The sequence below is a fragment of the Lathyrus oleraceus genome, chromosome 7 (assembly GCF_024323335.1).
Source record: "Lathyrus oleraceus cultivar Zhongwan6 chromosome 7, CAAS_Psat_ZW6_1.0, whole genome shotgun sequence".
NCBI lineage: Eukaryota > Viridiplantae > Streptophyta > Magnoliopsida > Fabales > Fabaceae > Lathyrus > Lathyrus oleraceus.
The window spans coordinates 313,188,550-313,260,638 of NC_066585.1; the positions used below are offsets into that span (position 1 = coordinate 313,188,550).

Here is a 72,089-nt window from a genome sequence, read left to right on the forward strand (position 1 = left end):
AGAAATTATTTTGAGATTTTTTGGATGAAAGGTGAATTTTCTATGAATTTTAAAATAAAATACAATTTAAAATGAAAAAATAAAAAAAAATAAAAAAAAAATACGGAGTATTGGATCTTGCCTCATTAACTAATGTAGCATATCCAATAATCCACGGACTAAGGCGCATGGTGGAAATTAGCCAAAATAAAACATGGGACTAATTCAAAATGGACCAATCAGAACATTTCAAATTGACAACACGTATGGCCAAACTCGGATGACCTGGAATAAGTCCAGTGACCTTCCTCGATGATCCCTCACCGGAGTTTCATCGTTTGGTAAATTCAGAACATGAGACTACCACTAATGTGATTGCCTCCTCATCACGAATTCAACCTCATGCTCAAAATTCATTTATCTAAACTGAGCATGGAGAATTTAAGAGAAGTTTCATAAGCAAGCATGCCACGAAAAATAAAATTAAATGATGAAATCGATCAATCAACCCTAGATAAGTTAGGGGAAATCATCAGAAAGTGAATGACTATATTGTGGTAACTTGTTTGAGTTCAAATGATGCTCAAAACTACCTTGTCCAAATGATGGTCAGAAGTTGATGAAGCTCGATCTGGTCAGGTTACTTCAGAAGGTTTCAAAGCTTGGGAATTGTTGCAAAAGCTTCAGAGAAGACCGAAAGTACTAATGGAATCAAGAAATTGGATTGAAATAAGCTAAAATTCAAAACACGATAGTTCAATTTTCTAGAAAAAAATTAGAGCGAAGTAGGGGTTTCTTGGCTCTCAAAAGCTTCAAAATGAATGCAATATGTTGCTCTATTTATAGGGAATGTGTTGGGATTCAAATATGTCTGAAATGATGCTCAATTTGTGCAAGACGAATTTCTCATGATGTGTGAAAAGTGTGACTTGCAAATCCTTCAACACTCAGCCGAGTGATGCGTTTTAAGAGTCAATTAACTTCTAGAGACTTGACTAAACATGTTTATGTTCAAAACGTGTGGTAATTTTGCTTGAAATTGAGGATTAGTGAAGTTCAAATTTGGATCATAGTGATTTCATCAGTTCCAAGTCACCATGTTCAGCTAAATGTGGCATCTTGGTCATGAGGATTTTTGATCCCATTCTTCTTGCAATTTGTTGACATCATATCAAAGATCACAATGTACCAAGAAAGGTTGCATTTGGAGGCTTGGGCACAAAGTTTTGACATGTTGAAGTTGGCACAAAAATCTGGTAATGTAACTTAGAAAATTCTAAGCCTCAAAAGGCTGAAAATGACTTATAATGGCTCAAAGAATTCGATGGCCTTACAAGCATTATTTAACTTTGATCCTTGAAGCAACCTTGTAGGGGGCATAAATGTTGAAACAGCCTCAAATGTTGAAACAGCCTCAAAATGTTGAAAATTGAAGAAGTTATTATCCTTTAAAGTTGGGAAAAAATAACTTGAAAATAGGTCAAATTTCACTAAGTCTCCAAATGACCTATAATGTCTTCAAAATTTTCATGGTCCTTCAAGCATAATTAGCTCTTGTTATATAAATATAAGTTTTATATGATATTGAGAATATTCATATGCAAAAAGAAGAATTCAAAAATGTTGAGAGTTGAAGGATTTGTGATCCTTTGAACTTTGACTTCAAATGTTGACTTTTTGGTCAAACCTCTTGGAATAAACTTTGTGTACTTGGAGTTTTCTTGCATTTTAAGGTACATGGATGATCATATTAACTCAAAATAAGGTTTCCTTGATTTTTTTTTATTATATTTCTCAAAGTTTGAGGTAACTTATTGAAGAAGGTGTAAGACCCTAATTTTGACCCTAAGATCCCTCATGGCATCATATCATTTGCTCAATACAATGCCTCAAGGATCATAGCATGTGTGGCTCCTTAACCCTAGGGGTGGGACTTGTGTGAGTGGTTTGAGACCACCAAGCATGTTTGTATTGTATATTATTGCTTTTCTTATTTTGATTACTAACCAAAAGCACAAAAATATGTCACTAACTCTTTTTGTTTTGAAGCTCAAGTGATCATGTGCTCCCATGCTCCTAGGAGGCTCCTAAGTTCAATGAAGTGGCTAGATGAAGATGAAAAAAAGTATGACAGTGGTACACAAAGTTCTTAATCATCATATAGGTCTCCCAAGTATCTCAATTTTCCAAATTGATTAAGATAACCCAAGGGGCTTGAGGATTGTTTCCCAAGGAAGCCCTAGTTCAACTGTGCATTGACTATGCCTTGCTCATGAAGCAACCTCAACCTATGATCAAATTTAATCAAGTTAAGTTCTTTCATTCATTCTTTTATGCATATATGAGCCTATGTGAGGCCCCTCAATCATTCATTCATCAAGATTTGAAGTTTGGCCTTGAGAAGTTGACCAGTCAAGTCATTTGACTAAACTAAGGATCACTGAGACACAACTTGTGATGTGTTTGTCAAATAAAGATGACCCCAAGATACAAAACTGTTCTTAAGAACCATATGAACAACTTTCATGTTCATCAAAAATCCATTTGAAACTTGGAAGGTCATCATTCATTTCAAAACATTATAGCTCATTTTGACTAAAACCCTAATTTTGGGTCAACTTCCCAAGGACCTAACTTCCTTAATTTTTGTGATTTTGAGGTGAGACAAAATTAATTGGAAATTTTAAGATGTCTACGTAAAATGTTATGTTGGACAAAATTTCATAATCCTAAAAGAAACATATGTGATAATACAAAACATTATAGGTCACTTTGGACCTAAGTCATTGAATTTGAAAAATTCCCAACTTAAAGTGCCCATAACGTTCTCATTAAAAATCCAAATGATTCCAAATATAACTCTATATTGATCAAATTGAAAAGATCTACAACGTTTATGTTGGAGGTTTTTCCATTTGAGGCTTGCATCGTTGAAACAGAAGGGCTTGAAGATGCTTACTTTTGGTGAAATTTTTCAAAGGAGAACCTAGACATGTTTTGTACCTTAACCTTCACAGCCAGTTTTCATAAATTTCCAATTGCCAAATGAATTTTTTCCCAACATGAATTTTGTTCCTTATTTCAAGGACTTTCCAACCATTACTCACATTAATTTTTTGGAATTTCCATGACTGAGTTTCAATGAGCTTTATGTTTATGTTCATTTTTGCATTTCACTTTGTAACATGGTGTGCAAGCTTGTGCAGTCCCTTGTGCACGTCCAATTCACTTCCATTTGATCTCAGCATGGATTTTCATTCATTCTCGGGCCTTACATGCGCCTGTACAGGCCCATGCAAGGAGGATTCAAACTTCATGCACACGAGGGAAGCATTGCCTTGCATCACATTTCAGCTATAAATAAGAGTGCATTCTCATTCAAATGGCAACCGAAGTGGAGATCTGAATTGCTGCTGAATTGAAAACCAAACCCTCACTAAAGGAATTTTCAGTTTTCATTCTCTTTTTCAAGATTGAATTTCAACATCATTAGTTGATCTTCAAAGCTCAATTCCTTAACCTAGCATCACCATCACACTTCCAGATCAAAAGTAGAACAAGAGCTTGGACAATTCGCACTGTTTGAAGCTCCATTTCAGAGGTAGAACCTCAAACTTTTTTGATTCATATCTTATAATGTAATATTCTTTTGGTTTATGTTGTTTTCTGAAGTCCTCATGCTTGAGGCAGGCCAGTGGTGGTCTTAATTTTGCAAATCGTGCCATTTCAGTTCATGCACCATGATCTTCAAGCTCATGTTTCTCTCTAAATAGGAACTGTAAAGAGGATCCATGGTTACAGGGGTGACGTACATCACCTCAGCTTCATTTTGATATCCTCAGTTTTCATTTTCATTTAACTTTAATTTCCTGCGCGTGGTGGCCGTATCTGGTTAGATCGCCGAAGAAGATGGTGGTTTCTACCACCATCCCCACGTGGGAGCTTCAGAGTCCTTGGATCATGATGAAACGTTTTAATCTTGGCTATTGCATGTATTGACTTATTTTAAATCATTGTGTTGCGTGTTTGACCAAGGCACACCATGTGACCGCGCCTCTGAGCCCTTGACGCATTGCCACGTCAATTAATAAAACCATCTGAGGGAGCTGCTCTTTTCTATTTTCTTTATTTTGTTTTAATTTTAGTGAATTCCTTTTATTTCCAAAAATTCATAAATATTTTATTTGAAGTCACAAAAATATGAGACCAATGCCAAAAAAATTCTTGAAAAATCTAGTTTCATATTTTGACTTTTGATTATTTTTGTGACCTCATTTAATATTTTTTTGTGAATTATTTGGTTTTTAATAGTTTTAATTCATTTTTAATTACTTTATGATATTTGAAAAATCCAAAAATATTTTCATAACACCTATGGATCATGATAAGTCAATGAAAAATAGTCTCATCAATTTCTTAATTGATTTGAGATCTATTTGAGATTTTAATTCATATTGTGTTATTTTTCATGGGTTTTAATTGTTTTTAAATAGTTTATGATTTCAAAAATTATTGAGAAAATTTGTCAAAGCTTGTTTGACCATGTTAGACCTATGAGAATTTAATTGGACTTGTTGAAGTTGATTTGAATTGAATTTGAGGTTTGAACATATTTTGTTTATTTTATTTTGCATTTTACTTTAATTCAAAAAATACCAAAAAAATTATGTTTGATTTGTTGACTTGTAATCTTCATTTCTCTTCTGTTTGACATTGATTGATGATGACTTGGTTCACATTTGATCAATTGAGTTTGATGTTTGAAATCTCTTTCCATCCATTTTATCTTCATCCCATTTCTTTTTATGTTTTTTGGCTAATGAGTTAATGTCTTATGGTTAGTCTTGACAAATGAGAGGTTTAACCTTCTTTGATCCAAACCAAACTCAACATGATCTAAGATCAAGTGAGTTGTTTTGTGTCCAAGATAGGTTGCTTCTTGGTTAGGCAAAAAACCTAAAGTCCATACAAGGCCTTTCTCTTTTCTTTTGGCATGACAAGTTTTAGGAGCTTGGCTTACTAGTCATGATCTCTAACTTGTGTTTATTTGCCTATAGTTTCATTGACCGGCCTAAGATAGGTGTGACTACTACATTAGTCCACTTACGACTGCTTAACATAGCGATACATTGTTTTATGACAAACTAACATAACTTCGCTAATTACTAACTTTAATTTGAGCATTTAATTTCTTGCAATTTACTTTAATGCAATTTACTTCTTGCTCATTTATTCATATTGTTTTTTATTTTGCTCACTTGAGCATATATTTTATGTTTATGTCATTTTCCTTTTGCTCATTTGAGCTCATTATTGTATATAAATATATTGTTGTCTTGTATTTGTTTTGTCTTTGTTTTGTGTGAACCTAATGCAAAAAGGAGAAAGGACTTAGAATTAGGACCTACCCATGCTTAAAGGAGTTCAAGAGGAACTAGGCCTCATGCCGTTAGAATGCTAAATATGTTGAAGAGAAACTAGGCCTCATGCCTTTAGAATGCTAAATTTAAAAGTTGACTTCAAAGGACTTCCTTTCCAAAACTTATTCTTTGTCTATTCCTCTTATTGTGTTGTGAACTTTTTGATGTTTGCTCTTGTGTGATAGGGATTCCATCTTGAGATAGTAAAAAGGACCATTATCATGAGTAGCCAAGTTAAGAGAGACAGGCCAAATGGAGATCCTAGGAGCTTAAATCTACATTGTTTGATTGCTTGTTGTTTGCTAAGTCCAAAGGAAAGGAGCATCTTGAATCATCTCTATGATTTCAAGAAAAGGAACTCCAAGGGTTTTATCTTCTCTCTTATCTTTGTATGCTTTAGGACTAGTCCATTCTCTTCTTCTCTCCACTCTAACCCAAGCCAAAATATTTTCTTTCAAACTTTGACATTGTTTTCAAACTAGAAACCTAGGCCTTATGCCTTTGACTTTTCAAACTTTTTTCATTAATACTCATTGTGAATGAATCTTAATCCTACTTTGACTTCATTTTTGTAAGTACATCTAACTTGTAAATACAACTCACTTTAAGTTGTTTTGTGGTTCCAATGGCCACCTTTGCTAAAACGTTTCATAAACATTAGCCATAGGTTTGAGTTATCATAGTGGTTGATGTAAACCTCACCTTATCCTTAGTGATTGGATTATAAGTCTTCCATGCTTATTATAGGGTTAACCCCCTCACTAGTATGGTGAAGCCTTCCTCACATGGTGGATTGTTGGTTTAGGTTGAGTTTTCTCCCTTTGATAACAAAAGACCTTAAGGCTTTGATCAAATCAATTCACCAACCTTTGAGATTTTTACCCCGAACTACGAGGTTTTGATCCTACCTTTGTGATGGTACGTAGGCTGGGTTTATCCATTCAAACAATAAAATTTGTAAATATAATCTATTCTTTTCTCATCCCTCCAATCTTTTGCACATATTTTCACAATTACCAACCTACAACACATGTTTGCAAAAAGAGGTTCCCTTAGAGTACTAAGGATGTTTTGGGTGTGTAAAACCTTCCCATTTCATAACCAAACCCCTTACCTAGATCTCTGACATTTTTATTAGTTTTTGATTTGATAAAACTTCTTACTTGGCTTTTGTTCGCTTTTTAGCCTTTCCTTTGGACAAATAAAAGTGCGGTGGCGACTCAAACTGTATGTTCACTTTTGGTTTAGTCAATAAACCATAAGGTAACGAAAACCCCGCTATAGAAGGCATGGAAATAAACACATGAACCTTTGACTTTTTTTGAGAAATAAGCCACAAAACTATGAGATACTCTTGATCGAAAATGAGATTGAAAGATGCTTTAGAACCTTAGAGATCACGTATTGAGAGATAATCCCCTTGAGAATCAATGGTTTAACATACTTTGACTTGAGGATTCAAATAAACCCTAGCTGCGGAACCTTGCTTGATGGGAAGCCTTTTGCACAATAAACTTAAAGGAAACAAATTGGCTCGTTCATTTTGCATGAAATTTGTGTCAAATGTTCCTTGCCATGTCTTTGATCAAATGCAAAAGTAACGAGTTTAAAAGGAGTTGTGGTTTGGAAATGGAAATGTGGTAAAGTGGTGGTCTTGGTCATGTTTCTAGGGCATGAGAGGCACATTGGACCACCTCGGCCACTGCAAAAATCGAGGTCCTTGCTCAATGAACTAGGACTTATAGCTTGAAACAAAGTTGAAGAGGGACTCAATTAGGACATTTTGATCGAAGAGGAACTTGAAAATCTTGCAAGATGAGAAAGTTATGGACTTTGGACCAAATCATAGGCCATTCTTGCCAAAATGTCACCAACCAAATTGACCTAGAAATGTGACTTTGTGATTTCTTGATTTTTAAGGCCCAATGGTGGATGTTTGAAGCTCATATTATCATATTATGATGTAAAATGAGGCTTCGAGCTTTGTGGTGTCGTTTTAGAACATGTTCATAGGTGAATCCAATACCTTGTAAATCCAAAAAAAACATGACCAAACCAAATGACTCGTAACATGGATTGAATGAGGGTTTGAATGGTGAATTGTGTTTGAAATAGTATTGAATTGATGCTAAATGAAGGGTGGTATGATAGGATTATCAAATGAAACAAGGCCAAGGATCAAAGGATGCCCAAACTAAGGTTTCTTGAATCACAAGTTTCATCAAGAACCATGGTCAGACAAATTAGGGTTGGTGATGCAAGGGGTGAATTAAGATGACTCAAGGGATTGGGGTATGACCAAAATTAGAATTTTAGGGTTCCTCAATGATATGGTCAAGTCTCAAGGTGAACCATGACTTGTACAAGCCAATGAGGGTCAAGAGCTAGGGTTGAGGTCCTTGGGTGACCAGATGAGTCTCCATGTGTCTTTAAATGGGATTCGCCATCCAATTAGGGCTTGGAGAGTGAGTAAGATGACTTAAATGATCCTCCAAGCTTGTGGGGAAGCTTGAGGATAGAGATTAGGGTCAATGTGGCTTAGGCACACCTCAATATGACCAGTGGGTCTTGAGGCTTCATAGAGGAAACCAATGTCTTTGTTTTTGAGAACATTGTGGATCATTAAGTACAAATGCTTATGAGATGATATGTATGGGATGTATTCCCATGAATTAGAATTATGGAGGGTGATGTGGAGGTAGGGTAAATTTGAGGGTAAGACAATTTCCCCTATTTAATCTTCTTGGACCTGAATGTATGGATAGCAACAACTTATAATATGTTCAAGGTATGAAGGATTAAATACTAGTAACCGGGAATTTTCCATCTTAAGGGTGATAGTGGTATTAGTTTATTTGTTGGGTATTATATGTGGGAAAGCATTTGCGGGATGGCAACTGATCTTGATATGAGGTCAATTGTCGAGGAAATGAATATGGTATATGGTAATTACTCATGATATGTAATGCAATGTATGCAACATAAGCATCTCTTCAAAGAAGAACATTTAGTGACTAAACCCCAAGAAGAAGGATAGGGAAGAAACTCCGCTAGGCAATAAGAATTTTTGGTAAGCAAAAGGTGACTGCCCCTAGCAACAGATGGGGAGAAAGATAATGGTGATTCCTAGCAACGGCTAGAACATTTAACTCTGATGGGGAATTCAAGATTCATCAACCATTCCTAGTAACGACTGGAATACCAGACTATGTGGGGGCGGAAAGAGGTTCATTACGGATTCCTAGCTATGGTTGGAATACCTTACTCTGGGGGGAAAAAAGAAGAGTTCATTGATGATTCCTAGCATGGCTGGAATACCTGACTCAACTAGGGATAATTTAAAAGGATATAGTGATGATTCTTAGGAAAGACTAGAATACCTGACCTTGTTGAGGAAACAACAAGTTCAGTGACGATTCTTGGCAACGGCCGGAATACTTGACATTTGTTGGGGAGGTCAAATAGTTTAGCGATGATTCCTTACGAAGGTTAGAATACCTGAATTTTTCTAAGGATGATTGAAAGTTCAATGAAGATTCTTAGCAACGACTAGAATACCTGACTTGGTTGGAAGAGGTTCAATGACGATTCTTAGGAATGGCTAGAATACCTGAATTATGCTGGGGAAAGGATTTCAATGATGATTCTTAGCAACGACTATGAATATTTGACTCGGATGAGGAACAAGTTCAAAGATGACTCTTGTCCTAAAAAATAAATTGAGCGACGATTCCTAGCGAAAGATAAGAATACCTGACTCTGGTTGGGGATAAATGAATATCCAGTGATGATTCTTAGCAACAACTAGAATATCTAACCCTAAAAGGGAGAGAAGAAGTTCAACGACGATTCTTAGCAACATCTAGAATACCTGATTCTTCTAGGGAGAGATCTGAGGGGTAACAAAGTAGTTCAGTGATGATTCCTAGAAACGGATGGAATACCTAACTCTACTTGGGAGAGCTTGAGAGGAAACAAAGTAATTTAGTGGCGATTCCTAGCACCAGCTAGAACACTCAACTCTACTTAGGGAAAAAGTTTAGAGTTTTTAGGGATAGCCCTTAGCAACGACTCAAAATATCTGACTCTACTAGGGAAAATGTTGAGAGTTTGTAGGGATGGCCCTTAGCAACGGCTAAAAATATTTGACTCTATTGGGGAAAATCCTTAGCAATGGCTGGGAAGTTTCAAAATTTGACAGAGACAATCCTAGTGATGGCTGGGAAGGTCATAAGTTTGATGAATCATTCCTGAGTACGATAGGGGTGTGAATTGAAGAAGATACTTATGATGCAATGTTATGTATGTGCGATGTCGATGTATGTTCGGGTTTGTTTTAGGGGATATGCAAATGCAAGGTTTACAAGTTATGCCAAGTATGATTAGGCTTTACACGGGATAATTTTTTAGGAATGTCAATGACGATTGGGCTTAAAATTTTCTTAGGGAGAGTGGACTGACATCTCGACATCGAAATCTGGATCTTCTGGTGTCCAATCTACGATAAGCATAATAGCTGGGGATTTCTACTAAGGAGAAATTTTGGTTGGGCCAAATCCAAAGGACTTGTGGTGTTGCAGGGTTGAGTTATATCGAGCATGTTGGACTATGGTTACCTTTTCATACTTTTGAAAGAGAAGTAATTCGATGTTTTCCCTGTAAAAAAAAATTAGCAAAATTTTTTTTTTACCAAAAAATTACCAATGTTATATCAATTAAAGAAAAGTCATATTTCACAAACAAAGCAGGAAAAGAAAACATATTGAGCACATATGATGAACTTGATTTTATTGATAAAAATGGTCCCAAGAATTGGTGGTTTGTACAAGGAAAAAAATTCTAAAAGAGGTGATTGCATTAAAAAAAATTGAAAAACTATTATGCTAATAGAAATAGCTCGGATTTCTACCAAGTTCTAATTATGTTATAGACCTTATGTCCTCGAAGGTCCTTAGATCTTGCTTCCGAAGGAAAGTAATTGGGTTGATTCTTCGAGAAGTGTAGAAGATTCTTTGTGAAATGCAACCTCTCTCTTTAATGAATCCCTATTTTTTCCTAGACTGTCCTTTCAGGTTTTCGGTCTACCGGGATACCATTTTTGCATAAGTCTCCCTTTCGGGTTTTTAACTTATCGGGCTCTTTTTTTGTTAAGCTTAGTATTTTTTTGATTGTATCCACATTCACAGGGGATGGAAGATCTTCACCATCCCTAGTTTCAAGGATTAAGGCTCCTCTAGAAAAGACCTTTCTTGCAATGTATGGGCCTTCATAGTTCGGTGTCCATTTTCCCCTAGGGTCAGTATGAATTAGTAGAATCTTCCTTAATACGAGGTCTCTAACCTTGAGGTTGCAAGGAAAGACCTTCTTATCATGTGCCCTATTGATACATTGTTGGTATAGTTGGCCGTGACAGATAGCTGCTAAATGATTCTCATCAATGAGGTTCAGCTGGTCAAATTGGGCTTTCACCCACTCGGCCTCATCAAGCTTGATGCTGGTCAAAATCCTTAAGGAAGGAATATCTACTCCAATAGGCATTACTACATCTATGCCATAAATGAGAGAGAAGGGTTTTGCCCTAGTGGAGGTACGTACGGAGGTACGTTAGCCATGCAACGCGAACGGGAGCATATTTAGCAAATATTTATAGGTTTTCACCATTTTCAGCATAATTTTCTTGATATTCTTGTTAACTTCCTCAACAACACCGTTTATCTTCAGACCATAAGGCGATGAGTTATGGTGTTCGATCTTGAAGCTTTGGCATAGCTCCTTCATCATTTTGTTAATGAGGTTAGATCCATTATCAGTAATGATCTTGTTGAGGACCCCATAACGGTAAATGATTTCTTTCCTTAGGAATCGAGCCACCACTTGTCTTATGATGTTGGCGTAGGAGACTGCTTCCACCCATTTAGTGAAGTAGTATATGGCTACCAAGATGAAATCATGTCTGTTTGAGGCAGTTGGCTCAATTCATATGATCACGTCAATTCCCCACATGGTGAAAAACCAAGGTGATGTTAGAACATTGAGGGGTACTGGCAGCACATGGATCTTGTCAGCATAGATTTGGCACTTATGGCACATTTAGACGTGGAGGTAACAGTCAACCTCCATGGTTATCCAATAGTAGTCGGTCCTTAAGATTTCCTTCATCATTGTGTGTCCACTAGCATGCATCCAAAAGAAGCCTTCATGGATTTCCATTATAATCTGGTTTGCTTCGCTTTTGTCTACACATCTTAGCAAAACTGAATCATGATTCCTTTTGTACAAAACCCATCCGCTTAAGAAGAACTTGAATGATATCTTCCGAAGGTAGTTCTTATTGGTGATAGATGCATTCTCTGGATACTCTTGGCTTTCTAGGAATCTCAGGAAGTCATAGGACCAAGGGTGGCCATCAGCTTCATCTTCGGCTGCTAGATAGTAAGTTGGCTCGTCCAAGTAGTCGAGATGGAGAATTGGTGCTTCATTTTTCCATTTGACTTTAAACATGGATGAAAGAGTTTCCGAGGCATCAGCCAATTGATTTTACTCTCGAGGTATGTGATGAAAGGTAATCTCATCGAAGTACGGGATCAGCTTTAAGACATATTCCTTATAAGAGATTAGCTTGTGATCTCGAGCTTCCCATTCTCCTTTGACTTGGATGATGACCAAGGTTGAGTCTCCATAAACCTTAAGAATTTTGATCATAAGATCAATGGCATCCTCAATACCAAATATATAAGCCTCATGCTCCGCCATATTGTTGGTACAGTCAAAGCACAACTTTATAGTGAAAGGTCAATGAAAATCAATTGAGGAGGTGATGACTGTCCCAATTCCATTTCCATGGGCGTTAGAAGCTCCATCAAACACAAGGGTCCACCGAGATCCAGGTTCTAGTCCTTCCTCAGGGCCATGGATGTTGCAATCCCTTATCAGCATGATGTGCTTATCAAGGAACTTAAAGCGCGTAGATTGGTAATCCTCCAAAGGTTGATGTGCAAGATAGTCTGACAGTACACTCCCTTGGATAGATTTTTGAGTGATATGTTGGATGTCGTACTCGGTTAAAGCCATTTGCCAACAAGCTACTCTACTTGTTTGAGTAGGCTTCTCAAAGATGTACACGACTAGTTCCATCTTGGAGATTAATAGCGTAGTATGTATTAACATGTATTGCCTTAGGCATTTGGCAGCCTAAGTGGGTGCACAATAGGTATTCTCAAGCATCGAATACCTACTCTCGCAATTAGTAAACTTCTTGCTCAAGTAGTATATGGCATGCTCTTTTATTCCAGTCTCGTTATGTTGGCCAGGGATACATCCCATAGATACTTCAATGATGGTAAGGTACATGATCAAAGGTCTGTCAGGCACATGAGGCATCAAAATATGAGGTTCTTGTAGGTACTCATTGATCTTCTTGAAAGCATTTTGGGAATTGTCGTTCCAAATGACGGCTTGATCCTTTCGAAGTAGCTTGAAGATTGGTTCACAGGTGGCTGTTAGGTGAGATATGAATCTAGATATGTAGTTCAATCTACCTAGAAATCCTCATATTGGGCACAGGCATAGCTTATACGGACTTTACCTTCTCAGGATCCACTTCAATACCATGTTTGCTGACGATAAAACCTACCAGTTTTCCAGATCTCACCCCAAACGTGCATTTATTGGGATTGAACCTTAACTTGAATTTCCTTTTCCTTGCAAAGAGTTTCTTAAGGTTGACAAGATGCTCCTTTTCAGTTTGTGATTTAGAAAACATGTCATCAACGTATACCTCAACCTCTCTATGAATCATATCATGAAAGAGTGTGACCATGGCACATTGGTAGATTGCATCAGCATTCTTTAGTCCGAAAGGCATAACTTTGTAACATAAAGTACCCCATGGGGTAATGAAGGTAGTCTTTTCCATGTCCTCCAGGGCCATTCTGAGCAAATCTAACAATATTAATCAAATAGCTTATTGTATTTGTTGATTAATAGTTGTAATCTTGGGGTTGTTTGAGCAAATGTAACAATAGTTTTTGGACAGCTTGTGATTTTACCTTATTATTGATTTATTTTCTTTAACCATATGGTTTTGATGCACTTTCATCCTTATTTTTGTTTATCTCTTTTTCATTGTCTGGCTTTGCATGCCTTTATCTTGTTGTGCAGTTTTTTTTAGCTTTTATACATTCCTTCATGATTTTATTTAATCGTATGGTCTTTTATGATTTTATGTCATCATATATTCTTTTAGGATTTTATTTCATCATATATTCTTTCACAATTTTATTTCATCGTACCAGTGGTGTGGATGATCTAAGTATGCCTTTACTTAGACGTCTATAGGGACCGTGCCTGGTCAAAGTCTGTTCCCCTTCCATTCCCCCATGTAAAAACCTGGTTCGAGTTGAACGTATCTAGGGCTCCAAAATCTGAGCTTTAGAGTAGCTAACTACCAAGAGGAGGTGTGCCAACAACGACTTTATTTTCCTATCACATATCATGTTCTTCACTTGGAAAGGACAATCATATAATTCAACAAAACTCATTACATTGTTGTTATTAACGTATTACACCTGACAACCATTTTCAATTCATATTTTTACAACCTAGGAACTTAGCTAAAATATCGCTTGATATTGACTCTTCGTGCATGGTCTCTAGAGTGTACGCTCTGTTCCTCGTGATAGCCTTGATCTTGCATGGTCCTTCCCAATTAGTTGTGTGATTCCCGTATCTGGAATTCTTTCCACCAACATATTCCTGTATGAACACCAGATCGTTATACTAGAACTCTTAAGGTTGAACTCACTTATGATATCGGGTCATGGTTGTAGGTTTCACGACTGCTATCTCAGACTTTCGACACTGGCATTAATGTTATAAAAATCATGTAATAATGACTTTAGTGTAAAGTACAAATAGTGAATAATGGACATAAGTATTTCGAAAAATGTGAATTATTGACAATGAATGTCACTATGGTCAAAATTCCAGTCATACAAATACTAAGGAGTCTGGGACTTAGTAAACTTCAGAGTTTCCAAGATATTCTCTATACAGTAAAATGAGGAATAAATGGATAAGATCAAACACTTAATGAAAGACACATGGAATCTTGTTGAAGACCAATGCTGCATGAAATTAAAAATGTGGCATGTTATGTATAGCCGACTGTTATAGGTGGTTTACCTTAGGATTAGTATATAAGTAACGTTAACTTTGAATATTAGGGGTCCGCAATTGTACGTAATTCTAGATAACTCAAAGTATTTGTGCGATTGAGAAAAGAGTTTCAGAATGTATGTATGTGTTCCATTTTTTACAAATTAAATCCTTTTATATTGAAATCAGTTTCTTCAATTTTAGTCACTTTATTTCTTTTTTATTTTAATTTCTCTTTATATTTCAATCAGTACTTCAAAACTTTACATTTCAATTTTTAGTTATTATTTTCAAACCACAAATTCGACATTTATGTCAAGATCATTTAAAGTTTATGATTCACACAAATATGTCCTGGGATCTTTTCGAGTTTAATCCCTTAAGTAAATTGAAACTTATTTTTGTTTACTCAATTTCACGATAAACAAATTAGCACACCTGTGTGTGACATTTTTTGTCTGAAATTATATCTTTTTGGTTTTGAAAATTCTTATTTTTAAGTTCTGCATGTAAGAAACTTCTCATATTGTGAGAGTGAATGATACTAAAGAGTGGTAGGATAACCAAAAGAGAAAGTACAAATCCAGTGAAGAGATACATTAGGAAAATGGTTAATCCCATAAACAACAACAATGGAGAACAACCGGTTAATAACACTGGGAGGGGCACAATCACTACAACTTCGACTGAACCAATCATCTCTATTGCTAGCAAGACGACGATACTGTCGACGATGATTATGCCATCAAATCCACAAGAAGGTATGGTTGTTCCCCTTCGATAACACAGAGTCACCCAATGACTCCTAGACCGATTATGGAAACGAATTTTAGACCTTTTCCACCAATTTCACAACGCCTATGTTGGGACATGACCAACCTCATGGTATTCCAACATCAATGATGGAAAACCATAAATGATTGGACTTGTTTGGAAAGGTTGTTCCATGAACAGTTCTTCATGAGTCAATCTAAGATCAGTCTGAAAGAATTATCGAGTGTGAAGTAAGAATGCACCGAAACAATTGATGACTACCTTAATAGATTCTGATTGTTAAAAATAAGGTGCTTTACTCAAGTGCATGAATATGAACTAGTCGAAAAGGCCACTGGAGGATTAGATTATTCTATTAGAAAGAAATTAGATACACTATATCTAAGAGATATGACCCAATTAGCGGACAGAGTTCGACAGGTCAAACGACTGAAGGTTGAGAAAGCTATAGTGAACAAAGGTAAGAAGGAATAAGTGGCCTACATCTATATGGAAGACAATGACTTGATGTCATATGTCGAATATGACCATGTCGAATAAAGTGAGGTCGATGCGACCGAGTTAAAACCAGACCATCCATATGTGTGTAAACTACTTACACCTCCAAATGGAAAAAAAACCCTTATGAACCTGAAAAAAAATGATAATTTCCTTAAGAAAACACATACCTTCGACGTGACCATATATGATGAAATTTTCAATTTATTGGTTGCAAATCACCAAGTGCTGGTGCCACCAGGCTCAAAATTACCACCATTATAGCAAAGAAAGAAGCGAGGGTTTTCTAAATATCATAATTGTTGATATTTGTAAATATATATTGTTGAGATTTTTGTATATAGAATAGTCCCACATCGACTATATCATGTAATTAGTTGTAATTTCTCTATATAAAATGTATTCTCCGTAGTGCTTTTCAAAACATACGGTTTAACCTAAATGTCTCTTAGTCTCTCCTAATTTAATATGGTATCAGAGCCTACTAAGAGATAACTTTTTGTCGTGCTTTACCCGGTTGACCCACAGTCTTCCGGTTAGATTTTTTTTGCAAACCATGTCATCACTCAGGTTTGCCTCTCACTTCTCAAAATTCTCAGGTAAAAACACCTTTCCGCCCGATCCGGGCATTTTTCCCATCCTCCTCACCCGGCTCCCTCCACCGGTCACAAATCCAGTCTCCGTTTTTCATTCCGACTCTCGTACGTTTGTGCTCCAGTTCAAACAACCCTGATTTTGTTTCTTTAAGCCATGGAAGATGCCGATTACGTCTTGTTTACTAAAGTTCCGCTTATCCCATATGAAAAACTAACTGGATCAGCCAACTATAACATATGGGCTCATGTTGTTGATATGTGGTTTCATGGTCAGGGATATGAAGACCACCTAACCACAAAATTGGCTAATGTTGCCGCTGCAAAACTCGCTAAATGGAAGAAAACTGATTCCTCTTTGTGTACTGTGTTATGGTTTTCCATCGCAGCTAACCTCCAAGCACATTATCAAGCCTTCTCCACTTGCAATGAGTTTTAGGAAAAGGCTAAGAAAGTCTTCTCCAACCATGTTCATTGTCTATACAATCTCATCCCCAAACTCGACACACTGAAAATGCAAAATATGGATATTTAGTCCTATCTGAGTAAGCTTGATGCCTTGAAAGCGAGCTACGCAACCCTCATGCGTTATGCAAAAGATGCAACAACTCATTCCGAATAACATAGTAAGTTTTTCATGGTCATGGCAATTAAGGGACTACCACCAGAACTCGAGTCCGTTCGTAACCAGATTTTATCAGGTACTATTATTCCTAACTATGATGCAGTTAGTGAATAACTGTTGTGCTTGGCCACACCTCATGCATTTGGTCCGGTTTCCCTTCCATCTATTGTTGCTCCGACACTAGGTGACACTGTTGCCCTTGCATCTCTTGGCAACAATCAGAATCGCCTACGAGGAGGGTCATCCAACTCCAAACCTCGTCCCAAGTGTGGCCATTGTAAATAGCTTGGACATACTATCGACCGTTGCTAGAAATTACATGGTAGACCTCCACTCTAGGTAAATGCATCTCAATTGATAACCCAAACACTATGCAAACTTTACCTTCTCTTCAGAGCCATGCGCCAAGCTACGAGGATTTTCTCAAGTGATGTCAGACTAATCAGACCTCTAGTTTCATGGCTTCGGTTGCACACACTTGTAATTCATCTATTTTCTTCTCTCAATCATCTCCCATTGGTCCCTGGGTCCTCGATTCTGGTGCGTCTAATCATGTTACAGGTAATAAAGGTCTTTTTTCTTCCCTCTCTACCTCTAGTTTCTTACTGAGTATAACTTCCGCAAATGGTTCTCAAACCCGATCCCAAGGGATTGGTACTGTTCAAATTTTACCATCTCCCTCTCTAACTTCTGTCCTATATGTACCTAATTGCCCATTTAATTTACTTTCAGTTATTCGTTTAACTCATTCCCTTAATTGTTATATCACTTTTACTAATAGTAATGTTACTCTACAGGATCGGAGTTCGGGACAGACGATTGGCGTCGGATGTGAGTCTCAAGGCCTCTGTTACTTCTCTATGTCATCTACCACATACTCCACCATAAATTCTCCACTCATTATACATGCGCAGTTAGGCCATCAGGGTCTTCCCAAGCTACAAAATTTGGTGCCTAGTCTATATAAATTATCCACTTTACATTGTGAGTCTTGTCAAACAGGGAAACATACTCGTAGTCACTTTCCTGATCGAGTCAATAAACGAGTTGCGTCCCCTTTTGCTTTAGTTCACTTCGATGTTTGGGGTCCCTCGTGTACCGTGTCTACTTTTGAGTCTAGATATTTTGTAACTTTTCTTGATGATTTTTCACGTTGCACATGGTTATTTTTAATGAAGAACAGATCTGAATTATTTTCTATTTTTGAACAATTTTATCGAGAAATAAGAACCCAATTTGGTTTGTCTATTCGTACCTTAAGAAGTGACAATACACGTGAATATTTATCCCAACAATTTCAAACTTTTATGTCATCCAATTGTATTTTGCACCAAAGACCTTTCCCTCATACACCCCAACAAAACGGGGTAGCCGAACTCAAAAATCGGAATCTTGTAGAAACCACTCGGACCTACTTCTCCATGGTAATGTTCCTCTCCGTTTTGGGGAAAGGGGGGGAGGTGCAGCGCTCACGGCATGTTACCTAATAAATCACAAGCCGTCAGCTGTCCTTAATAATAAAATCCCTCATTCAATCATGTTTCCGAACTCTCCTCTCCACCCAATTCCATCTCGAGTATTCGGGTCTATGTGTTTTGTACATAATATCTCCCATGGTCTTGATAAACTAGCATCTCGATCACTATAGTGTGTCTCTCTTAGTTATCATTGCTCCCAAAAGGGTTATTGTTGCTACTCTCATATTCTAGAATGATACCTCGTATAGGCCGATGTTACCTTCTTCGAGTCTGATCCATATTTCGAGTCCCGTCAAGTATCTCCGGAACCTCTTCAAGAAAGTACTCCCACACCTTTTCTGGCAGATATTAATGTCCCGCCTACCATTGTCCCCCACCAGCCTATGGCTCCTGACCCCCCACCCACCCACCCACTTATCGACCACTTCAAACATATCAGCACCGTCACCTCACAACTGTCGTCCATGTCCCTGAGGTCATTGCAGACTCTCCTCCGACACCTCCGCCATCACCGGATCCGATCCTACAACCTGAGTACGATCTTCTGATTTCCCTTTGAAAAGATATATGTCAAACATGAAATACTTCTCCACATTATATTGATTTATGTTATCATCGTCTTTCCTATTTGCCGTATACTTTCTTGTCTTCTTTGTATTCTGATTCTATTCCTAAAACTCCAGGTGAAGCATTATCTCACCCTGAATGGAGACAAGCAATGATTGATTAAATGTGTGCTCTTCAAAGAAGTGGTACCTGGGAATCGGTTCCTCTACCCCTTGGGAAATCTTTAGTAGGTTGTCGTTGGCTTTATATAGTGAAGGTTAGTCCATATGGTAAGATTGATCAATTTAAAGCTCGCGTGGTAGCCAAAGGATACACTCAGATTTTTGGATTGGATTATAGTGATAACTTCTCGCCTGTAGCCAAGATGGCATCAGTTAGACTTCTTCTAGCCTTTGTAGCCATTCGACATTGGCCTCTTCATCAACCTGACATCAAAAATGTTTTTTACATGGTGATCTTGAAGAGGAAGTATACATGGAGCAACCACCTGGATTTGTTGCTTAGGGGGAGTCATTAAATATAGTATGTAGGTTACACATGTCTCTTTATGGTCTTAAGAAATCTTCAAGAGCTTGGTTCGGCAGATTTAGTGTTGTAGTACAATAATTTGATATGGTCCGTAGTGAAGCTGACCATTCTGTTTTTTATCGTCATTTATCCCAAGGGTGTATTTATCTTATTGTGTACGTAGATGATATTGACATAATTGGTATTGATCAACACGGTATACTCTAGTTAAAACAACATCTCTCAAATCAATTTCAGACAAAAGATATGGGTAAACTCCGATATTACTTGGGTATTAAGGTATCCCAATGTAAAGATGGTTTGGTGATTTCTCAGCGGAAATATGCTATGGATATTTTGGAAGAAACATGTTTGTTAAATGTTAAACCAGTTGATACTCCTATGGATCCAAGTGTCAAACTATTACCCAATCAGGGGGAGCCTCTATCTGACTCATGAAGGTATATGAGATTGGTTGGAAAGTTGAATTATCTTATAGTCACTCATCCAGACATTTCTTTTGTAGTTAGTATGGTAAGATATTTCTTAAATTCCCCTTGTCAGGAACACATGGATGTTGTTATCCAGATTCTGAGATACATCAAATATGCTCCAGGAAAAGGTTTAGTGTATGAAGCTAAAGGACATACTCATATAATTGGATACTCTGATGCTGATTGGGTAGGGTCACCCATTGATAGATGATCCACCTCTGGGTATTGTGTGCTTGTTGGAGGAAACCTTATATCCTAGAAAAGTAAGAAACAAAATGCAGTTGCAAGATCAAGCGCCGAGGCAGATTATAGGGCCATGGAAATGGCAACATGTGAACTTATTTGGTTAAAATAGTTGCTCAAGGAACTTCAAATTTAAGAAGCAAGACCAATGACACTTATTTGTGATAATCAATTTGCATTGCACATTCCTTCAAATCCAGTCTTCCATGAGAGGACCAAACATATTAAGATAGACTGTCACTTTGTTAGAGAGAAGATCGAGTTAGGTGACATTGTCACAAGCTTTGCCAACTCTAATGATCAATTGGCAGACGTGTTTACAAAATCTCTGTGAAGTCCCTTAACTAATTATATATGTAACAAGCTTAGTGCAATTGACTTATATGCTCAAGCTTGAGGGGGAGTGTTGATATTTGTAAATATATAGTGTTGAGAATATTTGTATATAGAATAGTCCCACATCGACTATATCATGTAATTAGTTATAATTTCTCTATATATAATAAATTCTCAGTAGTGCCTTTCAAAACACATGATTTAACCTAAATGTCTCTTAGTCTCTCATAATTCAATAATAATTTTCTAAGGCATAAAACCTCACAATGTTTTTTTAAAGGATCTTGTTCAGAATGCTTTGAATGAAGGGAGGATCAAGTTCTCTAAATGAAAATCTCCAATGAAGATTTACTTCGACCAACTACAATTCGGGAAGCCAATGTTGTTGAGCCTGTGGAAATCAACATAGTCAAGAATACTGATTTCAGCATGGAGGCAGAGGATGAAGCTTTCAAAAGCAACGAGATTGAGGATGTCTATCCTAAGGCTGGAGAATGTCTACTTAAATTCCTCCACCGATGCAAAGCTGAGGATTCGGAAGTTACGTTGTGCCCAAGGTGCAATGTTGTTTTTGATAAAAAGGGCTAAAAAGAAAGTGGAGAGTGCCCAACATGTGAAGAGGAAAGAAAACTAGAGGACGAATAAGCCTGAGTTCTATTTCGATAATAGGGGAGTCCCTCTGAAAAAGGAGAACTTTCCTAACCACTAGAGAGGAAAACCTTGTAGTTGCATGACAATGTTGAATGCTCCCTGAAGCTAGCGGAGATATACCCGAACGTATCGCACGCTCGAACATACAACAGAGTCGCCATTGAACTTTATTTATCCCGAGAGGGAAGGGAAAACATCGATAAAACCCGGGGGAAAGAGGTATACTGGGTAAGGAAGTCGGTTATGCAAGGGGAAGGTATTAGCACCCCAAACATCCATGGTACCCCATGGGAACCGTTTTGATTGTTCTCGCTCGAATAGGTGTTAGCTAAAGATTACTCACAAAATAATGGGAAAAGGAAGGGAAATAGATAGAGTGCTCAATGAGGATTGGGGCCCTCATGCCTACGTATCCTCATAGTGCGATGAGGAATTCAGAGCTTCGTAGTTCAAGGAACTAGAGGAAGGAGGTGAAAAGAAGTGTGATAGAGGTATGGTCTGAACCAAAGGATAATATGATTTGAACTCCAAATAAAGGTGAAATGTGAACCCAATAGTGAACAGGTTGTTTGAACCGACAAGTGAGGGCGTATATCACTTATAGCACTGTCTGGAACAACCGAAAATAGAGGAATTAGGTGTTTGGGATAAGCGCCAAACAACTCTTGGTTCACAAGGAGGTACAAGATGGAGCACAATGGTATAGTGTATTTGGCTCAAAGAATAAGTATATCACATGGAGTGAAAGAAGGTAGAGTATGAAGATATCATGGAATGAATGGAGTGGAGTGACCGAAGTTACAGAATAGAAGAACCTGGTAACAAGTGACTGGATAAGTATTGTTTGAAATCGAAAGGTGAAATTGTATTGGAATCCATAAGAGAAGTTGGATTTCTACCATAGAGGAAAACAACGTTAACCAATACGTGGACTAGCAGGCCGCCACTGTAGGGTTTTAGCTAAAAAGAAGGAATTAAATGTTTGGGATTAGCGCTAAACAACTCTAGGTATGAAATATGGACTGTATCAACTGTCCTAAAAGGATGTGTATGGAATTCCAAAGAAAGTGTATTTCGATGTCAAAGAGACAGTATGTCATTGGATGAACGATTTGTGATCGAAGGTAGATAGTGAATTGTGAAAGGTATAAGTGATTCCCTAAGGCGAAAGAGGAATAATTAGAAGTATGCTCGCCAAGGATTTGCATCCTCGTGCCTACGCATTCCCATTGTATAATGAGAAAGTCAGAGCAATTGTAGTTCGAAACTACGAGAATGGTATGAGAGAGATTTGTAGTACTGAGGTGCAAGGAAATGTGTGTCACTTACTGGGGAATCGACGGTTCGAGATCAAATCAGGATAGTAGCTTGGATCCAAGAGAATGATAAACTCTTAATCGAAGAGCAAGGATGAAATTAGCGTTTGGGTTGAGACCCAAACCAGGAAGTTAGCGTTTGGGTTCAGAGCCAAACAAGGAAATTAATGTTTGGGTTGAGAGCCAAACAAGGAAATTAGCTTTTGGGTTGAGAGCCAAACAAGGTAATTAGTGTTTGGGTTGAGAGCCAAACAAGGAAGTTAGTGTTTGGGTTGAGATCCAAACAAGGAAATTAGCGTTTGGGTTGAGAGCCAAAAAAGGAAGTTAGTGTTTGGGTTGAGAGCCAAACAAACCTCTATTGAAGAGACGGATTGTCCTCAAGACGTCCTAAAAGGATGGACAAGGAGTCCAAGGAGAAGTAAGATTGATCTCGAAAAGATGGTATAGATTGCATGAATGGAGAGTGACCCATGGGATAGAGAAGATAAGTTGATAAATAAGATAGCTCACGAAGAAACCGGGTTCTCCTACCTTCGTACCCTCATTGTACAATGAGGAAATTAGAGCTTTCGTAGTTCAACCCACTAGGGCTGAAAAGAAATTGATTGGAGGCAAGAGGAAATGGATGATTGAGATTGAAATGATTTGATAGTTACTGGATGATGAGAATCATACTAACTTTCAAGTGGAGAGAGAAGAGTCTTTGTAGTTGTTTCTTATAGTGAAGATGAAGACCTTATCAATCGTTAGATTTGAATTGCACTAAAGTCTATGAACGGAGATGAATACGATGAGCGCTAGGTCATACGTTCCATACCCAAAGATACTCAGAATGGGGGTAGGAATACTCCAGTCCCACTCATTCTCTATTACTTAAGGCTCGTGTCACACTATTCTAACTTTGATTTAACAAGTGTTGAAGACGCCACCTTTGAAGTGCTTGAAAGTTGAACACGCCATCTTTGATGTGATTGAATAATCCGCTGCTTGATATAATTAAGGATGCCTTGATTCAAGATCTTGAGTTGAGGCCTTGAGCTCCACAACTTGAAAGAAAAGTCCTACTAAGGGACCAAGGGTCTTTTGGTCACTCAATTAGACTGGGGGATTATACAAGTTCAAAGGATTTAATTAATCAAAATTGCTTTTGATCAATTTAATCGGGGGTTTGGTTTTAGTTTTAAAGGGAACTAAGTTTGGATCTAATTGAAGTTAGTAATTGTTAGAAACTAACTTAAGGGATCATGCATTAGAAGTTGATTGAATATTCTAAGTTAGATTAGAAGTCCTAAGGGGGCATGTCAAAATATTGATTAAAATCATGATTAAAATTCTATGTTAAGTCCTACAATTAATGGCATTCTAATCCTAAGGGGAGCATACAATTTTCAACACAAGATACCCAAAATTTGGCCCATAAGGGCAAAATGGTCAATAATGAAATGTGTCAAATTCTAACGCTGGTTAAAGTTGATTAAATCCCAAGGATGAATTCTAATCCTAATGTTAAAAATGGGATGACTCTAAATTTAATCAAACCTAATTGTTTCTATTTAGAAATTCTAACTAAAAACCTAATTAACATTCTAATTAAAACCTAATTAATTCTAAAGGAAATTCTATTTACCTCCTAATATGCTAAAGATCAAGATTTTCCACCCTAATTAATCTAATATTATCCTAGTTATCCTAATTAAAATGTAAAACCAAAAGAAAATAAAAAAACAAATAAAGGGAAATAGTGTGTGAAGGGTAAAAGGGTGGTGTAAACTGGAATTTGGTTAGTGGGCTGCAGGATAAGCCCAGTGCTGATTTTTGTCTAGCCAGAAAAATCCAATAACCAAAAAACACAGGGGTGCATTTCATGAAATTGGAATGGGCCGTTTGGGCCCAAGCAGCCTATCTGAACCTTCCATCACAGGGGGGTGCAACAATAAACACCCGGTGAATTAGTAAAATGCTAATGGGCCTTGCTGACTAAGCCCAAACTCAACTCTCACTAAACCTGGGGGGTGCACTTAATGAACTAGTGTGTAAATAGTGAATTTACATGGGCCTGGCTGGTAAAGCCAACTCATAACACCTATGTTGACTTGGACAAGTCAACAGAGTCAAACCAAATGGAAGTGTGCGCAACCTTATCACTCACCGTTTCTCTTCCTTGGCTCACCGCACCGGCGGCCGTCGCCGGCGCCGGTGTCAACTTAAGGCCCTAATTCCTACCTCAATCTACTCTCCTAGTCAAGCTGAACACATAAATGGATGTGAATCAGAGAAACACTCTTTGTACTTGCCAAATCGCGCCTCTAAAGTGAAGAACCCTAAAAGTTATGAACTAAATTAAACGGCGTACGCTACGAATCAAACCTCACAGCCATGGGGTTTCCACTCCTTATTCCAAACACTACCTATTGGTGAGAGTAAATCCAGAAAATACGATTGAAACTGAAATTACATACCGGAGAAGACGATCAGAATACTTTGCCGGTGAGTTTTCTGGTCTCGACTTCTTCTTCTTCTCCTTGCTTCGTCTTTTTTCCTTTCGCTGGCTTAGAACAGTAGAAATGAAGAACAATGTGGATTAGCTCAAGCAAATTTGAAGCTTCAATGTGAAGCTTTAATAGCTTTCTGTGAGAGAGAGTAAGAGCTTTGGTGAGGGTGAGAGAGATTGCAGAGAAATGGCTCAGAATTCGCATGGTTCAAAGTGATGAAACTGAGAGTGATGAAGTGTTTATATAGAGTCTAGGTCTGGGATTATTTTTGGATTGGAATTAGGATTGGAGACAGTTATTTAGGCTTGGAGTTAGTTGGATTTGACTCACTGAGTTAACAAAAAACTCAGTTGGTTAGTGAATGAGAAACTCAGTTAGTTATGTTAGTTTAGGTTGGTTAATGAGTGAGTGAATTAGACTGGCTATTGTAGGTTAGTTTAAGTGGAATTGAACATGTTTATGAATGATGATCTACTGAGCAGGTTTTGGTGATTAATGAGTTGAAGTCATGTTAGGTTAGTTCAGTGAAATGATGAAGCAAAAAGGTTAACGGTTCTTTGGCTGTAGCAGGTAACTTTAGAGTTGGGATTAAACCAATCAAGTAGATGCAACCTATTGAACTAGTCATTGAGTGATTTTTAGCCTATGTTTTGATTCAATACATTGCAAGCTTAACATGTACATCCTCTCTTTTGATCAATTCTCATGGATCCACTAATTGTTCATGCTCTTTTTCCCACTGCAAACTTTGATGTTCATTGAATCCACTTCATGGGACAAATTGTTCAGGGCCTGTGATGTGCTTGGTTGGGAAATTCAATGGCTATCACTTGTGCATATTGAGTTGGTAGGTCATCTTGTAAACCATTCCCTATTACCTTGCACTAATTTGATGTTCATATTTGGTATGCTTATGTTCCTATAAATGCAGGTTGTGGTTGATGCTCCATAGGTCCCACTCTCATTGTGGTATTCATTTCCTTGCCTTCTTTTGCTGCAACACATGTCTGAATGGATGGCTTTGGAGGTTTGGCTTCAATTTGCTTCAACTGACTGCTTTCACCAAGAACTTCAATGCAGCTGCTATGCCTTGGCTTGATGATGAGCAGGATGTTGTTGGCTCAAGTTTGTTATGTGGTTTTGCAGTGGTGAATAGGGATAATGCAGGTTATGTGTGAGCTTCCTGCTAGGCTTGAACTGGAACTGACATGAGATTGTGGTATTGCTGCAGGATTTGTGTGATGCTTGACCAATCATGTCATGTTTGCTTAGATGTTGACGGAGGAAGGTCCATAGCATAATATGAATGTATGGTGGTTCAATTCTGATTTGGCCTTGCAGAGATTATGAACTGTGAATGAGTGGGTTCTAGTTTGATCAGTTTATATTTATTTTTGTGTGTGGATATTTTGCAGTGGCATTGTGATGTAGGAATTGCTTTTTGTGCATTGGAGACTTGCACATCATGGTATTTTGGTATGCATCTTGTGATTCAGTTCCTGCATTAGGTTTGCATTGTATTTCTGACTTGTGTTCAACACCATGTGTGCATTATGGCTCAGGGTTCATTGGCTCATGTACAAGTGGGAACCAAACCCTAACTTGGTTGTGGTATGGTCATGATTCATACCTGGTTTAAGCCATGTGCCTTGTTTCATGTCTGCATAAGTTCATCATTGTTTTAGCTTGTGCATTACAACATGGTTTTGACTTTGGTATGATGTAGAACTCTTGACCATCTTCTTGCATTTCATGCCTTGCCTTGTTCCATCATGCCTTCACTCATGTGCTGACTTCACTTTCGTATTATTTCTCACCATTTGTAGGTTGTGGCTTCATGGAGGGTGATGGTTAAACCATGGTAGTGAGCTGGTCTGGCTGCAAGGTCGAATGATGGGTTAACTGCTGATAGTCATGTTGCACGGCTAGTTCTAACTGTGACTTGCCTTACTATTAAGTTGGAAATCCCAAGTGTTTGGATGTGGTGATGTAGTCCAGTTGGCAAGAACCTGGTACCTGATGAAGCTTCAATTTAGTAACACTGTCCATTGAGGTATGTGTGTGATTACTGTTGACTGTTGCATTTTAGCTTAGGCCAGGGTTTATGGTGAACACAGGGCTGGCAAGTTGGGCAATAATTGGTGCGTTGTGGTTTACAGGTGCAGGTTATGGACAAAGTTGATAATTGCAGATTGCATTGGCTTATTGCAGCAAGATTATTGATGTTGCATGTTCAGTGGAGGATGGTTGGCTGCTCGTGATACAAGTTTGTCATGCTTTGCCTGTTTCGACTTCTTGTTGCAGCTGGCTAAGTGATGCACATGTGGAGCATGGAGCTTTTTTGTAGCAATGTTTAACCCATCATGACTTGTTTTCCTGTCAAATTAACATTGTATGGTGTCCTTTTGCAAGATGGTGTGAACATGGCCAAGGGTGACTTGCTAATGAAGTAAATATGATGTACACAAACCAACATGGATTTGGATGGTGAACCAAAGCAAAAGGCTAGCTTAGGTTTTGGATGACCAAAAAGTGGGGAGGTTGACTTTGGTCAAAGTTGACCAAAAAGTCAATTGTTGACCAAAGTCAACAATTGGTCAAAACTTCACTTTTTGGCATTTTCTTTGTAAATGGACAATGGATTATTGATTAGGGTGAAATTTAGGGCACTAGTGTTTAGGGTTGACTTTGGTCAAAGTTGACCAAAAAGTCAACTGTTGACCAAAGAGTCAACTGTTGACCAAAGTCAACAATTGGTCAAAAGTGTCAATTTTGTATTTTTTTATGGAATCATATGTCCTGGTTTAAAATGGATGAAATGGATTGGAATGGTTTTGAAAAATGATTGAAATTGATTTCACAATTGGCTTGAATGTTTGACTTTTGCAAAGAAAACAACTTGACTGATAATGTATATGCACAAGACCATGAAATGAGACCACAAGACTAGGGTTTTGATACAACACCCATGAACCAATGGTATGACCAACAAGTGGCTTAAAACACAGAGGTTTGATCGTTCTGATGACCCAAGATGTGTCCACAACCAAATGAATAGCACCAAAGACTTTGAACTAAGGCCAAGACTCCAAGCTAGGTCAAGCAACTTGGAAATGAACACACAATCAACCCACCAAGTTCCTTTGATTACCATCTCCTGATTAGGGCTTTAGAGGCCAAGATGAGGCCTAGGGAAGCTCCAAGGGATCCTGCCTTGAGAAATTAGGGTTTCACATGCTGTGCTGATGATGTGACCAAACCCATGCTTTTGGATCTTGATACCTAAGTGAACCCTGGCTTCCTGGGCCCAAGTTTATTTTGAGTTCATGAGGAATGGTGCATGTGGATGAGTTATGGATGTATGTAAGCCATATCTTGATCAGGTGATCAGATTCAAAAGTGAGAAAAGGGAGGGCAAATTTAGGGGTACAACAGCTACCCCTATTTAATCTTCTTGGACCTGAACACAAGAATTGCGGAAGCTTTTCGGGTATTCAAGGTAAAAGAGGTTTAAATACCTATGTGCCCGAAATTTTATGGACCAAAGGATTGGCTTTATTACTAGTGTGGAGGATATGTTTTATGCAATGCATGGGGTATGCTTTATTTTTATGATGCATGCTTTTGTAGGGTTGAGTCTTTATTGTGGTCAGGGTTTTGACTCGTCATCAAGAATTTAGAACATGATAGCTGAGAAGTTTCGATTGGTCCCAACACTGCCATCACAGAATCCCCTGCTTGTTAAGGAACACTGAAAGGCTGGAGTCCCCCCAGGGTGCCCCAGTCAATTGAATGTCACAAGCATCCAAGCAACACTACTGTTGAGTCACCCATCACCTATCAAGTTTATCAGATTTCAACGGCAATGCAAATTATCTCTCTTTAATGTAGCCTTTTATTGTTCCCCGAAATTTTAAAGCATTATGTGATTAAGACAAGTCAGTTATTTTGCATACAAAACATGGAACAACATATTGGATGGAATAACTGACATTTATTGATATGGAATCTGTACATATGTTGAGTACAAAAGATGCAAACGCCCTTAATGAGGACGTTGCAAAAATGGAAAAAATAATTGAAATGGCAATGGGAAACATTTTTGTATGATTTTCTCCATTAATTACAACATTGGCCTTAATCTACCGTATAATCGGAATCCCAAGGCCTTGCTTCGGCTGACAGTGACTGGATCGGTCCTTAACCCTCTGATATCTAGCTTGTAGCGTGTATACTTAAGAATCATATCAATGCCTTTATTCCTAACTTTTGCCTGGATATTTCAATTCTTTTTGTCCACCGGGATGCTCCTTTTTGCCTAAGCCGCCCTTTCGGGTTTTCGACTTAGCGGGCTTCAAATATATTCCCTAACTTTTGCATGGACAAATCATTTTTTGGTCCGTCGGGATAGCCATTTTTGCCTAGATTCACCTTGTGAAGATTAATCTAGCGGGCTTTTCATCATTTCTTTTTAGGCATAATATTTTTTGACTATGTCTGCATTCACTGGCGAGGGTAAATCTTTCCCATCCATTGTTGTGAGGATTAGAGACCCACCCGAGAAGGTCTTTTTCACTACAAAAGGACCCTCATAGTTGGGAGTCCATTTGCCTCGCGGGTCTGAGTGAATGGCATAATATCTTTTGAGCACGAGGTATCCAACGTGGTACGACTAAGGAAGAACCTCTTATCAAAAGCTTGTTTGAGATACGTTTGGTACAACTGACCATGACAGACAGCAGTCAAATGCTTCTCTTCAATTAGATTCAGTTTGTCATACCGAGATTGCACCCATTCAGCTTCGTCAAGATCCGATTCCATGATGACCCTGAGTGAAGGAATCTCAACTTCGATTGGTAAGACAACTTCCATCCCATAAACCAGATAGTACGGAGTTGCCCCAGTGGATGTGCGGACTGAAGTTCTGTAACCGTGCAAAGCGAAAGGTAACATCTCATGCCAGTCCTTGTATGTCTTGACCATCTTCTGGACGATCCTCTTGATATTCTTGTTAGCTGCTTCTACGACACCATTCATCTTGGGCTGGTATGGTGAAGAGTTGTGGTGCTCGATCTTAAATTCTTCGCACAACTCCCTCATCATAGTGTTGTTGAGATTACTGGCGTTATCAGTGATGATCTTGCTGGCTACCCCATAGCGGCTGATAATCTCTTTCTTGATAAACCGGGTAACCACTTGTCAAGTGACATTAGCATATGAAGCAGCCTCGACCCATTTTGTGAAGTAATCAATAGCGACTAGGATGAACCGATGTCCATTGGAAGCTTTGGGTTCGATCATCCCAGTCATATCGATACCCCACATAGAAAAGGGCCATGGAGAAGTTAGAACATTCAACGGAGTTAGTGGTACAAAGATCTTATCACCATATATCTGGCACTTATGGCACCTTTTCACAAAGTTGTATCAGTCAACCTCCATTGTCGTCCAATAATAACCAGCCCGATGAATCTTCTTAGCCATAGCAGGACCTTTCGCATGTACACCCTTGCAACCTTCGTGTATGGACCTTATGATTCTACTAGCTTCGTGTTTATCCACGCATCTGAGCAGTACAAAATCATAGTTCCTTTTATACAACACATCACCATTTAGGAAGAACTTAGAAGAGAGTCTTCTTAGAGCCTTCTTATCAGTAATGGATATACCCTCAGGATACTGTCGTTTCTCCAGAAATGTCTTTATGTCATAGAACCAAGGCTTATCGTCAGGATCGGCCTCAATTTCTAGACAATGTGCCGGTTCATCTAAGTGGTCAATCTGGATGGATGGTGCCTCATTCTTCCATTTGACTTTGAACATAGATGCCAGCGTAGCTAGAGCGTCTGCTAACTGATTTTCTTCCCTAGAAATATGATGAAAGGAGATCTCATCAAAATAGGGAATCAGTTTTCTGATATGCTCTTTGTAGGGTATCAACTTGCTATCTCGAGTCTCCCAGTCGCCTTTCACTTGACTGATTACCAGAGCTGAATCACCGAATACCTCGAGGATTTTGATTCTCAAGTCGATTGTCACCTCTAAACCGTAGATACATGCTTCATATTCTGCCATATTGTTGGTGCAGTCAAAATATAATCTAGCAGTGAAAGGGATGTCGAAACTAGTTGGAGAAGTGATAACAACACCTATACCATGACCTCGGGCATTGGAAGCACCGTCGAACACGAGCGTCCATCGCGATCCTGGTTCGGGGCCTTCCTCAGAGCTTACCTCGAGGCCTGGCATAGTAAAATCTCTGATAAACATGATGTCTTCATCTGGAAAGTCAAACTTTAATGATTGGTAGCCTTCAACAGGCAGGTGGGCTAGATAGTCAGACAAAATACTCCCTTTAATTGCTTTCTGGGTCACGTACTGTGTATCATACTCGGTTAGCAGCATTTGCCACCGAGCAATTCTACCAGTAACAGCAGGCTTTGCAAATATGTACTTTATTGGATCCATCTTGGATATCAAAAAAGTAGTGTGGCAAATCATATATTGTCTCAGGCGTCGAGCAGCCCAAGTCAAGGCACAACAAGTCCTCTCCAAAAGTGAGTATCGGGTCTCACATTCAGTGAATTTCTTGCTGAGATAGTAGATAGCATGTTCTTTCTTGCCTGTGTCGTCATGTTGACCCAAAACACAACCCATAGATTCCTCCAACACTGTCAGATACATAATGAGTGGTCTACCAGGAACCGGTGGTACCAGGATTGGTGGTTCTTGCAAGTGCTTTTTTATTTTATCGAATACCCCTTGGAAATCGTCATTCCACACAATTGATTGATTCTTTCTCAATAACTTGAAAATCGGTTCGCAGGTAGCTGTCAGGTGGGATATGAATCTGGAGATGTAATTAAGTCGCCCAAGGAAGCCTCAGACTTCTTTTTCCGTTTGGGGAGCTGGCATATCTTGGATGGCTCGAACTTTGTCGGGATCAACCTCAATCCCTTCTGATTGACTATGAAACCCAGAAGTTTACCTGATCGGACTCCAAAAGTACATTTGGCTGGATTCAGACACAGTTTAAACTTTTAGAGTCTGACAAACAACTTTCTCATATTAACCAAGTGATCTTCCTCAGTTCTGGATTTGGCAATCATGTCGTCCACGTAAACCTCAATCTCTTCATGAATCATGTCGTGAAAGAGTGTTACCATGGCGCGCTGATATGTTGCCCCTGCATTCTTCAAGTCGAATGGCATGACTTTATAGCAGTAAGTTCCCCAAGGTGTGATAAAGGTTGTCTTCTCCATATCATCTGGTGACATCTTTATCTGATTGTACCCGGAGAACCCATCCATGAAAGAAAAGATGGAGAATTGAGGTGTGTTGTCGACCAAAATGTCAATATGAGGCAAAGGGAAGTCATCCTTTAGAGTGGCTCTATTGAGGTCTTGATAGTCTACACATATTCTGAGTTTACCATCTTTCTTAGGAACTGGAACGATATTAGCAACCCACTGCGGATACTCAGAAATAGCTAAGAAGCCAACATCAAGCTGCTTTTTAACCTCTTCTTTGATCTTGAGTGCCATATCAGGTCTGGTCCTTTTGAGCTTCTGCTTAACTGGAGGACATTCAAGATTGAGCGGTAGATGATGTTCAACAATGCTGGTGTCTAACCCTGGCATATCTTGATATGACCAAGCGAAGACGTCGACATATTCACACAACAGTTCTACCAACTCGGAGTGTACATGCTTGGCGAGAGATGCCCCTACTTTCACCTCTTTTCTGTCAGTTTCAGAACCCAAATTAATGACATCCACCGGTTCTTTGTATGGATGAATCTCTTTCTCTTCGTGCTCAAGCAGTCGTGCTAGTTCAGCTGGTAATTCACAATCTTCCTCACTGTCATCTTCAGCTTGGTTGATTGGAAGTCCAGATTCATAGTTGATTTTAGCCATGTTGTAATCAATGATTTTATTTGCTCTGCATATGATGAGCTTATTTTAGTATGCTTTTTTTTTAGAAAAAGTGGAAAAAGAAAAAAGAAATCTTTTTCCATTTCGTTGTTTTTAGTGAAAACGAAAAAATAACTGAAAGAAAAGGAACACGAGTTTTGCATGCAAAAAAGTACTTTTATTTATTTAGATAATACTTTTAAACATGGGGGCCCTTACAAGCTATCCTCTCGTCTCGGGCAGGGACATGGGAAGCTTGAATCCTTGAAGACGTCTGCGAACAAGGATGGGTGCTCCTGGCTTATTACCACTGGACTCTCCGATGACTGCTACGGTATGCTCATTTTGATAGTCGGTGCTGCTGAACTTGACCGGGTTGAATTGCTTTTTCTTTGGACTCACCTTGCGTGTTGCTGGGTGATAGACGATACCAAACCTGTCGCACTTTTCTGCCACATTGACGACCTTACCCCAACCGGGAAGCGGGCCTTTCTTCAATGTCTTCTTGGCACTCTTCGTTGAGGATAGGATGGTAGCGGATGATTGATTGTTGTTGGCGGATGCAGAACTGACATCTTTAAACTCTAGACAATGGAGTGGAACCTCGACGATCCCGTCATCTGTTTCAACATATCTGAAGGAAGAAAGTTCACTGACTAACAAATCCTCTTCCCCACACATAATTACTAGCTTGTCATCTATCAAGTACTTCAACTTCTGATGTAGAGTAGAAGTGACTTCCCCAACGGCATAAATCCATGGTCGGCCCAACAAACAACTGTAGGCTGGGTTGATGTCCATGACTTGAAAAGTAATATCGAACTGGTGTGGTCCAACACAAATCGGCAAATCGACCTCCCCAATTACCTGCCTTCGGGAACCATCAAAAGCTCTAACGATCAATGTGCTGGTTCTCATCTCGGGCCCCTTAAATTGTAACTGACTTAATGTAGATTTTGGCAGTACATTAAGCAAGGATCCAGTATCAATAAGGACTCAGGATAAGAGAGAGTCAGTACATGTGACCGAAATATGTAGTCCTTTGTTGTGGGCCTTTCCCTCAGGAGGTAACTCTACCTCATTAAATCCCAAATACCTACTGGCGGAGATGTTGGCAACCACGTCGTCAAATTGATTAACCGTGATATCTTGCATCATGTGAGCGACATTTAGAACTTTTATCAATGCTTTGCGATGAGCCTCAGAACTCAACAGCAAAGACAAATTTGATATTTTGGAAGGCGTCTGATTCAACTGTTCAACAATCTTGAAGTCACTCTTTCTGATCAGTTTGAGGAATTCCTGACTTTCCTCAAAGGTGATACTCTTCTTGTGATCATCAGACTGTTCCTTTTCAACCATCGACCCTTTCCCTTTGGAGACTTCGGCCTCTGCGGATTTGTCATTGTCAATAACTCTCGTCACTACCGGAGCATTCGTCACGGTCGGAGTGGCGAGTACAGTAGTCTTTGACTGCGAATACACGGCCACTTCGAGTCATTCCTCCCTCTCCAGCGATGTTGACGATCTCTATATTAGGAATGCGGATTTCTTTCCCTCCCAAATACGTTGTAGTCTCATAATTCCAAGGCACTGCCTTGGTATTCTGATACGGAAACGGAGTTGGAACACGGAAATGGATCGGCTGAATCCTCTTGGGAGGAGCTTTAACCTTCTTCTTCCTGTATACAATAGTTATCGGTTCAATTATCGCTACCTCTTCTGCTAGCCGAGCTTTAGAGAATTGTATTAAACCTTGGTCCATTAGTTCCTGCACACACCCTTTTAATTGCTCGCATCTATCGAGATCAAACTCGCATACTGTACAATCTTCATGCACCTCTTCTAAGAACCCAAACTGTTCAAGCTTCTGTAACACAACAGACATCGGAGTCTTCACCTCTTCAACTTTCAGTACGACTTCGGCATTTACCTCCTCAATCACGGCGTTGATTGACGCGCCGCTATGATTCGGCAAAGGATTGGTCTTTACATTCGGTTTTTCTTCGAAGAAGGTCAGGATGTTCTGGTTGATCAAATCTTGAACTTTGCACTTAAGTGCCCAAGAATTTTTTGTGGAGTGTCCTATGAATCCAGCATGATACGCGTACGAAGCATTAGGATCGTGGTTGTTGCGGAATGGAGGAGTGGCCACGGGAAATTCCTTTGGTATGATTGCCCCCACATGAACCAGATAGGGGACTAATTCGGAGTATGGCACCGGGATTTTGTCAAACTGGGGGAGGTTCCCAAAATTGTTCCCTCGGTTCTATGCTCGATTATATTGTTGGTTTGGATTTCTCTGATTGGATGTTGATGGTCGATTGTATCTCTGCGGTTGATACTGGAAAGGCGACTGTTGGTATTGAGCTGCGGCAATGTACTCGTATGGATAATAAGGCATATGGGCTGTCGGAACTCGATGTCGGGGGTGAGCCTTCTCCATCACATCGTGAAGCCCCCATGCGGTCTCTTGTGTACTGACTGCAGCGTGGTCGTATCTGTTATTTTCCCTGACTTCATCCCACTCTCAACATGTTCCCCAATTGTGACCATATCGGCGAAGTTTGTTGATGAACTGACAATCATTTTCTCAAAATATAGCCCATCCAACGTGCCCATGAAAGATGTCAACCAACTCATTATCAGATAGTGTTGGTCGAACCCTAGACTCCATTTTGCGCCACCGTTGAACATACTCTTTGAAGGTTTCATTAGACCTTTGTGACTGGTTCTGTAGTTGAAGCCTTGTTGGAGCCTTGTCAAGGTTGTATTTGTATTGTTTCAAAAATGCCTCGGAGAGGTCTCTCCATGATCGGATCTTCGAGCGCTCCAAATCCATATACCAATCCAAGGAAGCCCCAGTCAGGCTACCTTGGAAGCAATGAATCAGGAGGTTGTCATTATCAATATGCGAAGCCATCTTTCTGCAGTACATAGTGAGATGACTGCGGGGACATCTAAGGCCTTTGTACTTATGGAGATTAGGCACTTTGAACTTTTGAGGCAAAACCACGTTTGGGACCAAGCAGAGGTCTCGAACGTCTATTCCAAAAGAAGAGAAGCCCTTAATGGCCCTTATTCTGTCGTCCAGAAGTTGGTGATATGCCGGTTTGGCCGGATCAACAACGGGAGGAGCGACCTGACTGGCCGGGCGAGAGGCTATATGAGCCATTGGCGCTGGCATGCTCGGGTTGAACCACATTGGCGGGTAAGAGAATCCGGGTGGCACAGTTTGAGCAGCAGTGTGAGGTTGAAAGTACTTCATCCCAGGTTGAGCATTGGGAGCCTGAGGTGCCCCTGCCTGCATATACTCAGATGCAGGGTTCATCATCATGGGCACAGATCCTGCCCCTGGGTAGCCAAAAGGGACGGGGATCTGGTCGGTGCTCGTAGCTTGAGCAGTCTGGTTGGGCAGTTGGAAGTGGAGGTACGGGCCTCAGTAGTCTTCATCGTCGTTAGGGAGGTCATCAAGGACCTGACCTTAGTTGTCCTCTGGGTCAGCAGCAATGACTGGGGTAGTGTGGAGAGCAGGGAGAACCCAAGGGAAACCAGAGTTTCTAACAGTAGTGGCAAGAGCCGAGTGAGGGAAGAAAGCTCCCCCACTGGTGAGGCTAGCAGCAAGGTGAGGAGGCATTCCCCACGGGTAGGCAGAAGCAAGCCTAGCAGGATACATGGGGACCACCTGGCGGTTCCCAGCGTTAGGCACCACAGTTTCCGCCGGAAGATCGACGGTAGTGCCAGCAACAGTATTAGAAATGGTCACCCCAACAACACGGGTGACGTTGGCAGCAATAGAGGCAGGGTTCCTCTGAGATTGGAGGAGCTCCAGGATGGTCTCCATGTTGCCCCTGAAGACATTCATCTCCCCTTGTACCTGGGCAAGGGATTCACGGACAACAGCGTTGTCGGCTTCGTATTCGGCCATGATCTTTGATTTGCTGGAACGGGTGTAGTACGGATGATAAGTCGTCGTTGTTGCTGCAGTAAAACGGTGGGTGTAGGCATTTTGTTTTCTGACAGCTTTGGCAAATATATGTAGTGATGCATGTATGCATGCAAAAGGATTTGATGTGTGCATTCAATATTACTATTATTATTTTGTAAAGACAAAAAATTCCAAGGAATCCGCGAGTCTATTTACACAAGCAATTATGAAGTGAATCAAGAGAGACAGTTTATGAAGCTAATAATCGAGAAACTCTTTTTATTCCATATCAGTAAAACAGAATACAAATACATCAAGAAAATGCCCATCGGCTACAAGAAGATCACATCAGTCCAATTAGACCTCAAGCTACTGAAATACAAGTGACTAGAAACAATTAGATAATAACTCCTCATAGTAAGCTTGTGATTTGGGAGACAGACAAGCGCTCTATTTTCCCAACATCTCACTTTCTTTAAATGGGGGGTTGTTCACAACTGTCTTCCCTCGGTCGGAGGGGTCTTCAGGACGCTCATTCAATTGTATGTTTTTGTCGTTCGGGTTCCCATGTGATTGCTCCTTCAGCTTTTGTATCTCTTCTAGCTTCTGATTCAGCTCGTACTGGTTCTGGCAAAGGGTGACTTCTAGATGTTTGTTACGGCTTCTTTCATCCTTCAACTCCTTCTTACAAGCTTCTAGCAGGCTTTGAAGTTTCTTCGATTGCTCCATGTGTTCTAGTTCTGCTTTAGCAGCCCGTGATTGGGCTTCGGCTAACTGCTTCTTTTTGGTCGTCAGACTGGCATAAGTCCCTTTGAGGGTGTCACCCACTTTGAGTCTTTTGAAAACCTCGGTCTGTACCTCATCATCAGCTTGGCGAACTTGGTCCCTCTTCTGATTCAGATTGAATTTCAAGGTCTCTTTCTCCAATGAGATCTTAGCAAGCTTAGATTTGAGATCGGCATTCTGTTTCTCTAGAGTCTTGATAACCTTCTTTATTTCATCCATCTCAGAATTAGGCTGGTTCTCTAGCTCAGAAGATCGGAGATTCATGGATGGTTCGGGCGGGAATGACAACAAGACCTCACTGACTCTGCTTTTGACCTAACTGGTGTAGGCTTCCTTGGCGATATAATTCTTCTTACCCATCTCTGCTCTTCCTTGAGGAGAAATCGACCCCCAAGCCTTGACAATCTTCTTGATCAACTCTGGCTCTTCGACTCCTTCGTACAAAACAAAACCTTCTACACTTTCGAGATCAGGTTTGTCCACCATAGGATATCCAAGTTGTCGTAATGCTAACCTCGGGTTGTAGTTGATTCCTCCTTTTGTGCCAAGAAAAGGAACATTAAGAAAATCCCCACAATTGAGAATAAGCTTGACACCATCGTACACTCGAGAATACCAAGGAATGTCTTCGTCTTTTAAGGACATGATCCTCTTGGACTACTTCAGATTATCTTCGTTCTCAACGAAGGGCCTTCACTGGGTATATGTGAAATACACAATCTATACAATAAAGGGGTGCAACAGACGATAGTCCCTTTCTTCTTCTGGGTCCTTACGTGAATAGAATAGTAAGTATCAGCAAGGAGAGTGGGAATCGGGTTCTGAGTCAAGAAGATGTGAATAGCAGCCAAGTCTACGAACTCTTCCATATTCGGAAACAGCACAATCCCATAGATGGGTAAAGCTAGATGGGCATTGAAGGCCGTCCAGCTTCCAGCTTCAACGAAAGTGATAGCTTTGTCTACGAGAAACTTAGAGGTGAAGCCATGGACTTCACCTTTTGGTTTCAGGTTCAACTTTATCTCCTTCTTTCCTATATGTAGAGCTTCACCAAGTTCTCGATATTCAGGAAGTTCCTTAGTGTGGATGTAAGGCACCTGGTTCTTTATCCTGATACCTAAAATATGAGAATAATCTTCAAGTGTCGGCGCTAGCTGATAGTCTTGGAAAGTAAAGCACCTCAGTGGTGGATCATAGAACTGCACCAAGGTGTGCACAACGGTGATGTTGACCTCGGTGTTCAGAATTCCCAGCAGGTTACCATGCGTTTCCTTGAAGGAGTCTTTATGAGTCAGGTCTAAATGTGCCCCAAGCCCTCTCAATACAGCCAATGGAGGTTCCACAAACTTGTAATTATGGATGCTCTTCCTCTCGAGATTCATGCTTCACTTCATATGCTTGGTGAATAGACTGGATTCTTGGATTCTTGGAAAACATGCATATGCAAAAATTTGGTCATGATGAATGATAATGCAATGATAATATGATAATAAGTCGCATGGGGTCGGAACCCTGGCAAGCTCTGGACAATCTGTAAGTGCCACATGGTGTAAGTTCAAAAGATCGACGTACATGAGTATCGGGGTAGGTAGAGTCTACGGTTTCCTGCAATGAAAACCCATATCCCCCTCACAGGTGTGGACTATGCTCCAAGGTGGTCCCTATAATGTCTCCCAGAGTCATTGACTCAAAATGAAAATACCCTGCCATAGTGAATACTCATAGGACAAAAGTACTTCCAAGTGAATCTAGTCTGGGTGTGGTTCTCGTGACCCCCAACGTGCGAAACGCAGGAATACACGACTATCCACGAGTCTATCCTATGTGTATACTAAGCTTAGGGTTGACCAATGTCTCATGGTCAACTTGACCTTTTATTGGAATTTTATTTCTCATTTTTAATTTATTCTTGATTTATTTTTGACCTAGTTTGCTTGGTTGACTTTTCATTTGACTTCTATTTTATTTCAATTAATTTATACACTAATTTTCATTATTTCTAAAATCTTTTTGGGGGATGATGATGTCCTGACCCCACCTCATTTAATTTATTTTTTCATAATTTATTGAATTAATTTACTATTTATTTGATAATTTTTAAGTTGACTTGATTTTATAGTTGACTTTTTTATGATTGATGTTTGACATAGGGATTGCTTAGGGCAATTGAAGAGATCTTTTGATCCTCCCTTGTTCATATCATGTGCCACATATTAGAGGCCTTTCATCTTGATTTTATTTGATCCTTGCATCATTTCCCGATTAAATTATTCATTGATTCTTTGTGTGCATAGTTTCACTTGTCTGATTCATCTGATATTTTTTATACTTGTTTCTTCCATACATGCTTCCATTGTTTGATTGTTTAACATGTTTATACTCGTCATACATTGTCTAATGCTCATTATTTCATTCTTTGATTATTTGATTTGATCATATGCTTGTTTATATATCTTATCTGTCTGATTAACAACTGCTGCCTACTTGTATGGTGTATGAGGCATTTATTCTTATTTATTTAATTGCCATGAACAATCCCCATTCATAACAAATGTATCCCCCTCCCATGAAGTGTATAATGTTTATTCTTTCATTCTTTATTCATCTGTTAATACAAAGAATTAAAATGAGCATCCGATAAGCATTTCAAAACAAGATCAAAACCTCGATCCAACGTCGAGTAATCATTTTTCAAAACTTAACAGAACCAACACGTATTCATCCACCCTTTTGTAAGTCAATTGCTTTATGCATCGCCATCAACCTTGTAAGTCGATTGCTTTATGCATCGCCATCAACCTTGTAAGTCGATTGCTTAATGCATCGCCATCTACCCTTATCCCTAGCACCTCTCCTTGCTCCATTCGTCGATTCTTGTTCCGTTTAGGTAGCACCCATTAGGTAGAACCCTTTGTATGATAAAATAGGTAGGACTCCCATATCCTTTGTATGATAATATAGGTAGGATTCCCATATTCTTTTGCATGATAACATAAGTAAAATTCCCTCATTACTTTGCATGCTAACATTAGGTAGATGTTCCCATTTGTAAATCATAACACTTAGGTCCACATCGCATGACAACTCTAGGGCAGAGCTTCCCCATTTTTTAGACCTTCCGTGCGTCTCCGATCCTATGGCATGTCAATTCGTTCTATTGCAAAGAGGTAACTGCCTAAGACTCGATTCAGCGATCTGCGACACCTGCTGCTAGGACGTGAACACATTGCCCACTCTCCTTTGAAACAACTGGTGTCCTCCTTTGTAAGTCCATGTTCAGATGGCAATCCCTATGTAGCCGAACTATGGCAACTCTGATTCTCATGTTCAGATGAGATACGTAGGCACAAGATGCGATGTCTTGCCGAGTTTTTTTTACTAACAACTAATCCTTGCTTTCGCCTTTGTTGCGATTCTTTTTCTCTCGCCCTCGTTGCGATCGAGACCTTCCCTTTCTCTTGCCCTAGTTGCAATCGAAACCCTTGATCCCTTAGTTAGTTGAACTACATTTTGCTCTGATTCTCATTCCAGATGAGATACGTAGACACAAGACGCGTTGCCTTAGCGAGCACACTTCTCTTTCACCCATAGGTAGCCGAGCTATGAAGACTCTGATTCTCATATTCAGATGAGATACGTATGCAGTGGATGTGACATCCGTGCGAGTCATTTCTTTTGACCCTCTTTTAGTAAATAGTACATTAGATAAACACACACCCTTTAGACAAGAACAACAAGAGTGGATCCCGTAGAGTACTACGGATACGTAGGGGTGTTAATACCTTTCCTTCGCATAATCGACTCCCGAACCCAAGATTTGGTTGCGAGACCTTGTCTTTTCCTTTCCTTTCTCCAGGTTTACTTCGAGCGTTTCCTTTCCCTCCTTTGGGATAAATAACGCACGGTGGCGACTCTTCTGTCATTCTTTTCTCGCCGGTTGTTTTTTCGCACCTATATTTTTTAGGCTGCGACAGCTGGCAACTCTGCTGGGGAACCGGTTTCCCTAAGCGAGTCCCTCCTAGCTTTTGTAGGTTTCTTGTTTGTTGGGTGTTTATTCTTTTGTACAGTTATTTACTTTCAGCATTTACCTGCTTTATCTTATTGCATTGTACATATCATTGCTTGTATCTGTTGGCTCTGTTGTTGGGTTGGTTGTTTGTTGGGGTGGGATATTCTATGAGAGATAAGCCCACTACCCAGGCTTGAGTGTACACATAGGTGTTAGAGTGGATAGTCATGAGGCTTGCGTGGTATGTTGCTACGTTAAGTCGTTCATGAGACCCACATCCAGACGAGGTTTCTTTTGGATATATTTTGTCCTATGGGTATTCCATAACGACAGATGTTCCTCTAGAAATCATCGACTCTGGTGACCATTTCCCGAGGACTCAGTCAAGGCCTCTCCTCCAAGACATGATTATGTTAGCTCTAGTGGGCGCATTCTCGCTGCTCAATCCGAGGACCCCGAGACTGGGAACTTGCTTTAGGATATCCTGTTGAGGGGAGTCAGTGGAGGTCTTTTGTCCCGTAATAATACCAAACCTTCAGTGGTAAACATATTATTCTCGACTGAAGGGCTGAAGCCGACAAACTTCTGTTCTTAGAACCTACCAGTGAGGGGCGGGCTAAATTCAGGGAACCTTAACCTCCAACCAACCCGGTTTTCTGGAGCACAGTTTTGGTCTTGTATTATATTCCTCAGTGGGTTTCTCTTCAGACAGTGCAACCCGACAAATGTTCAAGCAGATACAGCAATCTTGGTTTCCATGTCACTGCATTGCATCACATCATTCTGCATTCATATCATTTAACACATGTTTATCCATTTCTAGGGGGTTTACATCTTCTTCTTGATTCCGGTCGGGGTTTTCCTGGTTCTCTTAAGATGGATATTGTCAGAAAGAGACATGTCGCCTACAAGTTTCCGGTGGTCTGTCTGGAGCCTATTTAACAGTTGATGAAGTTAATGGACAGTGGTTCTCTAGAAGGATTCCGGAAGGAGTACGGTTTGATTCTAAGTTTCGTCACGGTTCTTTCCAAGGATCAACATGATGCTCTCTTCATACTGCTGAAGTTCTATGACCCTCCATTGAGGTGTTTCACATTCCCGGATTATATTTTGGTCCCTACTTTGGAGGAGATTGCCAGTTTTCTCAGAGTCCCTATCAAGTCACAGTTATTGTTCTACAGTTCTGAGTTTCTGCCTGATCTCAGCATGGTTGCTTCGGCCACATATTTAGGGAAATCAGTCTTGAAGGCTAATATGTGTCAGAAGGGAGGAGTCAATGGTTTTCATTTGAGTTTCTTAGTGGGAGAAGCCAAGAAGAAGCTTGAGGATGGTGATAAGAGGGGTTTTAATGCTGTGTTGGCTCTTTGTGTGTATGGGATTGTCCTGTTCCCTAATGTTGCAAAATTTGTGGACGTTAACGCAATACGCCTCTTTGTGTTGGGAAATCTAGTGCCGACCTTGTTAGGAGATTTCTTTCATTCAGTGCATCATAGGAATGAGAATAGAAAAGGAGGATTGTTGAATTGTTGTGCGCCTTTGTTTTATAAGTGGTTCAGTTCTCACCTACCCAAATCAGGAGCGTTCATTGATGTCGGGGACTCGTTGAGTTGGTCGAAGAGATGATGGGGTTGAGAGCTGAAGATATTCATTGGTGGTCTGACCGGAGCTTGCTTCGAGCGGATATTATTCACAGTTGTGGGAACTTCCCAAATGTACCGTTGGTAGGGAGAAGAGGAGGAATCAACTATAATCCTTCTCTAGCAGTCAGACAGTTCGGATATGCTTTAAGAACTTCGCCTTTGGAAAATGATGTGGAAGAATCTCTGTTTTTCCATTCTTCGCCTAATTTGACTGTATCCCTTAAGGCAGCAGAGGCCTGGCTCAAGGTGATTAAGAGAGGGAGAACTGTGCTTAGAAAAGGAGATTGTAGAACTTACCCTCAGTATGAAGATTGGCTTCAAGGAAGAGTCGAAGAGTTTGGTCTGCCGTTTCCTATGGAAGAACCTTTGTATCCACCTACTCCTGAGCAGTCAACAATGGTGAGCCGAGAGGAGTATGACAAATTGAAGAATTCCATGGAGGAACTTCAAACTGAAAACTCGGAGTTGAGTGTGAAGTTGCAAGACTGTATGCACTTGTACCATGAGGCGGAATATCAGAAGGGGGAAGCTACCAGATCGCAAGAGGAAGCAGAGAGGAAATTAGCTGTGGAGGTGGACTTCTTCAGGAGACCGACAAAGCCTTGGGATCATCCAGTTTTGAGTTGAGGCGAGTCAAACAACAGTTAACAGATGCTCATGGTAAGTTAGCAGGGTGGCAAGAGCAATGGGATGCATTTTCAGCTTCTAGTAAGGCAAAAGAGGAGGAGATGGTGGCCGAATTGACTGGTCAGATGGAGAAGTTGAAGATTATGCTGAAAGAGAAGAACAATGAGCTCCAGTGTGCCCGTTCGGCCAATGGCTACATCACAGATCAACTCGACAAAGCTCGAGAACAGATTGAAGAACTCAAGGTGCTGGCGGGTTTGAAGAGGTCTAAACTTGAAGAGGTATTCGGAGAAGACGATGGGAATTACTACAGAGAGCACATCAACGAACTGGATGGGGTTATTCACAAGAGGAATCTGCTTATCCGACGTTTGACAGAATCTCCAGATCATCCTGACACAGTGGCACTTGTAGCGGGGTATTGGTTACCATTAGAGATATTGACTAAATCCAAGGTAAATCATACAAGTCGAGTCGCCACCGCACTTCTATTTATCCAAAGGAATGGTTAGAAAGCGAACAAAAACCTAAAAGTTTTATCGAATCAAAAACTAGTAAAAGAGAGTCAGAGATCTGGGTAAGGGGGTTGGTTATGTAATCGGAAGGTGTTAGGCACCCAAAACATCCTAGGTACTCCTAGGGAGCCCTTTTCATACTTGTTGCAAGGTTGTTGTCTTGTGAAAATTTATTTGTGTAAACATGATTGAAGAGATGAGAAGAGAATATATACAAGTTTATTTACATTTTTGTGTTTGGATGGATAAACCCATTGCCTACTATAATACCTCAAAATTTGCCCCCCTCATTCATGCATTCATTTTTAGGTCATTTAACATTTCATATTGCATTTCATCATGTCAATCGGAATTAGATCCAAGAAGCTTGAATATCATCAAGACACTTTGTGGGTCCTATCTGGGTGATCAGTCAACACAAGGGAATGGCTTGAGATACTTCCAACATGTTCAAATGGGGTTTATTCATCAGTCAAAACGTTAATCTTGAAGGAGCAAAAGTTTGTTCATGAACTGTCATGCTCGCTAGGCGAAGCCCACGCGTTTCGAAAATAAATAAATAAATAAATAAATAAATAAATAAATAAACAAATAAATAAATAAATAAATAAATAAAATATAACAGAAAAATCTTGGACTTGGACCTCTCTCTTTTGAGCCCACAAAGTCACAAAAATCAGGTTATAAATTCTAGACTTCCATCTCCCAAAAAACCCTGGGAAAAAGATAGTGAGAGAAGAGCTAACAGAGTTCAGAGCAACCTCCAGGGACTGAAAGGAACTCATCTGCAAAGAGCCAATTCCATCTCATATAAACCCTCAGATTGCTTTGCAAACCCAACCGGGCAATTCAATTTCATTCGATCTCTCCAATCAGGTTTGGCCTATTTCCATTACTCTATGCTTTCAATTTGAATGCTCTGAATGTATGAGGTATTATCATTAGGTTTTGCATGTGGGAACATGTTTTAGTATGTATGTCATTGTAAGACCCCAATTTTGTCCCTAAGATCCCTCATAGCATCATAACATTGCATTGCATAGCCTCAAGGATCATTGAGCATCTTGGCTCCCTTTCCCTTTGGGTAGGGATCTCTTGTGAGTGGTTTGAGATCACCAAGCATGCTTGAATTGTATATCATTGCTTTTCTTGTTTTATTTACTAACCAAAAGCACAAAAATATGTCACTAACATCTTTTGTTTGAAGCTTAAGCAATCACCAGGTCAAGAGCTCCAAGAAGATCCTTTGTGCAAGAGATGAGGTATTTTCTTGGGTTGAGGATCACATTATTATTATAAGGAGCTTACATGAGCTAGGGTTTCATTTTGAAGCAATTTCCCCAAGTGGTAGAGGCTCAAGTTAATCAAGACATTTCAAGGTCATCTGAGGACCAAAAGTCAACTGTGCAGTCAACTGAGGGCTATGAGGGGGGGAATAAGTTGAGACACCTCAATCATGTTCAAATATGGTATATTCATCATTCTAGACATCCATCTTGAAGATTCAAAGGTCATGGCAAAAGTTACTAAAAATGGAAAGTGACCTATAATTCAAAGTTTCCAAATTTGGCAAGTTTTGGTCCACTTTCAACTTGACTTTTCAATGTCAAAGAAGTTTCAAATGGATTTTTGGTGAACATGAAAGTTGTATATTTTTGTCTCCCCTTTCCAAAAAGTCCTAATTCATGTCCAGATGATGAATGGTTGAGAAGTTATGGTCATTTGATCACAAGGTGTGCATGGAAATTCAAAATGGCATAACTTTTGATACAATGCTCCAAATTGATCCATTCTTTTGGCAAAATGCTTCTCATGTTCAAGACATATCAAAATGAGTTTTTCCATGCATGGGAGAGGCTTGTATACTCATTATTTCACACATGTGCAAATTGAAGAAAATATTCACCATTCATTTTTGGCTTAAGATGCAAGCTAACAAATACTCAAAGCATGACCATTGGATGTTCTTAAGTGGATTTAAGCCTTAACATGGAGCTGATCACGTGTATTATGGGCATGTGAGCTCATTTTTCATTTTTGCAAATTGCTTCATAACTCCTTAATCATGATTAACCAATGGAAAATATGATTAGCATTGTGATTAGCATGAGATATAAAAACAGAAACCCTAATCATAACTGAAGGAACCACCATTTTCAGATCCAAATTCAAGAAACTCTCCAAATTTTCTCTCTCTTTGAATTTGATTTTTCTTCACACAAACCTCAAATCTTCTTGCATAATCTTGATCCTCATGCTTCACTGATCAAGAATCATCATCTGTTTGGAGCAATTCAGCCAGAATTCGAGCAGTTCAAGAGCAATCTCATGTTGATGGAATTTGGAAATTGAAGTGGATTCAAGAGGATTCAACCACTCATTTTTGCTTAAAGCTTCATAGGAAGATCATAGGAGAAGATCTAGAGCTGTAGAGCTTGAGAGAACACGTTTACAGCAACCTCCATTTCCAGGTGATGCAATTTTCGATATCTTCTTTTGCTGTTTTTAGATCATAAAACTGTAGATCTTGTTGAGTAGAGCATGGATATGTGTTTAGAATTGAAATTGACTGAGAATTGAGCATGTAGTGTTGAATGGAAGTTTGGATCTAGAAAATGTTTCCCTTCGATTTGCAAAATCCAGGTAGAATTAGGATGATCCAATAGCATATTTGGAATCTACGTTGAAAACTGAGTGGAACGGTATAACTTTGGTGAAGTTCTGGAAATTTTCACGGCGGCGCCACCGTAGGGCTTGCCGGAGAAGACGACCGGAGCTGTAGCTCCGGCGTCTACGTATCTTAGGGTTTATGCTGATGTGTTTGCCATGTGTGTCTTGCGTGTGAGATTGATTGGATGAGGCTTCATTGAACATGGCCACGCGTGTTTGAACGCTGATTGTGCATGTTGAGTGTGTTTAATGAAACGGTGTGTTTCATCATTTGAATGTGGAACATTGATTCTTGATGCGCGCCAGATCGTGCGGTTGATGTTTTTTCTGAGTTTATTTGAATATTTCTGTTTCCCTCCATTTCCATTTTATTTTTTCAATTATTTTACCTATTTTGTTTAATTCATAAAAAATGCAAAAATGATCCAAATGAGTCCCAATTTTCTTTCATAGATTTGTATTGATGTCTAATTTTTTATGATGCTGGTTTCAAGAATTGTTGATGTCTGGATTTTTATTTGTGAATTTTTGAATCCATGTGGTGCCAAATTGATATGTTGCATTCAATGCATTGTGAAATCCTCATTGTTGAGCCATTTGATCCAATTTTTTGCATGCTTGACATTCATACATAATATGAATTATTGGTCATTGGTTTGGATTTTTTCTCATATGTTATCATCATTTTTGACACATAGAGAAAAGTGTGACAATTTGTGTCACATTTTTGACATTGATTTGGTGCATTTTTGTTCACATAGCATTTGCATCATTCTGGACTTGTTTTTTTGCATGTTGAACATTCTTGGCATGAGAAACTTATACAAAAAATCTCAAAGTCATTGCATGCATTTCTGATTTGGTATGAATTTTCTAAGTTGGAAGCTCATTTTGTGCATATTTTTGAGGCTTTTTGAAGCATTTGAATGATATTTGGAGTATGGTGGATCTTTGGCCATGGTGATTGGTGTTTAGGGGTTCATATGGTTCTGTTTGGGGCTTGTGATTTGATTTATCTCATGCCATTGGTTGTTTATGCTTTGTTGTGTTGATTGGATGTACATAAGCTAACTTTGTTGTTTTGTTTCAGGATTGGATACTTAGCATTGGTAATTGGGTTTGTTCTCACTTTGTGAGATATAAATACATTGAGTACTGACCTATTGTTGTTTTGTAGGGTTTTAATTGATGTGGCGAACTCATGAGCTTATTTGTGTGCAAGGGCACTTATGCACTGAATTGTGTAACTGTTAGAGGGTTTCACTGCTTGATTTCTGGTTTTATGACTGAAGTACTAACTGTTTAGTCTTTGTACAGGTACCTTAGTTGCTTGCTTGCTTTAGCTCTTGATTGAGCATTGGATTGTGGTTGATACACCACTCAGGTAGTTAGCTTCTTACTTCATGTAGTCTGAAGTCCTGTCACCTTTTTGGCAGGCATTTTGCTGGCAAGTCCTCCTTCAGAGGCTCTGTTTGTGTTTGTTTAAAATTGTGCTCAAAGACCTCCAAGAAGAGGCATGTGTTATTTGATAAGACCTCCAAGAGAAGAGGCAATTGACGGATAAAAGGGATTATGAGCCAATCCCCCGTTATTCAGTGTTTCGTTCTTTATGCTGGCACTACGTGCTGATGCTTCTGAACATGTACCCCAGATCTTTGTCCAGAGTCTGTCAAGTGGAAAAGGATCCCACTTTCTGGATCCCCACGCTTTCTTTGTCATGAGCTCACCCCGGCCAGGGTTAAGAGCATGAGGTCTCATCCTCATTACCGATTTGATCAGCTTCACCCTAACGTTCAATGTTAGTAGTTAAGAGCTACAGATTACCCTTTACAGTTTGGCTTGTTTGTCGAGGTTGACATGCCCCACTTGACTAAAGCACACCCATTGTTTGAGCCTCTTGTATGGATATAGTGTGTGATGTTTGTTTACTTGTGAGTTAAGTTCTTGTTAGAGACCTCAACTTAGGGATGTTGATTGCATGACAATTATTAGGCTCGAGTCTTAATCTCCCTATTAGTTTGTTGTTTCCCTGGTCTCTGGTTAGGAGAGTGTTTTACCCCATGGAACTTTTGATGTGTGTGCTCTTGAACTAGGAGTTTCCATTTGAGCTTAATTGAAGGATCATTACCATGTTCATCCAAGTGGAAGATACAAGATACATTGAGGATCTCTTATGAGACTTGTTTGATTGCTTATACTTTGTGCTTGCTTATTCCAAAGGATGGGAGCTACTTGGATCATCTATATGATCTCAAGAGAGGAACTCCTAGTGTGGTTTCATTTCTTATCCCTCATTCTTTTTGTTTTCCTTAGGACTTAGCTCTTCTTCTTCATATCTCCACCCTAACCCAAGCCAAAACCCTTTTTGTGCAAACATTTAACCTTTGTTTTCAACATTAGAAACCTAAGCCTTATGCTTTTGATTTTCAAACTTTCTTTTCATAACACTCATTTTGAATTGAATCTTTAAGTCAACTTTGACTACTTTTGTATATACTTCTAATTGGTAAATATAACCCATTCAAATTTCCCTTTTTGTGGTTCCCATGTCCACTCTCTTAATCAAATTTTCCATAACCTTTAGCTATTAGGTTTGAGTTATCCTTGTGGTAGATGTAATACTCACCTATATCCTTAGTGATGGACAATGAGTCTTCCATGCTTATTATAGGGTTAACCCCTCGCTAGCATGTTGAAGCTATCCTCACATGGTGGACTTGTGGTTTTTGGTTGAGTTTTCTCCCTTTGATAACAAAAGACCTTAAGGCTTTTGGACCAATCAATTCACCAATTTGTTTTGAGATTTTTACTCCGAACTACGAGGTTTTGATCCTAATCTTTTTATAAGATGGTACGTAGGCAATGGGTTTATCCATCCAAACACAAAATGTAAATAACTTGTACATTCTCTTCTCATCTCTTCAATCATGTTTGCACAAATAAAATTTTCACAAAAACAACCTTTGTAACAAGTATGGAAAGGGCTCCCTAGGAGTACCTAGGATGTTTTGGGTGCCTAACACCTTCCCATTGCATAACCAACCCCCTTACCCAGATCTCTGTTTCTTTTATTAGTTTTTGTTAAAATTATTAGGTTTTTGTTCGCTTTCTAACCATTCCTTTGGATAAATAGAAGTGCGGTGGCGACTCGACTTGTATGATTTACCTTGGATTTAGTCAATATCTCCAATGGTAACGAATACCCTGCTACAGAAAAGTGGCGACTCTGCTGGGGAATTCTCTAGTGGGTTTTGCCAACTTTTCATGCTTGTTGTATTATATTGTTTTGTGACATATTTTTGTGCAATTTGGGATTACTGTATTGTATGTAATGATTGATTTGCTTGATATTAATTCCTTGTATGCTTGGTGATCTTTGTGAGATGAGTTCTATACCCGAACTCGAGTGCACTTAGGATATGAGAATGGCATAGTCTTGTTGACTTGTGTGGAGTTATTCCTTAGCAAGTCGACTTGCAAGTCCATTCACTTGGTGGAGGTCATGTTGGGATCAATAATGTCACACAAGTAAGTTGTGGTTAGACATTTCTCTTTCCAATATAGACCTTAGAAGCCAAGGACCTTAGTTTACCAAACCCATCTTGGCCTATTTTTAGGATGTAGTGCGAAAGTCGTTCAAATGTAATATTTGATACGATTGTTACGCGATACTACACTCATAAGAGTCTCTCTTGAGAATATTTTTGGAATACGAGTAGTCGTTTCTCCGATAATATCCGAAAGATGGGATGATGACTATGGGAACCTCTTGTAGAACATGTTTGGCAGGTTTAAACCCTAGTACATTCCCTTTGGGTGTTTCTTAACCGAGACTCCATGCTCGTGACTTGCAACAAACCCTTGATTCATGGTTGATCCGTTCATGTATCCTAAATATCAATGGAACTTGGGTGTTGATAAGGTGTAAACCATAATCCACCAAAATGGATGATTGATATTAAGGATAATATGATCCATCCCATGACCTTTGTTTGGTGTGCTTTGCTTGATCCTTGAGTGTGATTGTTGCATTCATGCATTCATGCACTCATTTGCATCCATATCATCAATAATAAAAGAAATTTTCAAGGAACTTAAGGGGTTTATTTGCAAAATTTTCAGACATGGAAAGACAAAGAAGGAATACAAAGAAGTACAGCTTCAGGCAACCAGATTTGAAAGACTTAAGGAATCTGACATCCTATGTATTAGATCCCTTGGGTTTCAAAGCTCGTTTTGGGAAGCTTCTTCCTCTTCTGACTACTCAGGTGGATGAAGGGCTGATGAGCGTATTGGTGCAGTTTTATGATCCCTTGTACCGTTGCTTCACGTTTCTGGACTTTCAGGTTTTGCCTACCCTTGAGGAGTATGCTTATCTTGTGGGTATACCTATCCTGGATCAGTTGTCGTTCAGTGGCTTGGAGAGTATTCCTACTTCTCAAGAGATAGCTGACATGTTGCACATAGATGAATCTCTGATTGGTGCTCATATGACTACCAAAGGTGGAATTCAAGGTCTCCCTTCTGAGTTCCTCATTGCTCAAGCTACTGTCTATGGCATGGCCATGAGTGAGGATGCCTTTGAAGCCATATTTGTACTTCTCATCTATGGGTTGGTATTATTCCACAACATCGACAAGTTTGTGGATGTGAACGCTATTAGGATCTTCTCCGCTCTTAATCCCGTTCTGACTCTGTTGGGTGATACCTATTTCTCTTTGCATATGAGGAATGCAAAGGGTGGTGGCGCCATTGTGTGATGTTTGCCTCTGTTGTATAAGTGGTTTATTTCTCACTTACCTCAGAAGGTCGCTTTCAAGGAGAACAAGGGATGTCTACGGTGGTCCACGAGACTCATGTCTCTCACTAATCATGATATCTCTTGGTATAACCGTGTATATGATGGTGTGAAGATTATCGACTCTTGTGGTGAATTCTCCAATGTACCTCTTCTTGGTACATGTGGTGGGATTAACTACAACCCTGTTTTAGCACGTCGTCAGCTTGGGTTCCCCCTAAAGGATAAACCTAATAACATTCTGTTAGAGGGTGTGTTCTTTCAGGAGGGTAAAGATCCCCAAGGCTTGAAGGGCAGAATGGTTCGCGCTTGGCGCAAGGTTCATTAGATGATTGTTTCTAGGGATCCATAGGATGATTATTTTCCTTTTCTCTTGTACATGATTGACAATGTTGTACTTCTTTTCCCTGATGTTATGCTATGAGATATTTCCATATGTGATAAATGTTTAATATTTGCAAAATTTGCAAATATAACCCTAGAGTTCCTTTGAAATAAAAACAAATCATATGCACAAGCATTGCATGCATCATATGCATAAGCAGGTTTTGTTCCCGGCTTCTGGACCTGTGGTCTAACTCTGTGTTCTTCATTTATTTTAAAGACAAATTGACTCACTGGTACTACACTAGAGCCAACTCTTCAAGACTGATGGATCATCTAGAGTAAGAGAACCGTGAACTCAAAGAAGAAGTCGCCAGACTGAGTGCATTGATGGAATCGTTCCTGGATGCCCAAAGCCAGTCTTCTCCGACGCCTTCAACTCCTCCCCAGAGGACAGTCATCTCTGAGATTGTTTCCTCAATTGTGCCTGCAGCCAGTGCACATTTTGCTCCAGCCATGCCAATCGGGTTCCCGTGGGGGATGCCTCCCAATTTCATGCCTGAGGGCCCTGCTCCAACTTTTGCTTCTATGCCGACATCTAGCCCGGTCCTTGCTATTCCTCCTCCTGTCGTGCATACCATGCCTAGGGTAGACGACACCATCTATCATTCTAAGCCATCTGAGGGCCCAGATGTCCATGAGAAGATGGATGCTATGAATTTCTTGAGCTTCGCAAGGAATTGAAGACTCTTAGAGGAAAGGATCTCTTTGGCAAGTCGGCTGCCGAATTGTGCTTGGTTCCCAATGTGAAGATTCCTGTGAAATTCAAGGTCCATGACTTTGAAAAATACAAGGGGAACACCTGTCCTCTCAGCCACCTGGTCATGTATGCCAGGAAGATGTCAACTCAGACTGATAATGACCAATTGCTCATCCACTACTTTCAGGACAGTCTGTCCGGTGCCGCTCTGCGCTGGTATATGGGACTGGACAGTGCGAACATTCGTTCCTTCAACGACCTTGGCGAGGCCTTCGTCAAGCAGTACAAGTATAATGTGGATATGGCTCCTGTAGCGGTGTATTCGTTACCATTGGAGATATTGGCTAAATCCAAGGTAAATCATACAAAGTCGAGTCGCCACCGCACTTCTATTTATCCAAAGGAATGGTTAGAAAGCGAACAAAAACCTATGAAGTTTTACAAACAAAACTAGTAAAAGAAGGTCAGAGATCTGGGTAAGGGGGTTGGTTATGCAAAGGGAAGGTGTTAGGCACCCAATGCATCCTAGGTACTCCTAGGGAGCCCTTTTCACGCTTGTTGCAAAAGGTTATTGTTTATGAAATTTATTTGTGCAAACATGATTGAAGAGATGAGAAAAGAATATACAAGTTTATTTACATTTTTGTGTTTGGATGGATGAACCCATTGCCTACGTACCCTCTCATGAAAGATAAGGATCACAACCCCGTAGTTCGGGTAAAAGATTTCAAAACATGTGAGTGGATTGATTGGTCTAAAAGCCTTAAGGTCTTTTGTTATCAAAGGAAGAAAACTCGACCTGAAAAACCACAAGTCCACCACGTGAGAATAGCTTCGACATGCTAGTGAGGGATTAACCCTATAATAAGCATGGAAGTCTTACAATTCAGTCACTAAGGACAAAGGTGAGTATTATATCTACCACAAGGATAACTCAAACCTAATAGCAAAAGGTTATGAAAAATTTGATTAAGAAGTGATCATTGAAACCCCAAAAGAGACACATTTGAATGGGTTGCATTAACCAATTAGAAGTATGTATAAAATGGTCAAAGTTGACTTAAAGATTCAATTCAAAATGAGTATTGTGAAAAGAAAGTTTGAAAATCAAAAGCCTAAAGCTTAGGTTTCTAATGTTGAAAACAAGTCAAATGTTTGCACAAAAGTTTTTGATTTTGGGTTAAGATGGAGAGAAGATCAAGGTTAAGCATGCAAGAGGTGAGGGTTAAGGAAAGAAAACCACAAATAGGAGTTCCTTTCTCGAGATCATAGAGATGATCCAAGTAAGTTCCTTTAGAATAAGCAAGCTCAGGGCAAAAGCAACATAAACAAGTCTCAAAAGAGAACCTCAAATGAAAGGAAACAAGCTGCCAATAAATGGACTTACACCCAACTCCTGAAAGAAAAACGGAAACAGAATGCCAATATATGGACTTAGATCCGACTCCTAACAACAACATGGAAACAGAATGCCAATATATGGACTTAGATCCGACTCCTTAAAACAAACATGCAAATGCAAAAACATGAAAGGTTCAGAAATAAGAAAACAAACACACACTATATATACAAACAAGAGGCTCAGACAAGTGGGTGGGCTTTAGTCAAGAAGGGTCATATCAACCTCGACAAACAAGCCAAAACTGTAGGGGTATGTTGAAGCTCTTAACCACTAACATTGAGAGTTAGGGTGAAGCTGATCAAATAAGAAATGAGGATGAGACCTCATGCTCTTAACCCTGGCCTGGGTGAGATTATGACAAAGAAAGCGTGGGGATCCAGAATGTGGGATCCTATTCCACTTGACTGACTCTATACAAAGATCTTGGGTGTTTATTCAAAAGCATCAGCACGTAGTGCGAGCATCATGAAAGACTCACTGAATAACAGGGGATTGATTGCTAATCCCTTCTATCTGTCAATTGCCTCTTCACTTAGGAAGACTTATCAAGTAACATGCCTCACTTGGAGGTCTTTGGCACAAACGTAAACAATCACACACAGAGCCTCTTAAGGAGGACTTCAGCCAAATGCCTCCCAAAAAGGTGGCAGGACTTCCAGACTACATGGAGAAAAAGAGAGGCTACCTAAGTGGTGTATCAACCACACTCCAAAGCTTAAGCAAAATCTAAAAGCTAGCAACTAATGTACCTGTACAAAAGCTTAAACAATTAATATTGTACTCAGAAAACCAACAGACAAACAATGGAACCATTCCAACAGTTTTACACAATACAAGGCACAAATGCAAGCACTCAAATGAGTTCATCACATCAATTGACCTACAAAACAAAAATAGTTAGTATTCAAAGGTATTTGCATCTCACAAGGTGAGACCAAATCCAACCATCAATGCTAAATGTCCAAACCTGAAACACAAAGCACAATTAGCTATATACAAAACAACTAGTACAAAGACTAAGTTCAAAACCAAATCAAATGATCAAATCAGAAGTCAATCTTTTGCATAATGCACATTCAAGCAAAATAAGAAAATGTCCTCAAAAGGACCAAGATCAATTAACAAGGCAAATGCTTCAAACAATTCATGTCATGCAAAGGCAAACAATCTGCACAAAGTTGGACATCCAAATTAGAAAATCCAAATCAAAACAGAAAAGCATTCAATGATCATGAATTTTTTTTATGTGAATTACTCATGTTATGCACAAACATCATGCAAAAGATCAAATCCAGAAGATCTCAAATGATAGGTGAACAAAAATGCACAAATTGAATACCAAAAATGTGACATAAATTGTCACAGCATATCTTCATGTGTCCAAAACAGTGATTTCATATGATTAAAATCTCAAACCAAAGCTCAAAAATCATACCACATGTGAGGATCAAGCACACCAAATTTCAGATCAATTGGATTAACAATGAGCATTTCACAAAGCATTTATCATGACATATCAATTTGACAACAAGGTTCAATCAAAAATCACACATAAAAATCCAGAAAACAAACAATTCATGAAATAAATACTATTAAAAACTAGACATTAAAACAAACATGTGAAAAAAAATTGGGATCAATTTGAAGCATTTTTCTATTTTTTATGATTTTTCAATGTTTAAGAAAATAATATGAAATAAAATGAAATAGTATGGAAAATAAAGTTTGAATAAAATTCAAAATAAGTATGTGTACATCAGCCAGGTTCGAACACACGCACGCCAGGTAAATGAGAAAATTCAAAATAAAATCAGAAACAATGCAATGCCAAGGATCGAACGCAAGCACTGAAGGATCAAAGGCGCCTGAATGAAACACATTGTTTCATTAAACGATGTGGCAAGCCAGTCAGCAGTCAACACACACACGCAAGCAGGTCAAATGCGTCCAGGCCAATGGTTCAGACAACAGGCACGCACGTGTACGCCACATAGGATCAAAAACCCTAACAATTGCAGACGGCGGCGGACGGCAGTAACAACCGTCTTCTCCGACCGTCTCCGGCGGAGCAATAAGATTTTTTTTCCAGATTTTGACAAATTATATATGGTTGGAAAGGTCTTTCAACAAGGATCATGAATATCACATTTATTTAACCTAAAACCTCATGAATCGAGGCAAAACATTTTCATCATCCAAACTTTAAATCAACATATCATGCATAATACTCAACCAAACCAAGATCTAAAACTATCAGCATTCTCAGCATAACACGATCTACATAATCATGGCAAGAAATTGACAAAATAAGAGGATCGAATTTCACCTACCTGAAATTACAGTGATCAAAAATCGTGTCCTCAAGCTTCCAAATGATCCAGATCAACTTCCTTTAACCTCTAATGAAGCTTTGTGCAAGAATTACCAGTTGGAAACACCTAGATCCAGCTCAATTTGAAGCTTCCATTAACATATGATGCACTTGAATTTGCACGAATTTGGACTGAATTCCACAAAATATTGGTTGAATCTTGATCAATGAAGGATGATGATCAAGATTATGCAATAAAATCTGGTGTTTGTGTGAAGAATTGAGAGATTCGAAGAGAGAGAAAAAATGGAGGGAATGTGAATTTTGAGATCTGAATTGCTTCTCCTCTCAAATGCAGTTATGATTTAGCTTATATATGATCCCTTAATCACACCCAAATCACAATTAAGCCTTGGTTAATCTTGATTAAGGAAAAATAAGGTGTAGTGCAAAAATGGCAAGTGTGCTTAGCATGTGGTCATGTATACGTGAACAGTGCCATGCTGAGCCTTGTATTCACTTAAAATCATTCAATAATCAAGATGGGATTGGTATTTTACTTGCATGATCAACCAAATTTGAATTATCAAATTTCCCTCCAAAATGCACATGTATGGACAAGTGATCATATGAGCTTATTTCATGCAAGGCAATGATTCATTTGGAAAGTATTGGTCACAAGGAGTATTTTGCAAAAAGAGTGAACCAATTTGGAGTTTTGAATCAAAAGTTATGTCATGTTGAACTTCCATGCATACTTTATGATCATTTGGCCATAACTTCTCAACCAATTATCAAATGGACATGATATAGGACTTTTTGAAAAGAGGAGAGAAAGATATTCAACTTTCATGTTCACCAAAAATTCATTTGAAGCTTCTTTGATGTTGGAAAGTCAATTTGAATGTGGACCAAAAACTTGCCATTTTTGGAAACTTGAAATTACAGGTCACTTTCCATTTTTGGACACTTTTGCAATGACTTCAAAATCTTCAAGATAGATGTTTGAAATGATGAACAGGCCTTGTATGATCATGATTGAGGTGTAAAAATTCATTTCCCCAAATCATAGCCCTTAGTTGACTGCACAGTTGACCATCATGGTCCTCAGATGACCTGAAAATGCCTTGATGAACTTGGGCCTCTACCACTTGGTAAAATTGCTTCAAAATGAAACCCTAGCTCATATAAGCTCTTGTAATGATCATGTTGTTTTCATCTCAAAGGGAATACCTCCTCACTTGCACAAAGGATTCACTTGGTGTGCTTGACCTGTTGACTGTTTAAGCTGCAAGTAACAAAGGTTAATGACATATGTTTGTGCTTTTTGGTTAGCAAACAAAAATGAGAAAAGCAATGATATACAATGCAAGCAGGCATGGTGATCTCAAACCACTCACAGGAGATTTCCTACCCAAAGGTAAGGAAATCTAGATGCTTAAAGATCCTTGAGGCTAATGCAATGCAATGCTATGATGCCATGAGGGATCTTAGGGACAAAATTGGGGTCTTACAGATGCCCCTATTTAAGATCATTCTAGTCGGAGAAATGAAGGTTAAAATCTTCGTCTCGACGAGGTAGAATGGGCTTAAATAATAACAAAGAGATAAATTTTGGTCCCTAAGAGACCTCATGATGCAGATGTATGCATGCAAAACAAAAAAACTATGTGGGAATATACGTCCACAAAGATGAAACGACATCCGGAGAACAGACAATCCATTGGAGTAATATACTCACTAGGAATAGAGAATCTACCGGGGACTCTCATGGGGATAAGAGGAAAGAAAAAGCGTGAACAAATCACAACCCAAAGCTGAGACTTTACTGGGGAACAAAAGAGAAAAAATGCGTGAGCAGGTCACGTCTTGAAACTGGGAAAAGAATTCCAAAGGGAAGAAATCCAATGGAAAGACTCAAGCTGAGGAAAACTTCGGATAAAAATCCGGACTCGGGCTGGGGAAAGATTGAACAAAATCTATCCCTGCCAGGGAAAATGCATATGTTGGGAAAACGCCAACACAGCAACAACTATCCACAAAGGATACTTCAGATGAAAATTCGGACAAAGACAATCCACTCGGGGAACTCCACTCGGATGTCTGGGAAAGAATGAGACTTTCCTGGGAAAAATCACCAAGATGAGATGTTACCGGTTACTGGGTAACAAGCTCGGGAAGAATGAATATCTAAGACCGGTATAAGGGTGAGAGATATCAATCAACCAAAACATCTGAGGAAGACCTAAAAAGGTATATTTCGACTCAGGAAAATCTGACTCCACAGGGGACCAAGGTCATAATAGGGAGCAGAAAGGAAGGAACACCAGGGATACCGGTTACTGGGTATATAATAGGTGACCGACCGAGGCGTGAATTGGTGGGTGTTCCAAAACACTCATCATTCTGAAGAGAGCAAAAGCAAACTTGTTAAAGGATGGACATTCGATTCCTCAAGGAATACGAATCTTACTCGACTAGAGAAGGACAGAAGGCTTCAACTGAAGAGTGCATGAGACATATTATCTATTGCCGTCATAACGTAGATAACATACTCGCATGGAAGATTATCCATAACTGGGTTGTAGGTTGTTAAAGGATAAATCGACGGGGAAGTTCAAGAGACAGCCACAAGGAGCCAATTCAGGATCGAACCAAAAAGGCAAAACTGAATCAAGACTCATCCTAATGAGGAAATAACTCAATAGGGAAACCCATCCCAATATATGTGTTGGGAGGAAACAGAAACAAACCGTCATCCACGAGGATATAACTCAGTGGGGAGTGCAGAAGGAAAGGGTAAACACTTTCTGCTTAAGGGGCTGACTCTATATGGAGAGATCAGACACACCAACATTTTCTTGGGGAGATCTACTGGGAAGATCTATATCACCAATTAGTAGGAGACAACAATCAAAAGATATATGGCAAAGAATGCAACATGAATATCTGAATGTTATGATTATGCATATATGCATGATTTATGTATGATGAATGCTGACAAAATAGACATGTCTAACACACATAGGTCCAGGAATCAACCACCTGGTACTACCCCTCAAGAGGGAAGCCAAAATCACCAGAGAGCAAAGAGCAATCTGCCGGAGACCGGATACCAGGGAACAACAACATCTCTGTAGGGGAGGAAAACATAAGAGGCTCCGGAGGGATCATCAGTCACAACCGGAGAAAAGAGTTCATTGCGCAGGCAGAAACGGCCACAAAAACAACTCTGCTGGCGACTTCACTGCGGAAGAGATGAGAGGAAACTGGTGATCAAACACCGAGTACCAAACCCACCAAGGAGATCATATCCTACCGAGGAGAGATGATCTCTACTCTGCTGCTGAAAGGGAGAGTGGTGAACATCTCAACAAACATACCACTCAGGGATGAACCAACATAGATAAAGTTCACCACACCAACCACTCTGGTGGGGATATATCCGAAGGAAATCTGGGGATCAACCACCAAATACCGAATCTTCTTGAGAGTATCACACCTGCTGGTGAGGAAAGATTGCTGCTCTACTAGAGAGATGAAGGTTTAAATCTTCAACAAGCGCTCTGCTTGGGAGCTGCCCCACAATAGTGTTCAAACAACACTCTACATGGGATGAACCATGAAAGTGTTCAAACAACACTCTACTGGGGATGAACCACAATAGGGGCCCGGAGGAGGAAGATACAGCGATGCAAGGGATATGAACAAATGCCTTACCCTGTTGGGAATCATACCACCCTTGGGAGAGCACTGAGGATCTCTTAAGTATCTTTGTGTCATTGTGAACATTCACTTTGTTTAAAAACAATTTATGAAAAATTTAGTTTTCAAAACAATGACGTTTTATCAATTAAAACATGCAAAACATTTGTTGAATAGGAACAAATAAGAGTGCGAATAATTGGATAAAAGCTCAAATTTATTTGATGGAATGGTAGCCTGCAAATGGCAAGACTCCATAGATCTGTACAAGTTTGAAATTGGTGATATATATTGGAAAAGGGCTACATTGAACATAATGACCATTTCTCCACCAATTCCGAATTCGATGTATTCGAAGCTTCAGTTGACGACGAATCAAGAATTTCTGGCGGATGACAGATGTAGAACACAGTCTTGTCAGGATGCAGTTACTTGCCAAATCCCTAATTTTTGCCTAGATTGCCCCAGGATGAGGTACTCGATCTAGCGGGATGCAAATATTCATTTTTTTTATGTCTCTAACTTTTGCCTGGATCGCCCTTTCGGGTTTTCAATCCACCGAGACGCTCATTTTTGCCTAAGCCGCCCTTTCGGGTTTTCAACTTAGCGAGCTATTCTGTTTTTATTTTAGGCAAAGTATTTCTTGACTGCATCTGAATTCACAGGACGAGTGAAATCCTCCCCATCCATAGTTGTAAGTATCAAAGCACCGCCTGAAAAGGCTCTCTTGACAACATATGGACCTTCATAGTTTGGAGTCCACTTGCCCCTGGAATCGGCGCGAAAGACAAGACTTTCTTGAGCACAAGGTCACCTTCTCGGAACACACGAGGCTTGACCTTCTTATCGAATGATTTCTTCATTCTCTGTTAATATAACTGACCATGACACATGACAGTCAATCGCTACTCTTCAATCAAATTCAGTTGGTCGTAACGACTCTGAACCCATTCAGCATCAGTCAACTTGGGGTTTGAGGGCGCCATTTTCCCCTTTTTTTTATATTTTTTTTATTTTTTTATTTTTGATTTTTTTGATTTCATTTTTCACCCCTTTTTGATATTACATTTGTAAAGCCCCAATTTGATTGTTTCCGAGTTCTCAAGATGCGGCTGAATGATCTTCTTTTCATGCTCAAGAAGATGGGAAATCTCGTCAGGAATCCCTTCAACATCATCTTCCTCTGCCTCGAATACAGGGAATTCAAAATTGGGAGATGGCGTTGGATCATTATGTTCAATGGGTTTAGAAATCAACCTGCATAATGATTTTGGATATAAAAAGCTTTTTAGAAACCAAATAAGGCAATCATTATGCAGATGAGAAGATTGATTTTATTCTTGTTTTAGGGTTTTTTGTGATCACCAATTTCATGCAAAAAGCAAAAAGGGAAAACAATTGGAAAAACAAACATTTAACATGAATTTATTGAATGAAAACATCATTGTATTTATGCTTGCCAACAATGTCATCACTTCTCCTTTTGGCATGGGAGAAGGGTTTTTAAACAAAGTGATTATTACTTTGATTTATGGATAACTGTAGGAACATCCACAGCGACCCAATTGTGGCAGATCCCTCCAGGGATGACAAAGTTGTCAGAATCCTCTGCATCTTCTTCCAGAACAGCAGCAGCATCTTCATCTTGACCGGTGTGGATAAAACCTCCACTCTTGAACAGCCCTTTCTCATTGAAGACCCCAGAAGAAAAGCCAATGCTAGCCCGGGACTTATTATCCTCCAGCTCGATCGTTTTTGCTAGACCAGTAACTGCACCACATTCAATGGCCAATTTCGCATCTTTATAGGAAGCAAATGAAGGAGTTCTCTTCTCAACAGGCTCGGCTATAGATAAAGCTTGGAAAGGAGTTCCAACTTCATCCTCAGCATCTATGTATGAGAAGGAAGACAAATGGCTAACCAGGAGAGCCTTTTCTCCCCCTACCACAACCAGTTTCTTATTCTTCACAAATTTCAGCTTCTGGTGTAGGATGGATGTCACGGTGCCAGCCTCGTGAATCCATGGTCTACCTAGGAGACAGCTATATGATGGGTGAATATCCATAACCTGGAAGGTAATCTGGAAATCACTTGGTCCAATCTTGATTGGGAGGTCAACTTCCCCAATCACGGTCTTACGCGACCCATCAAAAGCTTTCACAACAACCCCACTCTGCCTCATGGGAGGCCCTTGAAATGACAATCTAGAGAGAGTGGTCTTCGGCAATACATTCAGAGATGCCCCGGTGTCTACCAGTACGTTGGACATGGCGTCGTTTTTGCAATTCATGGATATATGTAAAGCCATGTTATGGTCTCTTCCCTCCTCAGGGAGATCAGAGTCATAGAAACTCAAAGTGTAACAAGCAGTAATGTTTGCAACAATGCTATCAAACTGTTCTATAGTGACATCATGATCGACATAAGCCAGATCCAAGACTTTCTGCAGAGCCTCTCTATGGGGTTCTGAATTCAGAAGCAAAGATAACACGGAGATTTTGGACGGCGTTTGTAGAAGCTGGTCTACAACGTTGTACTCACTCTTCTTGATGAGCTTCAGCATCTCATCACAGTCTTCTTTCGAATTGCCACTAGGGCCAACAGAAGTAAGAGTCTTTTGTACAGAGGAGGGTTTAGTAACAGGTGCCAGATTTGGAGAATTCACCGCATTCCCAACCGGACGCTCAACAAAGTCAGCCTTAGCCTGAGGCTTCGGGGGTGCTGAAAACACACGACCGCTGCGGGTCAAACCGCTCACATCAGCAATATTCACTACAACAGAGGATGGCAAAGTCACCTCTTTCCCATTTTCCACAGCCACAACATTGTAACAAAATGGGATTGGCTTTTCGGAAGAATACGGTACAGGACCGACAGGCTTGATAATCAGGGAAGGAGAAACCTTCTGCTTGCTACCATCATACTTAACGATAACAGGTTCGGGCACACGAAACACTGGGGAAATGACGTTGACTTCTGGTTCATCTTCGTCAACATTCCTATTCTGAAGGATCTCAATGGTCCTTTCGTCCAGCAATTCCTGAAGATCTTTACGCACTTGGCGACAACCCAATCTGTTAACAGAGCAGATTCGGCATTTATCATGATCATGCTCCAAATGACTGTACTCACACAGCAATCGGTGCAACTCAACCAACGACTGTCGAATATGGCTGACATATTTGACCTTGTACTTGCCAGGGCAACCTTGGACCATGTTAACAGACTTCCCATGCTCGGGCAATGGGTTCTTTTTAACATTAGGACCTACGTCCTCAAAGCTCAGAATACCACACCTTACAAGGTCTTGAACCTTGATCTTCAGCTGCAAGCAATTATCCACATCGTGGCCGGGAGCACCCGAATGATACACACAATGCAACTCAGGCTTATACCACCACTGAGGGTTAACAGGTATAGCCGGGTGGATCTCTTGGAGTAATCAATTTCCGCTCTATCAAAGAGGGATACAGTTCTGCGTATGACATCGGAATCGGATTGAAAGTGATCTTCTTCCTCTCATAACTCGTGCTGGCTTGATTACTGTTGCGAGGCTGGTCGGCCTGCTGTTGAGGACGATGTTGTTGTTGCTGATATTGCTGAGGTGATTGCTGATTATTATGTTGATATTGTGAATTATCTCTGAAGACAGGTGCTATATGAGCCACCTGATGCTGGTTACCGGCTGGACGCACAGTCTTCCTCTTTGCAAAGGGTCCTCTGGATTTAACATGGGAGGTCACAACATGTGCCTCTCCATTTTTCGTCTTTGCAAACGCCCCATATCGTTTGGTAGAAGAGCCTTCATCTTTGGTTAGCCGTCCTTCTCTAACCCCTTCCTCTAGACGCATCCTCATATTCACCATCTCGGTGAAGTCAGAAGGAGCGCTAGCTATCATCCGCTCATAATAGAATGAACTCAAGGTTTTCAAAAAGATCTTGGTCATTTCTTTCTCTTTTAGCGGAGGAGTAATCTGTGCCGCCAACTCTCGCCACCTTTAGGCGTACTCTTTGAACGTTTCTTTGTCCTTCTGGGACATGGCCCTTAGCTGATCCCGATCGGGAGCCATATCCACATTATATTTGTATTGCTTGACGAAGGCTTCGCCAAGATCATTGAAGGAACGAATGTTCGCACTGTCCAAACTCATATACCAACGCAGTGCGGCACCGGACAAACTGTCCTGAAAGTAATGGATGAGTAGCTGATCATTAACTGTCTGAGTTGACATCTTCCTGGCATACATGACGAGGTGGCTGAGAGGACAAGTGTTTCCTTTGTATTTCTCAAAGTCATGGACTTTGAATTTCACAGGAATTTTCACACCGGGAACCAAACACAGCTCGCCAGCAGATTGCCAAAGAGATCCTTTCCTCGAAGATTTTTCAATTCCTTGTGCAGCTCAAGAAATTGGTCATTCATAGCATCCATCTTCTCATGAACATCTGGGCCCTCAGACGGCTCAGAATGATAGATGGTGTCGTCTACCCTAGGCACGATATGCACGACGGGAGGAGGAACAACAAGGACCGGGCTAGATGTCGGCATAGAAGCAAACGTTGGAGCAGGAATCTCAGGCATAAAGTTGGGAGGAATCCCCCACGGAAACCCGACTGGCATGGCTGTTGGCATAAAGTGTGCACTGGCAGCAAGCACTGTTGAGGAAACAATCTCAGAGATGACTGTCCTCTGGGGAGGAGTTGCAGGTGTTGGAGACGACTGATTCTGAGCAGCCAGGAACGATTCCATCAAAGCACTCAGTCTGGCGACTTCCTCTTTGAGTTCACGGTTCTCTTGCTCTAGATGATCCATCAATCTGGAAGAGTTGGCTCTGGTGTAGTACCGGTGAGGCAGCTTGTCTTCAAAATAAATGAAGAGCAACAGAGTCAGATCACAGGACAGGAGACCGGAACAAAACCTTCTTATGCATATGATGCATGAAATGCTTCTGCATATGATTTGTTTTTATTTCAAAGGAACTCTAGGGTTTTATTTGCAAACTTTGAAATATTAATCATTTTATCGCATATGGAAATTATCTCGTCAAATATATCAGAGAAAAGAAGTACAGCATTGTCAATCATTACAAGAGAAAAGGAAAATAATCATCCTATGGATCCCTATAAACAGATCATCTGATACTCATGGAACAGGACGATAAGATGCTCGAAGCTTCTTCACCTCTCTCTCATATGCTTCTTCCATAGCTGCCTTCTCTTTGGCGAGTCGGTCATACCTCCTTTTCCAAAACTTGGAAGACTGAGGAAGTAGAGAAGTCCATGCATCATCAGGATCATCAATGACCTGATGCTCGAGGAACTCAATCAGAGCATCCTTCTCCTTAATCTGCTGAAGCAACTCTTCCCTTTCACGGATCCAGGCACATGATAAGTCTTCGTCTCTCAACTCTTCTACTCCTTGGTTAGGGAGGGTTGAAGGCCCAACCACGACCAAAGGTGTAGGTCTCGGATAATCGTAAGGCATGAGATACTCAGATGCTCTCTTCCTTACCCAAGCCGTGTATGACTCCAAAGCAATGCAATTCTTAGGACCCAACTCATTTCTTCCTTTCTTGTGAATCTTGCGCCAAGCGCGAACCATTATGGCTTTCAAGCCTTGGGGATCTTTACCCTCCTGAAAGAACACACCTTCTAACAGAATGTTATTAGGTTTATCCTTTAGGGGGAACCCAAGCTGACGACGTGCTAACACAGGGTTGTAGCTAATCCCACCACATGTACCAAGAAGAGGCACATTGGAGAATTCACCACAAGAATCAATAATCTGCACACCATCATATACACGGTTATACCAAGAGATATCGTCATTAGTGAGAGACATGAGTCTCGTAGACCACCGTAGACATCCCTTGTTCTTCTTGAAAGAGACCGTCTGAAGTAAGTGAAAAATAAACCACTTATACAACAAAGGCAAACAGCACACAATAGCGCCACCACCCTTTGCATTCCTCGGATGCAAAGAGAAATAGGTGTCACCCAACAGAGTCGGAACGGGATTAAGAGCAGAGAAGATCCTAATGGCGTTAACATCCACAAATTTGTCGAAGTTGGGGAACAATACCAATCCATAGATGAGAAGTACAAATATGGCTTCAAAGGCATCCTCACTCATGGCCTTCCCATAAACGATAGCTTGAGCAATGAGGAACTCAGAAGGGAGACCTTGAATTCCACCTTTGGTAGTCATATGAGCACTAATCAGGGATTCATCTATGTGCAACATGTCGGCTATCTCTCGAGAAGTAGGAATACTTTCCAAGCCACTGAACAACACCTGATCCAGAATCGGTATGCCCACCAGATAAGCGTACTCCTCAAGGGTAGGCAATAGCTGAAAGTCCGGAAAAGAGAAGCAACGGTACAGAGGATCATAAAACTGCGCCAACGTACCCATCAACCCTTCATCCACCTGAGTAGTCAGAAGAGGAAGAAGTTTCCCAAAACGAGCTTTGAAACCCAAGGGATCTAGTACATAGGATGTCAGATTCCTTAACTCTTTCAGATCGGGTTGTCTAAAGCTGTACTTCTTTGTATTCCTTCTTTGTCTTTCCATTTGTCTGAAAATTTTGCAAATAAACCCCTTAAGTTCTTTGAAAATTTCTTTTTATCTGATGATATGGATACAGATGAATGCATGAATGCATGAATGCAACAATCACACTCAAGGATCAAGCAAAGCACACCAGACAAAGGTCATGGGATAACTCATATTGTTCTTAATATCAATCATCCATTTTGGTGGATTATGGTTTTCACCTTATCAACACCCAAGTTCCATTGATATTAACGATATATGAACGGTTCAACCCTCCTTAATATCAATCATCCATTTTAGTGGATTATGGTTTACACCTTATCAACACCCAAGTTCCATTGATATTAAGGATGTATGAACGGATCAACCATGAATCAAGGGTTTTTTGCGAGTCACGAGCATGGAGTCTCGGTTAAGAACCACCCAAAGGGAGTGTACTAGGGTTTAAACCTGTCGATCATGTTCTACCAGAGGTTCCCATAGTCATCATCCCATCTTTCGAATATTATCGGAGGAACGAATACTCGTATTCCAAAAATATTCTCAAGAGAGACTCTTATGAGTGTAGTATCGCGTGACAATCGTATCAAATCTTACATTTGAACGACCTCCGCACTACCTCCTAAAAATAGGCCAAGATGGGCTTGGTAAACTAAGGTCCTTGGCTTCTAAGGCACATATTGGAAAGAGTAATGTCTAACCACAACTTACTTGTGTGACATTATTATCCCAACATGACCTCCACCAAGTGAATGAACTCGCAAGTCAACTTGCTAAGGAATAACTCCACACAAGTCGACGAGACTACGCCATTCTCCTATCCTAAGTGCACTCGAGTTCGGGTATAGAACTCATCTCACAAAGATTACCAAGCAAACAAGCAATTGATATATCAAGCAATTCAATCATTACAAACAATACAGTAATCCCAAATTGCACAAAAATATGTCATAAACAATATAATACAACAAGTGTGAAAAGTTGGCAAAACCCACCAGGGATTTCGCTTCCCCAGCAGAGTCGCCACTTTTCTGTAGCGGTGTATTCGTTATCATTGGAGATATTGGCTAAATCCAAGGTAAATCATACAAAGTCGAGTCGCCACCGCACTTCTATTTATCCAAAGGAATGGTTAGAAAGCGAACAAAAACCTATAAAGTTTTACAAATAAAACTAGTAAAAGAAGGTCAGATATCTGGGTAAGGGGGTTGGTTATGTAAAGGGAAGGTGTTAGGCACCCAATGCATCCTAGGTACTCCTAGGGAGCCCTTTTCACGCTTGTTGCAAAAGGTTATTGTTTATGAAATTTATTTGTGCAACCATGATTGAAGAGATGAGAAAAGAATATACAAGTTTATTTACATTTTTGTGTTTGGATGGATGAACCCATTGTCTACGTACCCTCTCATGAAAGATAAGGATCAAAACCCCGTAGTTCGGGTAAAATATTTTAAAACATGTGAGTGGATTGATTGGTCCAAAAGCCTGAAGGTCTTTTGTTATCAAAGGGAGAAAACTCGACCTGAAAAACCACAAGTCCACCACGTGAGAATAGCTTCGACATGCTAGTGAGGGATTAACCCTATAATAAGCATGGAAGTCTTACAATTCAGCACTAAGGACAAAGGTGAGTATTATATCTACCACAAGGATAACTCAAACCTAATAGCAAAAGGTTATGAAAAATTTGATTAAGAAGTGATCATTGAAACTACAAAAGAGACACATTTGAATGGGTTGCATTAACCAATTAGAAGTATGTACAAAATGGTCAAAGTTGACTTAAAGATTCAATTCAAAATGAGTATTGTGAAAAGAAAGTTTGAAAATCAAAAGCCTAAAGCTTAGGTTTTTAATGTTGAAAACAAGTCAAATGTTTGCACAAAAGTTTTTGATTTTGGGTTAAGATGGAGATAAGATCAAGGTTAAGCATGCAAGAGGTGAGGGTTAAGGAAAGAAAACCACAAATAGGAGTTCCTTTCTCGAGATCATAGAGATGATCCAAGTAAGTTCCTTTGGAATAAGCAAGCTCAGGGAAAAAGCAACATAAACAAGTCTCAAAAGAGAACCTCAAATGAAAGGAAACAAGCTTCCAATAAATGGACTTACACCCAACTCCTGAAAGAAAAACGGAAACAAAATGCCAATATATGGACTTAGATCCGACTCCTAACAGCAACATGGAAACAGAATGCCAATATATGGACTTAGATCCGACTCCCCAAAACAAACATGCAAATGCAAACACATGAAAGGTTCACAAATAAGCAAACAAACACACACTATATATACAAACAAGAGGCTCAGACAAGTGGTTGGGCTTTAGTCAAGAGGGGTCATATCAACCTCGACAAACAAGCCAAAACTGTAGGGGTACGCTGAAGCTCTTAACCACTAACATTGAGAGTTAGGGTGAAGCTGATCAAATAGGGAATGAGGATGAGACCTCATGCTCTTAACCCTGGCCTGGGTGAGCTTATGACAAAGAAAGCGTGGGGATCCAGAATGTGGGATCCTATTCCACTTGACTGACTCTATACAAAGATCTTGGGTGTTTATTCAAAAGCATCAGCACGTAGTGCGAGCATAATGAAAGACTCACTGAATAACAAGGGATTGATTGCTAATCCCTTCTATCTGTTAATTGCCTCTTCACTTAGGAAGACTTATCAAGTAACATGCCTCACTTGGAGGTCTTTGGAACAAATGTAAACAATCACACACAGAGCCTCTTAAGGAGGACTTCAGCTAAATGCCTGCCAAAAGGGTGGCAGGACCTCCAGACTACATGGAGAAAAAGAGAGGCTACCTAAGTGGTGTATCAACCACACTCCAAAGCTTAAGCAAAAGCTAAAAGCTAGCAACTAATGTACCTGTACAAAAGCTTAAGCAATTAATATTGTACTCAGAAAACCAACAGACAAACAATGGAACCATTCCAACAGTTTTACACAATACAAGGCACAAATGCAAGCACTCAAATGACTTCATCACATCAATTGACCTACAAAACAACAAGAGTTAGTATTCAAAGGTATTTGCATCTCACAAGGTGAGACCAAATCCAACCATCAATGCTAAATGTCCAAACCTGAAACACAAAGCACAATTAGCTATATACAAAACAACTAGTACAAAGACTAGGTTCAAAACCAAATCAAATGATCAAAACAGAAGTCAATCTTTTGCATAATGCACATTCAAGCAATTAATAAAATGTCCTCAAAAGGACCAAGATCAATTCACAAGGCAAATGCTTCAAAAAATTCATGTCATGCAAAGGCAAACAATGTGCACAAAGTTGGACATCCAAATTAGAAAATCCAAATCAAAACAGAAAAGCATCCAATGATCATGAAATGTTTTATGTGAATTACTCATGTTATGCACAAACATCATGCAAAAGATCAAATCCATAAGATCTCAAATGATAGGTGAACAAAAATGCACAAATTGAATACCAAAAACGTGACATGAATTGTCACAACATATCTTCATGTGTCCAAAACAGTGATAGCATATGATAAAAATCTCAAACCAAAGCTCAAAAATCATACCACATGTGAGGATCAAGTACGTCAAATTTCAGATCAATTGGATTAACAATGAGCATTTCACAAAGCATTTATCATGACATATCAATTTGACAACAAGGTTCAATAAAAAATCACACATAAAAATCCAGAAAACAAACAATTCATGAAATAAATCCTATTAAAAACTAGACATTAAAAAAAACATCAGCCAGGTTGAAGAAAATAATATGAAATAAAATGAAATAATATGGAAAATAAAGTTTGAATAAAATTCAGAATAAGCATGTGTACATCAGCCAGGTTCGAACACACGCACGCCAGGTAAATGAGAAAATTCAAAATAAAATCAGAAACAATGCAATGCCAAGGATCGAACGCAAGCACTGAAGGATCAAAGGCGCCTGAATGAAGCGCATCGTTTCATTAAACGATATGGCAAGCCAGTCAGCAGTCAACACACACACGCAAGCAGGTCAAATGCGTCCAGGACAATGGTTCAGACAATAGGCACGCACGTGTATGCCACATAGGATCAAAAACCCTAACAATTGCAGACGGCGGCGGACGGCAGTAACAACCGTCTTCTCCGGCCGTCTCCGGCGGAGCAACAAGATTTTTTTTCCAGATTTTGACAAATTATATATGGTTGGAAAGGTCTTTCAACAAGGATCATGAATATAACATTTATTTAACCTAAAACCTCATGAATCGAACGGATCGAGGCAAAACATTTTCATCATCCAAACTTTAAATCAACATATCATGCATAATACTCAACCAAACCAAGATCTAAAACTATCAGCATTCTCAGCATAACACGATCTACATAATCATGGCAAGAAATTGACAAAATAAGAGGATCGAATTTCACCTACCTGAAATTACAGTGATAAAAAATCGTGTCCTCAAGCTTCCAAATGATCCAGATCAACTTCCTTTAACCTCTAATGAAGCTTTGTGCAAGAATTACCAGTTGGAAACACCTAGATCCAGCTCAATTTGAAGCTTCCATTAACATATGATGCACTTGAATTTGCACGAATTTGGACTGAATTCCACAAAATATTGGTTGAATCTTGATCAATGAAGGATGATGATCAAGATTATGCAATAAAATCTGGTGTTTGTGTGAAGAATTGAGAGATTCGAGAGAGAGAAAAAATGGAGGGAATGTGAATTTTGAGATCTGAATTGCTTCTCCTCTCAAATGCAGTTATGATTTAGCTTATATATGATCCCTTAATCACACCCAAATCACAATTAAGCCTTGGTTAATCTTGATTAAGGAAAAATAAGGTGTAGTGCAAAAATGGCAAGTGTGCTTAGCATGTGGTCATGTATACGTGAACAGTGCCATGCTGAGCCTTGTATTCACTTAAAATCATTCAATAATCAAGATGGGATTGGTATTTTACTTGCATGATCAACCAAATTTGAATTATCAAATTTCCCTCCAAAATGCACATGTATGGACAAGTGA

The 72,089-nt window shown here is 39.7% G+C and overlaps 2 protein-coding genes across 2 annotated transcripts; both read right to left on the reverse strand.

Annotated features, from left to right (window-relative positions):
* Positions 1-30,556: 30,556 nt before the first annotated feature.
* On the reverse strand, positions 30,557-33,045 carry LOC127103588 (uncharacterized). Its single transcript, XM_051040835.1, has 2 exons — positions 32,836-33,045; positions 30,557-31,597 (listed from the first exon to the last, which is right to left on the reverse strand). The coding sequence occupies exons 1-2, from the start codon at positions 33,043-33,045 to the stop codon at positions 30,557-30,559; spliced, it is 1,251 nt and encodes a 416-aa protein (XP_050896792.1).
* A 5,373-nt stretch (positions 33,046-38,418) lies between these two features.
* On the reverse strand, positions 38,419-39,138 carry LOC127103589 (uncharacterized). Its single transcript, XM_051040836.1, has one exon. It carries the CDS (start codon positions 39,136-39,138, stop codon positions 38,419-38,421), a length of 720 nt encoding a protein of 239 aa, XP_050896793.1.
* Between the last annotated feature and the right edge of the window lie 32,951 nt (positions 39,139-72,089).

Coding starts and splice junctions, on each gene's coding strand:
- LOC127103589 (XM_051040836.1), bottom strand. CDS start 39,138: ATGAATCTCGAGAGGAAGAGCATCCATAATTACAAGTTTGTGGAACCT.
- LOC127103588 (XM_051040835.1), bottom strand. CDS start 33,045: ATGGCTAAAATCAACTATGAATCTGGACTTCCAATCAACCAAGCTGAA. Junction 31,598..32,835: donor GGGCATCTCTCGCCAAGCAT/GTACACTCCGAG, acceptor TTGATATCCAAG/ATGGATCCAATAAAGTACAT.